General features: G+C 46.0%; 1 protein-coding gene across 1 annotated transcript; it reads right to left on the bottom strand.

Annotated features, from left to right (window-relative positions):
- Positions 1 to 19189: 19189 nt before the first annotated feature.
- LOC140721698 (NACHT, LRR and PYD domains-containing protein 3-like) lies at positions 19190 to 71503 on the bottom strand. Its single transcript, XM_073036485.1, has 13 exons — positions 71457 to 71503; positions 58563 to 58622; positions 56790 to 56847; positions 54473 to 54567; positions 52222 to 52509; positions 51482 to 51648; positions 41323 to 41494; positions 41148 to 41213; positions 34710 to 36447; positions 20764 to 20850; positions 20434 to 20604; positions 20111 to 20278; positions 19190 to 19949 (listed from the first exon to the last, which is right to left on the bottom strand). The coding sequence occupies exons 4-13, from the start codon at positions 54480 to 54482 to the stop codon at positions 19790 to 19792; spliced, it is 3027 nt and encodes a 1008-aa protein (XP_072892586.1). The 5' UTR covers positions 54483 to 54567; positions 56790 to 56847; positions 58563 to 58622; positions 71457 to 71503; the 3' UTR covers positions 19190 to 19789.
- Positions 71504 to 72089: the final 586 nt, after the last annotated feature.

Below are 72089 nucleotides of genomic sequence, written 5' to 3'. Positions count from 1 at the left end.
CTCTTCCTTAACCTTTGAAGCCCTGATTAACCAGAATGCTCTAAAACTTGGCCTTAAATGCAGCCAATGACTTGACCTACACAGCCCACTGTGCCTATCGTGTCCACAGATTTACCGTCCCCTGGTTAAAGATTTTTTCCCTCTCGTCTGTGTTCCAAAGGGGCGTCGCTTAATTCTGAGGCTGTCATCTCTGGTTCTACACTCCTTCACTACAGGAAACGTCCTCTGTACATCCGCTTTATGCAGACCTTCCGAAGTTTTAGATCTCCACTCATTATTTTAAACTGCCGCGATTACAAATTCGGAGCTATCATTTCACAGTCATTGGTCAGAACGCAGCTCCTTGCGACACGTGACACGGTAGAGAGGCCGCAGTTCAATCCCATCACGCGCAACATCCTGGAAAAAAATAATAAAAAACGGGAATGTATAAAACAGGAATATAGCTTCCATGACCGGCATTGTAATGGCTCGCACTCAATGTGGGAATTGAGAAAATACATACTATGAAATTAATTGAATGTATAAAATGGTAAATCTAAATTGCTTATAGCTTTCCTGATGTTCGACATTATTACCGTGAAGGGGCTGAAATCGTGCTATTTCAAGGGCAATTTGTATTTACTATATAAAGTTGGGAAGGTGAACTGATGTGACGTCAAAACAGAGCGAAGTTGGGCCGAAACAAAATTATAACTCATCTATATTGTGGGCTTCCATTTGCGCTGAAACCAGTAAGCTTCCGCCGGACAGAACAAGGACAGCAGACTTCCCAGTAACATGCTGGTACAGCAGCCGAACTGGAACATTAATTAGAGTGAAAACACGGACCAAGGGGGAAAGGGAATGGATGTCGGGATCGGCTGCCATTGCATTATCGCTCCAAAGGTGGAAGTAATGGACAATTAGAGAATGGATCGATCTGTTCTCTGTATTGGATACCCGGGTGATTTAAAGTGCAAGGTAAAACACATTTTACAGAGGGAAAATTACCACACAATTTAACAGGAAAGCAGAGTATTTTACTGAAAGAAAGGGAAAGCAATCTGGTAGAAACACAGGTACTGCTTGAAAATGGAAACGTTTTCAGGGAGTTTCGTTTATTAATTTTCTCGCAAAGCAATTGTGGGTTTATTTCCATAATTGTAAATTTATTCGACTCTTTCATCTGAGCAGAATAGTTTTCTAAAACATTTCAAAAGTAAGGTAGCGGGGGAGAGCAGAAGAACTTTCACCTGCTCTCTGAATCTGGTCTGGGTCACTCCGTAAATAAAAGTATTTGTGCAGCTGCTGAAATTCTGAATAACAGAACCCAAAAACTGTGCCTGAAAAAGCCGGATAGACATTTCCAGGTCTGTGTAGAGGCATCGCATGAGAATGAAGACCAGAGTGGTTGTCGCCCAACAGAGAAGGAAACTCGCCGACAGGCTGAAGAGCAGAATGATGGATTGTCTCCGACTCTCCATCTCCGGATCTCGCTGTTTCCCGCAATTTCCCCGTCCCTTCAGCCCCCTGCGGACTCTGCTCGCCGCCAGTATCTGTCTGACGGTCAGAGCATTGAGGGTCAAAATGAGAGAAAAAGGAAGTAGCGGATTCAACAGACGGTCCACCCAATAAAACCACTCAAACGATCTCGTAAAAGGAAGTACGGGCCTATTGAAACAGACCCAGTTACCCCTCATCAAAAATGCTACTCTTTCAATATACAGGAAATAAAATGGTACGTTTTTTAAACAGAAACCGATAAATACTGCGCCAATCACCAAACCTGCAATTTTGGGGATGCAGTATTTCGTTTTAAACTTAGCGGAGCAAATGGCCACAAAGCGATCGAAAGTGAAAGCGACAGTAAACCACACGGAACAGTCAACGGCCACGTGACACAGGACGTAGTGGACAAGGCAGAACGGAGCTTTGTCCAGGACTCCGTAATTAAATCCGTATGCTTGACTCATCTGGTAGAACAGGACTTCGATAATCACCACCATTAGATCCGCCGCAGCCATCGCCACCAGGTACCACGTGACACATTTGGAGAGACCGCAGTTTCCTCGGCTGAGAATGATGATTGCCACAAGGTTAACTGCAGTGAGACAAAAATGACCAAAAATAAGAATAAACAATCTCAAACGCTGTTTTGCGTGGAAATACAGCCATGATTTGTTCACTTGAAATAAAATCCATCGTTCATCTCTGCTGGACATTATCAGAGGAAATAAAAACAAATACCTGTGTTATGCGGTTTGTTTGAAAACCTGACGGCAGAATCAAGCGCTTTGCAGGAGCACCTGCTACATTCTCTCCTCACGTTCACCGATGCAGCAGCGATGAGTAGAGTCCAGGAATGATAGAGCACAGAAACGCGCCCTTCGGCCCATAATTCCATGCCGACCGCCACGTCCATCTGAGCTGGTCCCGTCTATTCACGTCTGGATCACATCTCCCTAAGGCTTTCACATTTGTCAAACTGCCCAGGTGTATTTTAAATATTGTTAATGTTTCTCTATCGTCCATTTCCTTTGTTAAGCTGTTCAACACACAGAGCAACTTCTATGTGAGAAAACGTCTCTCAGAATCCAACTACATTTCTGCTTTCTGATCGTAAAGTTACCCCCTTTTGCTCACGATTACCCAACCCCGGGGAGATGAATGACAGTATCTATACATTATCATCCGCCAATCACCTGCCTGAAGGAATAAAATGCCACTCGGCCGAACCTCTCCCTGTAACTCAGGTCCTGGAGTCCCTGCAGCATCTTTGTAAATACTGTCTGCACTCTTTTCAAGTCAAGTCGCTTTTATTGTCATTTCGACCATAACTGCTGGTACAGTGCATAGTAAAAATGAGACAACGTTTTTCAGGACCATGGTGTTACATGACACAGTACAAAAACTAGACTGAGCTACGATATAAAATAAAATCACAGAGAAAGCTATACTAGACTACAGACCTACACTGGACTGCATAAAGTGCACAAAACAGTACCGGCATTACAATAAATAATAAACAGGACAGTAGGGCAAGGTGTCAGTCCAGGTTTCGGGTATTGAGGAGGCTGATAGCTTGGGGGCAGAAATTGTTACATAGTCTGGTCGTGAGAGCCTGGAATGCTTCGGTGCCTTTTCCCAGACGGCAGGAGGGAGAAGAGTTTGTAGGAGGGGTGCGTCGGGTCTTTCATAATGCTGTTTCCTTAGCGGATGCAGCGTGTAGAGTAAATGTCCGTGATGGCAGGAAGAGAGACCCCGATGATCTTCTCAGCTGACCTCACTATCCGCTGCAGGGTCTTGCGATCCGAGATGGTGCAATTTCCGAACCAGGCAGTGATGCAGCTGCTCAGGATGCTCTCAATACAACCCCTGTAGAATGTGATGAGGATGGGGGTGGGAGATGGACATTCCTCAGCCTTTGCAAAAAGTAGAGACGCTGCTGGGCTTTCTTTGCTATGGAGCTGGTGTTGAGGACCAGGTGAGATTCTCCGTCAGGTGAATACCAATATCAGCGTACTTCTGCCTTTCCTATAACAGGGCGAGCAAAACTGTTCACAGAACTACAAGCACGGTATCTCCAAGGAGAGAGGTAGTGTAATTGACGTGCGTACCTACACTTCTTTCCGAAGGTTTTAGTTACTATTCGATTGCAAGGTCAGATTCTGAAACCAAGATCTCGCACCCCAGCCACCTTCCATCCGTTTTATTTTACTGATTCGGGTACAAACCATTGCTTTGAGCAGAACATTGTTACACGGTTTGGAAAGTGCGCGGTACTTTAAGTGTGTTTTTTTTTCATCTGTAACATGCATGTCGAACAATGACAAAATATAACACACAACACAAGTAAACGCTGCTAGGCAGTCACCTCTGACAGGGAGTATTCCGAAGTAAAATGTTCTGACTGAACGGCGTTGGTAGCTTCTGTCTTTATTGTTACCACTTTTGACAGTGTTGTAACTTGAAACAATGACGATTCAAATATGTTGAAGCTCTAAAATGTTTCAATGTAAATGTGGTACGTTTAGTATTTAGCACATTTATGGATTATATTCAGTAATACAGTTAACTTCGGTGTATTTCATAATCAAATTAACAAAGATTTGAAAAACAATATTTACCGAGTGACCCATTTCAGTTCTGGCGCATCTGAGAAGGAACAGTGCTGACACCAAGAAACATAGATCCGAATTTATGACTGGAAAAACTTGGGAATTGTCAAAGAGTAGAAAATCTCATAAACGTCCTATAATTGAACAGTGCTGGGAGGGGATAAATAGAAGGGGAACCTTTCAGAAGGATGGGAGAGAATTTTTTGGTGGAAATTGGTTAATTTGCACTTGGGCGCTCAGCCGCTGGAAGATGCGTGCGGGAGTGTTTGAGGAGCGACAGGAGTCTCTGGATCTCAGCCGTGGCGGCGCATCGTTTATGGTGAAATGGAACCCTATCGCACGGCCGCGCCATTGGAATTCCTGTCTTTAGACGAGTCTCTTTCACCCTTCCCTAACAAGCCGGCCTCGGTGACGAAGCACACGGCACTACCAAGTTGCTGTAAAGCCTCATTTGTTTCACAAATGTCCTTCATGGATGGAGAATATTCGCCTTTATCTGGATCTTATGTGACTGTAGACACAAGAATCCCGTGGATTGTCACGTTAATCCTCTGTACGGGAAACCCAGGGGGGCCGTAATAATATCAGAATTGCCTGTGATACCCACTTACCGTGAGTCCGAACAGGAAAAGGGAACAGAATTTCACAAGTTGAAATCAAAGCTATTCCCTGTGAGTATAAACGCCAATCTACTGCTCACGTGACAGGGTTGGAAGGAACCTCATGACGGGAGGTTTCGATAGACATGGACTGTGTGTGTTACGTCCGTGCAGGTCGAGGTCTCACGTCACAACTGAGAAGACTACAGGCAGTTCCAGTGACAAGTCTGCATGAACCAGGTTAAAATATTAACAGGGCGCAGGAGATTGAGAGGAACGAGGTGGCATTTTAGGGATTTTTAATAAACACCGATTAAAATCACATCAGCAGTAGCTGAGAGCGGCGTGAGGTCTCTGCTTCCGTATAAGTAATTGAAAGGCACTTACCCGGGATGCCGACAATTACAACCACTGTGTAACAAATAGCCCACTCTTCAAGCATTGTTAATCCAGGACTGTTAGTATTTACAGTTCTGTGCCGAGTGTTCCCAATTACTAAATGTCATAAAAGTTGTAAACAGCCAGTAAATAAACTCAAACAGTTATAACAAAGCCCAGAGAGCAAATTTCTTTTACGCCTGTAGAGTAAAACTCTTCACGGATCACACGTTGTTGAGAGTCCACGGCGTCTGGATGTTTCCGTCCTCAATGTAGCTGAAGCACAGAATGCCGTACTTTTATAGAGCAATCGGTCACCAATAATGAAAACAACTTGTACAGTGACTGATGCTAATTACCGCTAATTAGTAAAAATATCTCTGGTCTAACGAACCGTAATGCCAGTGGGGAAATAACACGCCTGATTTCATTGAACTGAATGCAACACCTGTCATGAAGCCTCAAGAGACGGCCGATGCTGGGATGGCAACACCAGATGCGATGTTGTCTAACTACTCCGTGTAATGACAGGACATTATCTGCGCATCGCTGGTGACGACAGGAGTCTGTAATCCTGTGGGTGAGTCCACCTCATCAGCGCTGATTCCACTCTCACATTGCGAGTGGAGTCTCTGCCTTGTCACTTCGCCGTGATGACACACCTTTCATGTGATTCACTGTCACTTTGCTTGCGGGGATTTATTTTTTACTGGACATTAACATGAATGATTTCTGGCGCAAACTCTCACTGCTTGCACTGTTAGCGGAGTCAGTCGCAAACACAGATGTTGGCGAGTATGCGGCGCGAAATGCAAACCAATGATTCCAGCATTACAGACATTGTCCGCTGCTGTACCAGACAGAGAAAAACAGAAAATATTGTGTCAACATCGGGTTTTATGCAAATAAGTACCAGTAACGATATTACAGAGGCACCAGATGATTTTGGAAGTTAGATTTCAGAAAGAAATTAATTCAGGTAAAACGTACATATTCAGGTGCTAAACAGAGATGAACTGCGCAGTGGAACATCAATACGCGTGCACAGCGAAGTATCAGGATATAGAAAGAGAGCTGTTCCTGAAACACGCTGTTCCCGTGTTTAGACAGAGAAATATGGAGAAGCAGGGGACAGGGGTTCTTTGACATTTCATGAAACATAATTTACAACAGGCCATTGCGTCACTTCCGCTACAGCACATCAGGAACAGAGTGACGGTCCAAGGAGAGATGCTTTCGGAAGAACGCAGCATTATCAACCAGCATCAATAACTGAGCTTTCGGGCGTGCACTGGCTTCAGATTAGAGCGGCGCAAATATCTGAGTGCCGGGGAAAGCGGATTGATGGCAAATCAGGGAGGATTCTGGCACTAATTGTCTAACCCCTTTCTATGTGCATGAGAATAAAATTCTGCGTCAATTCAGCCACCGGACATTAGGAACATCCAGGGAGACGCTTTCGAAAGAAAGCAACATTCTGAAACCAGCATCACTAACTGAGATTTTGGCCGTACAGTGGCTTGGAATTCCAGCTGTTTCTATATCTGAGTGCCGGGGAAAGGGGATTAATGGTATATCAGGGAGCCTTCTGGCACTAACTGTCGAACCCCTTTGCATGTGCATGAGAATGAAATGGTTAATTGTGTGCAGCGCTCTCCTCCTCGAGGACAGGTATACTATGGATTCAATGAAAACGAAGATAAGGTGCCTCCACCCAAAAGGTCATCTGTCCATATTCCTCCACTGACACTGCCTACATGACAAGTTCCTCCAGCATCGTGCAGGTTCCTCATAGATTCTTTTACAGGAGTTTCTCAGCTTGTTCAAGGCCAAGCCAGGAGCCGCCGAATTCAAAAGTTAATTCCAAGTAGCTTTGTGGAATAAAATGTTGTTTTGCTCATCCATTGCTTAATTCACTGGCTAGAATTGCACAAAAATGCGGTAATTATTTCTGCCTACAGCAGACTATGAGAGAAATGGTTAGTGTCCCATACTGATGCCACGCCACACCCAGACTGATGGAAGTACCCTTACCCCGCTGGGGAACATCCCGCAGTTGCATTCGATAACCGAGTCACAAAGCACAGAATCATGGAGAAGTCCGGCACTGAAACGGGCTCCTCTGCTCATCCGCCAGTGCGGAACTGATACTCTCCCTAGTCCCGTGGACATTGCACCTGGACCATGCCGTCCATTCGTGTCGGATCCAATTTCCTCTTCAATGTTGAAATCGGTCCCGCATCCGCCATTTCCGTTGGAAGCCCGTTCCACACTCTCGCTGCCTCAAGAAGATGTCCCGCCGCATATTGCCCGGATATATTTCACCTTTCACCCGTAGCTCACTACTCTCGTCAAACCTCAGTGAAATACGCCTGCTTATGTTTACGCTATCCATACACTTCATAAACTGGAACTTCTCTTCCAAAACGTTCCCTCTTCCTCCAACGCTTGAGGGAACCCGAACCTATTCCTAACCTACTTAATCTTTTGCTCTAACTCCGGCCCTCCAGTCCCGGCATCATCCTTCTAACTTCTCTATGTATTCCGTCAAAATTATTATCGTTCATGCAGGTTGGTGACCAGAACACATACAATACTCGATATTAGGCATTACCAACGACTTATACAAATTCAGCATAGCATCACAGCCCCTGTACTCGTCGCTTCGATGTCAGAAGGTCGATGTCCCTATAGTTCTCTTTATAACCCTATCTGCCTGCGACGCCACCTTCAAGGGATTATGGATCAGTCTTCCCAGGTCCCCCGTTATACTGCAGTACTCAATTCCCCCCCCCCCACATTTTACAGTGTAAGTCCTACCACGGTTTGTTCTCTCAAAGTGATTCACCACACACTGACCTGTATTCAAGACTATCAGCCACTCTCGCTGTCTACCACTCATCCAGTATTGGTGTCATTTGCAAATCTGTTGAGTGAATTTATCAGATTGTCAGTCAGATCGTTGATCTATATAACACACAACAATGGACCCAGTGCAACCCCTGCGGTACACCACTAACTACAGGCCTCCAGTTAGAGAGGCCACTACCTACTACTACCCTCTGGATTCTGCCTCTAGGACAGGGGTTCCAATATTTTTATTGCGTCGAGCCCTACGGTTAACCGAGGGGTCCGTGGATACAAGGAAGGGAACCCCTGCTGTAAGCCAATGTTGCATCCAATTTACTACCGCATTCACAGTGACAAATGACGGAACACTCCGGACCAACCTCTCAGGCCCGACATTGACAAAGGCTTTTTCTAAAGTCCAGGCGGACATGAGCCACTGCGATTCCTTCATCAGCTTTCCTGGTCACCTCCGCGAAAAACCTGGTAAGATTGGTCAGGCACGACCTAACACGCACAGACCTAATCAGACCCGGTGTAACCAAATATTTACATATTCGATCAGGTAGAATATCTGCTAATAATGTACCCACTTCTGACGTCGTGTTCAAGGACTTAGTCCCAGAATCTTTCTTAGGTAACAGAATTCATTAGCAACCATCCAGTTCTCAGGCACCTGACCCGTGATAGACCTCGGCAGACCCAAATGCGGTGGAATCAGATTGTGAGAATGAGAGCATGTTGAAATTTGGTTTTGAGTTATAGACTAATGAGCCGTTTGCCATTGGTTTGCTGATCTGCGCTTGGACTGCACTATAAATCTCCGCACTGAGTGCAGTATTGATCCGGTTGCATGGCGGCCCAGTATGGGAGCACCAATGCCGCAGAACGGAAACACCTGCACAAGGTAGTGGATGCGTCCCATCCCATCACAGGAAAAGCCCCACACACCCGACAGGTGAAAACACAGGAAACTAGTGACACATCTACAACGTGTGACGTCACAAGGAAGCGGAAGGCGTAAACAAGAGCGCCCACCTTCCAGGTGATTCTCTTTTATCCCGGCTGCCATCGGAAAGAGACACAAGACCAGGTTTAGGAACAGTTCGTCTCTCCTACCATCAGGCACCTGAACAACGCGGATTACTTCACTCATCGCAAAACTGAACAGATTCCACAACCATGGTCACACTTTCAATGACTCTGAAAGTCATGTTCTCGTAATATTGATGTGATGTATTCATCTATCAAGTTATCATTTTTTTCTGTCTGTCTAACTCTCTATTTACCTATATCTATCTATCTATCTATCTATCTATCTATCTATCTATCTATCTATCTATCTATCTATCTATCTATCTATCTATCTATCTATCTATCTATCTATCTATCTACGTATGTATGTATGTATGTATGTATGTATGTATTTATTTATTCGTTTATGTGTTTGTTTATTTATTTATTTACTGTTTTGCATTATTATTGACTCCCTCCATTGGCCAGTGTCGACCGTGGCTGATGCGACCGAGTTGTCTCCCTGATATGCAAGACAATATGAAAGCCATTGCAACAGAATACACAGAACACGCTTTTGCTGTGTAACTGTTGCTCCGGACTTTTCCTCGTACTTTGCTACCGAAGCTTTCCCCAGGACTGGGTTTTGTCGTAGGTTTGAGAACAGAATTTTCCATCTACGTGATGTGTGCCAACCCGGCTGACAAGCCTCATCCGTCCGAAACCATGGTGAGCCGCCTTTGCTCCTCATCCTGTCAATAGAAATGGTTCCGCCGGGCTTAGTAGTTAAACCTCATGTGAAGGTCAGGAGCTGGACTTGTTCAGACGGGGTAGACAACCCAGAGGCTGTTTGGGAAACACACCATTGAGAGATTTTTTATGTACTGGGAGTTAATCAGCATTACCAACCCCGTCAATCTCAAGCATAATGAACTCTTTCATTCTGATTTTTATTTCGTTTTTTTTTCAGCTCAAGCTGGTACAACTTGCTGTACGTGCAGAGCCGAGGACACTTATTCTGGAGTTGTTTAGTATTGTGGCTTTCTCGAGATTTACATGTCTATTGCTGTGTAAGTCTAATTGTTTTATACTAATGCATGGAGTCATTGGGATGAGACCAGTGGTGAATATTACTATTCGACAATGTATACTAGACAATGTCTGTTCGGGAGGGTCTAAGCTAATCTGGCGGAGTATTGGAACCGAATTGACCGTGCAGATGATGAACTGGTCGGTTTACAGAGCCAGTGGGTAGAGAGACTTCTTAACAAAGAGAGGATGATCATGGGGCAAAATTGCAGACAACAGGATGTTGCATTGCAGAAGGTGGAGAAAATCGAAAAGGGTGAATGTAGGACTAAAGGTGTTATACTTGAAAGCGCACAGTATATGGAATAAGGGAGATGAACTTGTAGCACAGCTACAGATTGGCGAGTAAGGAGTTGCGGGCATTACTGAACAATGGCTGAGAGAAGATTTTAACTGGGAGCTTAACGTCCCAAGATTAATACTGTATTTGGAGGACAGGCAGATAGGTCGAGGGGTTGGTGTCGCTCTGTTAGTAAAAACAAAATGAAATCAAATCATAAAAAAATAGGTGACATGGTGTTGAAAGGTGTTGAATCATTGTGGGTAGAACTAACAAACTGCGAAAATAAAGAACAGACCCTGATGGGAGTTATATACAGACCTCCAAACCAGAGTAAAGATGTTGTTTGCAAATTACAACGGGAGATAGAAAATACATGCCAAGCGGGCAATGTTCCGATCATCATGAGCGATTTCAATATACAGGTAGATTGGGAAAATGAGGTTGGTGCCAGATCCAAACAGGGGGAATTTCTGGAATGGAAAATACATGCCAAGCAGGCAATGTTCCGAACATCATGGGCGATTTCAATATACAGGTAGATTGGGAAAATGAGGTTGGTGCCAGATCCAAACAGGGGGAACTTCTGGAATGGAAAATACATGCCAAGCGGGCAATGTTCCGATCATCATGAGCGATTTCAATGTACAGGTAGACTGGGAAAATGAGGTTGGTGCCAGATCCAAACAGGGGGGATTTCCGGAATGGCTCCGAGATGGCTTTTCGGCCAGCTCTGGTTGAGCCCACTGCGGGATCAGCTGTTGTCGATTCGGTGTTGTGCAATGAACGGAAGTTGATTGTAGAACTTAAGGTAAATGAACCCTTCGGGATAAGTGAGCATAACATGGTAGAATTCACCCTGTAGTTTTGTCTTATGGTCTTATACACCTGATCATTTTCAACAGCATTTCAATTTGCTCTTTTAAGTCAGCACATTGCCGGTGTTTTTCATTTTGATTTACGGAAGTTGTGTGTGTCTGGAATGGCTGTAGGTTGTTGTCGCTTCTTTATCCGGACGGGCATCATGCATCGGCCCTGTCTGTAATAATGGGCCGGTCTTAATATAACTGTAGGACTCCGACTCTCGAACTGGATCAGGTTCTCTCTGTAGTAACGTACGCTGCCTTTTATGAATTAGCATTTTAAAGCAAGAACTTGGTGAATGACGCTTGCCACCTGATTTCACCTGTATCAGTGATCAAACTGAGTTAATCTGCTGCAGGATCCTGTGCTGCGATCGATTGTTTCTGCTTTCTCGTGACATTGTCGCTTTGAATTTGTTGTTCTTTTCTTCTGTATTTTATATTGGTTCAGAGTTCACCACCTTGTGTTGCCCCGTTCCTGGGAAAAGGACTCCAACTCTGAGGCAAACCTTCGACGTTTCCTTGTCAATATCGACTCTGTTCAGATCGTGGGGATGTCCTCCACAGAGGGTCATGTTCTTCCATTGGTTAATTCTTTCTTCCGAAGTGATAATTTTGTTATTTTTTTTCTATTTTGTACTTTCATTGAAGTTTAATGTTGCGGTCTCCATATCAGAATTCCACATGCTCACGTTGAATTCTAAATCTTGTCTGCCTTGATGAAAAGTTATCTCTCGAAGTTTCATCTGACTATTGCGTAAACTTATTGCATCTGTTATTCCTCTTCCGCCTCTGTCCGAGGTACCTGTTCTCAAGTGTATGAAGTGTTTTCTAAAAATTTCATTTCAATTGTTATTTTTCTTTATCAGTTTTCCAGATCTGTTTCGAAAAACAAACATAATGTATTTGCGGCCAAACTGTGTGCTGCCTTTGTAATATTTTCACTGTTGATCTCTTTCTGACACATTTTCTTAAGCGCTGAAGTGATTTATTTCCACTTATCACACTATGATCCAATTCGTTTGCAGCTTGATATCTCTGGTGTTTATCTGTTTCATTTCCATCCACCGGGAGTATCGGACCTTGCTGCTCTACTCGCTCTGTTGCACCTTTCATTATGTTTAATGTTCTGCGGTTATCCAGTCCAAATTACATGTTTCTCTAGTGTGGGGCAGAATTAAATGATTTTTGGTAGTCAACATAACAACATGAAAGCTTTCAGATATTCATTCGGGGTTGATTTGAATTACAGAATCTATTATCAATTATCTTTACATATTTTCACACACTCACGGCATACTTTCTGCTCATCTGTAATTATATTGTGATTATCTCAGTGAGTGTCGAATAGCTGTGGGATGCATGATGCTACAAATTTATATCCTGTTTTAAACAAGTAAATTATTATCAATGGTATTATTGTTGCGGCACGTTTTTATTTCCTTTTGCTCTCAGCTCCGGCTGCTAAAGACAGACAGACAAACGTTATTGATCCCGAGGGAAAGTCGGTTTTGTTACAGTCACAACAACCAAGAATAGTGTAGAAATATAGCAATATGAAACCATAAATAATTAAATAATAATAAGTTAATCATGCCAAGTGGAAATAAGTCCAGGACCACCCTATTGGCTCAGGGTATCTGACACTCCGAGGGAGGAGTTGTAAAGTTTCATGGCCACAGGCAGGAATGACTTCCTTTGACGCTCATCTCGGTGGAATGTGTCTCTGGCTGAATGTACTCCTGTGCCTAACCAGTACATTCTGGAATGGATGGGAGACATTGTCCAAGATGGCATGCAACTTGGACAGTATCCTCTTTTCAGACACCACCGTTAAAGAGTCCAGCTCCACCCCCACAACATCACTGGCCTTACGAATCAATTTGTTGATTTTGTTGGTGTCTGCTACCCTCAGCCTGCTGCCCCAGCACACAGCAGCATACATGATAGCACTGGCCACCACATAAGACACTCCCTCCCGTCTCATTACATCCCCTCCCTTCCCATCCCATGTTCCCCTCCCTCCACGTCCCATCACTTTCCCTCCCTCCCTGTCCCATCACTCCCATTCCCTTCCTATCGTTTCACTCCTCCTCACATCGTCTTTATCTTCTCCATGTCGGCCTCCAGTTTGTGACAGGATCTTTCGCCCCTCCACTTTTTGTCCCCTATTGAATCAGTGACTTCGCCACGTTCACCGTCTCATCAGTCCACTCCTCGTCCCATCACTCCTCTTCCTCCCAAACCCCTCACTCTCCTCCCCAAAACCCACATGTATATGTGCATGTGTGAATATCTGAGATATATACATTAGTTTATTCAATGACGGAATCATTAGAATTAGAACATATATACAAAACGCAAGACTGTAGGAAGATGGTAGGAAGAGACGGGTGAGAGCAAAAGAGCTGGAGGGGATGAAGAGAGTGATGGGGACGGAGTAGAACGGAAATAAAGTGCAGTGAGGGGGTGGAAGGAGGAGGATAGGATGGGGAGAGAGTTGGGGGAATAGATGGAAAGGGGATAGGGAACAGAGAAGGGAATGTGGGAGAGGGATGCTGAGTGGGTGGGGAATGGAAGATGGTAGGGTGATAATGATTTTATTCATCTCGTCTTGTCTCCCCACCTTTTCTTTCTCCCCTCTCCTACTCAATCTGATCCCTTCCTCTCATACCCCATCCGCAGAGAATAGCGGTGATCCACGCTAACCAGCGCGCGTCACCGGTCCTCGCCTCCATCTCCAGCGAGCCAGCGCCCACTGCTGCCTTAGACGTCAGTGACGTCACGTTCCCCAGTCTACGGAACAGTCTGAAGGATTCGGGCCGAACCACCTGAGGACGGGTTGAAAAATTATCGAAGCGGGACTTTGGAGACGCTGGTGGTGGGGACAGGGGTTATCGGTTCCAGCCTCTTCCTCTCCTTGGTGCCCCACAGTTACAGCTCCCTTGTTATGGGTCGCCCTCTCCCATCCTCGCCATCCCGCCACTCTTGAAACACTCCTCTCTCTATTCCCATGCTCTCCCCTCTATTACCGTCCATCTCACCCTAGCTGACGGCCATTTTGTGATGGTTACCATTGGCAACCGTTCTCCCGGCATCGTAGAATGGGTCACACACTTTTCCACACCTTCCACTCACTTCTTTCCCTGTTTATTCAAGCTCAACTGCCCATCCTTCCTTGCCTTTCCCTCGGTACCCGCTCTCACATCTCTCCATTTAGCCTTCTGCAGACAGCCATTTTGTGACAGGGTGAGACCGTCCCTCCCTGTCTTAGCTCTTCCCCTCCCTTCCCGTCCAATCGCTTCAGCTCCCCTCCTGTCGTTTCACTCCTCGCCCCGTCTGGAACTTCTCCATGTCGGCCACCAGTTTGTGACAGGAACTTTCGCCCCTCGCCTTTCCGTCCCCTATTGAGTCAGTGACTTCGCCACGCTCACCGTCTCATCAGTCCACTCCTCGTCCCATCACTCCTCTTCCTCCCAAACCCCTCACCCCTCCTCCCCTAAACCCACATGTATATGTGTATGTGTGAATATCTGAGATATATACATTAGTTTATTCAGTGACAAAATTATTAGAATTAAAACATATACACAATACCCAGGACTGTTCGAAACACAAATTAAAATACTGTTATTACAATCAATAACACACTTGATCCCGGGATTGTATCCATGGGCACCGCATGTTCCTTCGCCATAGATTCTGTGTGTGACAGTGACCATTGTAAGTCAGTGTCTCACTCCATCCCTGGCGGCCACATTAACCAAGGATTCGCACATTTTAAATCAGCGCGTCCCTCCTTCTCTTGTGCTCACTTCTATCAAAGCCGCCACTCCCTCCCCAGCGGTCATTTCAAGTGAAGCGTTGGCCATTTGAAGTAAACGTGTCCTTCACTCCTTCTCTGCCGCTCACTTCAACCAATGCGTCGATCCCTCCTTGGTCCCGTTTCAACCCGGCCGAACGGGGTCTCCTTCAGTCACCACATCTCTCCCTTTTCCTCAACAGAATTAACGATGGTGGCGGTCATTTTCAATCGACCATTCACGCCCTCCCTACACGGCGCTCACTTTAAACAAGGTATCACTAACCCTAAACTGCCTCGTCAGACAGCTGAAGCGAAGCAGTAGCCATTTCATATCAGAGCGTCACTTTCTCACATTAGATCATTTTACATCGAACCATTACTCCCTCTCTCTTCTCAATGTGCAACTGTCTCCATTTCGGCCATTTTATCCGGTGCGTTCTTCCCTCCCTGTTGGCCATTTGAAGTCTGTCCATCACTCTCTCCCTGTCGGCCATTGTAACAAAGAAATCAGGGGCTATTTCAGTTCGGGCCGCCACTCCTTCCGACTTGTCACTTTCTGCGCTCCATTTTCTCACTGTGCATCCCTCCCTCCCTCCCTGGAGACCGTTTTCAATTCGTACGTCACTCGCCTGGTGGCAATGTTATGTTGGTGCGTCACTCTCTCCCGGTAGTAATTTTATTTTCTGGTTTTAATCCAGAATCCTATTTTTAGTCAGCAGGTAACTCCCTCCCTGGTGATAATTTTTACTCTGTGCGTCATCCCCACCCTGTTGGTCATTTTAACTCTGCCTGTCACTCCAACTCTCTTGTCAGTGTATCACTCCCTCCCTGCCGGCCATGAGAAACAAGGTGACCACGGCCATCTTAATTCCGCCCATCGCCCCCTCCCTGGCGCACATTGTCACTCAGCCCATCACTTTCTCCCCGGAGACCATTTTCAGTCAACCTTTCACTCCCTCCTCAGTGACCATTCTAAACCCTTCTGTCGTTCCCTCCCTATTAACCATTTTCAATCAGGAGCCCCTCGCAGGACAGACACTCTCGACCACCCTCCACTCGATTGCGCGGTCTGTTTATCACAAATAATAAATATATCCCAAACGATAGAGACCGATCCGACATCCTCATCTCCGGATCCTGTGCGTCATCACTCCGAGTGTCGGGGAGAGAGGAGGATACAGACACCAGTAAACGTGTGCGGTATTATTCCCGGTGTCGATACAGAGCACCGACACCGTGCGCGGTAAAACTTTCCGTGTGGAGACAGAGATCGGGAACCGTGCCTGGCAAAATATCCAGTTTGGGATATGGAGACCGGGAACCGTGCCCTGTATAACTTCCTGTGTGTTCTGTGGACACCGGGAACCAGGCGTAATGAATCACCCCGTGTTGGGACACTGAAACCATAAACCTCTCTCTCACGCACCCCATCCCATTTGCAGGAAGACCTGCCGAAGGTCCTTCCTTTCGATCATATCCACCGTCTCCGCCAGAAGTGAGAACCTCGTCAGTGTTACAAACTCGTCAACATCCTCACGACCCTCGACTTTCCTTGTAACTAATAAAGCATCGGCGTTCTCGTCAAATTCCCTAAACGCAGCCCTGAGTTCTGTCAAACACGGAATTCAGGAGTGCCCGGCAATTTCCAGGTTCACAGACCCGTTGGAAATGAACTGGAAGGGGTGTCATTGGGAGGCAGATGGTGGCAGTGAATAGGAAGGGGTGGGGCCCCATTGGCAGTGAATAGGAAGGGGTGGGGTCGCATTGGCAGTGAATAGGAAGGGGTGGGGTCCCATTGGCAGTGAATAGGAAGGGGTGGGGTCCCATTGGCAGTGAATAAGAAGGGGTGGGGCCCCATTGGCAGTGAATAGGAAGGGGTGGGGCCCCATTGGCAGTGAATAAGAAGGGGTGGGGCCCCATTGGCAGTGAATAGCAAGGGGTGGGGCCCCATTGGCAGTGAATAGGAAGGGGTGGGGTCCCATTGGAAATGAACTGGAAGGGGTGGGGCCCCATTGGCAATGAATAGGAAGGGGTGGGGCCCCATTGGCAGTGAATAGGAAGGGATGGGGCCCCATTGGCAGTGAATAAGAAGGGGTGGGGCCCCATTGGCAGTGAATAGGAAGGGATGTGGTCCCATTGGCAGTGAATAGGAAGGGGTGGGGCCCCATTGGCAGTGAATAGGAAGGGGTGGGGTCCCATTGGCAGTGAATAGGAAGGGGTGGGGCCCCATTGGCAGTGAATAGGAAGGGGTGGGGTCCCATTGGCAGTGAATAGGAAGGGATGGGGTCCCATTGGCAGTGAATAAGAAGGGGTGGGGTCCCATTGGCAGTGAATAGGAAGGGGTGGGGCCCCATTGGCAGTGAATAAGAAGGGGTGGGGCCCCATTGGCAGTGAATAAGAAGGGGTAGGGCCCCATTGGCAGTGAATAGGAAGGGATGTGGTCCCATTGGCAGTGAATAGGAAGGGGTGGGGCCCCATTGGCAGTGAATAAGAAGGGGTGGGGCCCCATTGGCAGTGAATAAGAAGGGGTGGGGCCCCATTGGCAGTGAATAGGAAGGGATGTGGTCCCATTGGCAGTGAATAGGAAGGGGTGGGGCCCCATTGGCAGTGAATAAGAAGGGGTGGGGCCCCATTGGCAGTGAATAAGAAGGGGTGGGGCCCCATTGGCAGTGAATAGGAAGGGATGTGGTCCCATTGGCAGTGAATAGGAAGGGGTGGGGCCCCATTGGCAGTGAATAAGAAGGGGTAGGGCCCCATTGGCAGTGAATAGGAAGGGGTAGGGCCCCATTGGCAGTGAATAAGAAGGGGTAGGGCCCCATTGGCAGTGAATAAGAAGGGGTAGGGCCCCATTGGCAGTGAATAAGAAGGGGTAGGGCCCCATTGGCAGTGAATAGGAAGGGGTGCCATTGGGAGGCAGATGGTGGCAGTGAATAGGAAGGGGTGGGGTCCCATTGGCAGTGAATAGGAAAGGGTGGGGCCCAGTTGAAATGTTCGGACGATGGAAACGAATGGGTAGGGGTGCGTCCCGTTAGGAATGCAGATGGTTTGAGTGAATGGGAAGGGGTGTGTGCGGAGGGAGATTTACTCTGTGTCTGACCCCGGAATTGTGTGATGGGACAGTGTGGAGGGAGATTCACTCTGTGTCTGACCCCGGAATTGTGTGACGGGACGGTGTAGAGGGCGATTCACTTTGTTTCTGAACCTGGAATTGTGTGATGGGACGGTGTGGAGGGAGATTCACTCTGTGTGTCTGACCCCGGGAGTGTGTGATGGGACGGTGTGGACGGAGATTCACTCTGTGTCTGACCCCGGAATTGTGTGACGGGACGGTGTAGAGGGAGATTCACTCTGTGTCTGACCCCGGAATTGTGTGACGGGACGGTGTAGAGGGAGATTCACTCTGTGTGTCTGACCCCGGGATTGTGTGATGGGACGGTGCGGAGGGAGATTCACTCTGTGTCTGACCCCGGAATTGTGTGACGGGACGGTGTAGAGGGAGATTCACTCTGTGTCTGACCCCGGAATTGTGTGACGGGACGGTGTAGAGGGAGATTCACTCTGTGTCTGACCCCGGAATTGTGTGATGGGACGGTGTGGAGGGAGATTCACTCTGTGCCTGACCCCGGAATTGTGTGACGGGACGGTGAGGAGGGAGCTTCACTCTGTGTCTGACCACGGAATTGTGTGATGGGGCGGTGTGGAGGGAGATTCACTCTGTGCCTGACCCCGGAATTGTGTGACGGGACGGTGTGGAGGGAGATTCACTCTGTGTCTGACCCCGGGATTGTGTGATGGGACGGTGAGGAGGGAGCTTCACTCTGTGTCTGACCACGGAATTGTGTGATGGGGCGGTGTGGAGGGAGATTCACTCTGTGCCTGACCCCGGAATTGTGTGACGGGACGGTGTGGAGGGAGATTCACTCTGTGTCTGACCCCGGTATTTCATCCCCAGTCCTTCTCGTACTACGGATTTTAGTGGTGTCACGTCTGATATCACAGTCGATTTTAACTGTCTCCCGGGGGGGGGGGGCGAGAGGGTGTCAGTTATCCAGGAAGGGGGTTGGGTGGAGATGAGATCCTGGGCATCCGACCTCCCTCAGCCTGGAGCTGAGACGCTACTGTGTCAGTGTGAGGAGCTCCGACCCACTGTTGCAGTGCACAGGGTGCGGGGTCAGCAGAAACCTCAAATAAAACTCGAATCCGACACCAAGACAGGAAGTTACAGCGGTTTACTGATTTCATCATGACAAATGTAAATTAAACAATGTGTGAGCTTCTGACGTGCGGGAATAAATAAGCTGCTCCCGACTCACTCACAGTCACACACAATTAACTGACCGGCGACAACGAGTGACAGGTTGAATAATCAGTCCCGTTTCTCACCGTCACTCTGCATCGGGGAACTGATGATTATAAAATCACACTTTAGGGCCGTATTCGAGATCGCTGCAGGTCCAGGGTCACTGCCGAGGTATTTGTCAATTTAACATTATTATGTCTGCCAGACTGTGAATTCAACGTCCTCAGCAAAGGGAGTAAAAGAATTCTCTCGCGGGATAATCCCACCCCGGGACACCGGTGTCCCGGACTGAGTCCCGGACCACGGGCTCTTCCTGTCTGTGTAATTTCCCGGGGTCTCACTTGGGGGAGTCTCGAATCCACACATCCGGCGGATGCTGCGCCGCCGAACAGCAGGCGGAAATACGTCAATGCGGGATGGCTTCCGATGTCACTGAGCTCGAGACTGGAGTCGGTTCCGTTAAAACCGTTGGGAATTACCCCCGGAGCGCGGCCATTACAGGTAAAGGCGGGAGTTAAAGGGGAGGGGGAGTTAAAGGGGAGTGCGGGGAATCGGCCAAAATGTCCCCATCCCGCGGGCGCTGATGTTCACAGTCCACTCTCAGTCCGGGTCTGGGTTCCTGCAGAGATCTCAGTTCCTTCTCCCCGGTCCGACTGAACCGATTCTCCCCCAGCCTGAAACAGATGGAAGAATAAAGATGAAATAAACAGAATACACAACAGAGTCAGGAACAGGGGACTGGGGTTAATGTTTCAACACTCACAGACAAATATCACCAGAAAATCCGGGGATCCGCTGATACTTTATCACATTGAACATTAACACAAACACTCACCAGATCCGCTCCAGACTTGGGAGGGTCAGTATGAGGCGGCGGAGAGCGGGGACAGATCGGTCTGTCAGCGAGTTGAATACCAGGTCCAGCTCCATCAGTGATGGTTTTGTACTGAGAGTTGAGACGAGATCCTCGGCACCGGAATCTGTGAGACCGACACCCCACAGCCTGGAGATGAGAGAGAATGAGGGTGAAGGACACAGAGAGACAGGAGACGGTGCAAATCCCCAGTGTTTATCAGTAACACAATTACTGATCACATTAATGTGCAGTGTCAGACACCCTGTGACTGTAAACACAATCTCCCACAGTCTGGTACTTACCGCAGTGTCTGTATTTTACACAACGGGTTCCTCAAAGCCGCAGACACCAGTTTCACTCCTGAATCTCCCAGTTCATTATGACTCAGGTCCAGCTCTGTCAGTGATGGGTTAGTACTGAGAGCGGAGGCGAGATCCTCGGCACCGGAATCTGTGAGACCGACTTCCCACAGCCTGGAGATGAGAGAGAGAGAGTGAGAGTGAAGGACACAGAGAGACAGGAGACGGTACAAATCCCCAGTGTTTATCAGTAACACAATTACTGATCACATTAATGTTCAGTGTCAGACACCCAGTGACTGTAAACACAATCTCCCACAGTCTGGTACTTACCACAGTTTCTGTATTTCACACTCCGGGTTCCTCAGAGACTCAGACATCAGTTTCACTCCTGAATCTCCCAGTTTATTATAACAGAGTCTAAGTACAAACAAACAAATTGATGAACAAAGTGAATCAAACCGTAGGTTTGCGGGAATTTCTCTCACTCGGATATTTCAGGAAACATTAAACCCTTCAGCAAATCACTGACCGGAGTTCCCATCACTGTCAATGTCCCTCAATTACCAGCTCCAGGGTTTTATTCGAATGTCAGTAATTTAGTCTGTCAATGTGACCCTGTAAACTCCACATATTCTGTCCCATTCCCGATGGAGAGAAAAGTGTTCCTGACCGAAATGCAGAAATGTCAATGCAACACAGTGAAATAGACCCACCCGAGCTAAAGGGATGGGGAAGAGAGATCCCACAGGAAGCAGGGGGATAGGAGAGAGAGAGATACGACAGGAGGAATAGGAATGGGGGTGAGCGATACCACCGGAGGAGGGGGGATGGGGATGAGAGATCCCACAGGATGAAGGGGGATTGGGAACAGAGATCCCACAGGATGTGGGGACATGGAACACAGGACCCAAAGGAGGAAGGGGGGTGGGGAGGAGAGATCCCACAGGAAGAAAGGGGGTGGGGAAAACAAATCCCACAGGTGGAAAGAGAATGTGGAAAAGAGATCCGACAGGAAGAGGAGAGTCGGGGAAGGAGTTCATACAGGAGAAAGGGAGATGGGGAAGAGAGATCCCACAAGAGGAAAGTGTATGGGGAAGTGCATCCCACAGGATGAAGGGGGATGAGGAAGAGTGATCCAACAGCAGTAATTTGATGGGCAAGAGAGATCCCACAGCAGGAAGCGGGATGGGGAAGAGACATCCCACAGGAGGATCAAGAATGGTGAAGAGAGATCAGACAGGAGGTTGGGGGATCAGTAGGAGAGAAACCACAGGAGGAAGGGGGTGGACGACCGATACCAAATAAGGACGGAGGATGGGGCAGATATCACACCGGAGGAAGGGGGATGGGGAAGAGAGATCCCACTTGAGCACGGGGGAAGGGCAAGAGAGATCCCATAGGAGGAAGGGAGATGGGGAAGAGAGATCCCACAGGAAGTAGAGTGATGGGAACAGAGACCGCACTGGAGGAAGGTGGATGGGGATGAGATTCCACGGAACAAAAGGGGAGGAGATAAATCCCTCAAGAGGAAGGAGATGTGGAAGAGGGATCCGATAGGAAGAGGAGGGACGGGGAAGAGAGATCATACAGGAGGATGGCGAGTGAGTATGAGAGATACCTCAGGAGGAATGGGTTTGGGAAAGAGAGGCCCCAGAGGAAGAAGAGACATGGAGCAGAGGACACACGAGGAAGGGAGATGGGGAAGAGAGATCCCACAGGAGGAAGGGGGATGGGGAAGAGAGACTCCACCGGAAGTGGGGGATTGCGAACACTGGCCGCATAGCAGGAAGGGAGATGGGGCAGAGATCCCATGGGAGGAAGGGGGATGGAGAAGAGAGATCCCACAGGAGGAAGGGGGATGGGGAAGAGAGATCCCACAGGATGAAGGGAGATGAGTAATACAGATGCCACAGGTAGAGGGGAATGGGAACAGAGGCCCAACAGCATTAAGGGGGTGGTGAAGCGAAAGCCCACAGGAGGAGGTCGGATGGACTGGCTATCCAAAATCAGGAATGAGGATGTAGAAGGGAGATCACACAAGAAGTGTGAAAGGCCCAACTGCAGGAAGTGGGATGGTGAAGAGAGATCCCACAGGAGGAAAAGGGATGGGAAAGAGAGATCCCACAGGTGGAAGGAGCATGGGTAGAGGGATCCCACATGAAGATGGGGGAAGGGAAAAAGAGATCGCACCGGTGGATGGGGGATGGGGAAGAGAGATCCCACAGGAGGAAGGAGCGTGTGGAATAGAGATCCGACAGAAATAGGATGAACGGGGAAAAGAAATCATAGAGAAGGATTAGTGTGCAAACTTAAAGCACACGGTATTGGGGGTATGGTATTGATGTGGATAGAGAATTGGTTGGGAGACAGGAAGCAAAGAGTGGGAGTAAACGGGACCCTTTCAGAATGTCAGGCAGTGACTAGTGGGGTACCGCAAGGCTCAGTGCTAGGACCCCAGTTGTTTACAATATATATCAATGATATAGACGAGGGGATTAAATGCAGCATCTCAAAGTTTGCCGATGACACGAAGCTGGGCGGCGGTTTTAGCTGTGAGGAGGATGCTAAGAGGATGCAGAGTGACTTGGATAGGTTAGGGGAGTGGGTAAATTCATGGCAGATGCAATTTAATGTCGGTAAATGTGAGGTTATCCACTTTGGTTGCAAGAACAGGAAAACAGATTATTATCTGAACGGTGGCCGATTAGGAAAAGGGGAAATGCAGCGAGACATGGGTGTCATTGTACACCAGTCATTGAAGGGAGGCATGCAGGTACAGCAGGCGGTGAAAAAGGCAAATGGTATGTTGGCATTCATAGCAAAAGGGTTTGAGTACAGGAGTAGGGAGGTTCTACTGCCGTTGTACAAGGCCTTGGTGAAACCGGACCAAGAGAATTGTGTGCAGTTTTGTTCCCCTAATCTGAGGAAAGACATTCTTGCCACAGAGGGAGTACAAAATAGGTTCACCAGATTGATTCCTGGGATGGCAGGACTTTCACATGAAGAAAGACGGGATCGACCAGGCTTATACTCACTGGAATTTAGAAGACTGAGGGGGGGATCTTACTGAAAAGTATAAAATTCTAAAGGGATTGGACAGGATAGATGCAGGAAGATTGATTCCGATGTTGGGGATGTCCAGAACGAGGGGTCACAGTTTAAAGATAAAGGGGAGGCCTTTTAGGACCGAGATCAGGATAAACTTCTTCACACAGAGAGTGGTGAATGTGTGGAATTCTCTGCCACAGGAAACAGCTGAGGCCGGTTCATTGGCTATATTTAAGAGAAAGTTTGTTATGGCCCTTTTTGCTAAAGGGATCGGGGGTGTGGAGAGAAAGCAGGTACAGGGTTATGAGTTGGATGATCAGCCATGATCGTACTGAATAGCGGTGCAGGCTCGAAGGACCGAATGGCCTACTCCTGCACCTATTTGTTATGTTTCTATGTTTCTAAGAGGGGAATGGGAACAATAGCCCAACAGCAGGAAGAAGGATCGTGAAAAGAGAGCCCTCAAGAGGAGGTCGGATGGAAGAACGATCAAAAGCAGGAAGGGGGATGTGGAAGGGAGATCCCACAAGAAGAGTTGGACATGGGGAAAAGAGATCCCACAGGAAGTGGGGTGATGGGAACAGAGCCCAATAGGAGGAAGGGGGATGGAGAAGAGAGATCCCACAGGGCTAAAGAGGATGGGAAAGAGAGATCCCACAGGAGGAAGGAGCGTGGGGAAGAGATATCCGACAGGAAAAGGAGGGACGGGGAAGAGAGATCATACAGGAATGGGGTGATTGTAACAGAGGCCCAATAGGAGGAAGGGGGATGGGGAGGAGAGATACCACGAGGAAGAGGGATGGGGAAGAGAGATCCCACAGCACTAAAGAGGATGGGAAAGAGCGATCCCACAGGAGGAAGGAGTGTGGGGAAGAGAGATCCGACAGGATGAGGAGGGACGGGGAAGAGAGATCATACAGGAGGATGGTGGGTGAGTAGGAAAGATACCTCAGGAGGTATGGGGAGGGGAAAGAAAGATCCCACATCAAGAGGGGACATGGAACAGAGGACCCACAGGAGGAAGGGGGATGGGAAGGGAGAGCCCACAGGAGGAAGTCGGATGGACGAGTGGTCCCAAAGAAGGAAGGTGGCTGGGGAAGGTATATTCCATTAGAGCAATGGGTATGGGGAACAGAGATCCCACAGGACAAAGGGAGATAGGTAAGAGGGATCCCACAGGTGGAAGGGGGATGGGAAAGAGAGTTCCGACAGGAGGAAGGGGGATGGGGCAGAGAGATCCCACAAGAGGATGGACTAGCAATCCAAAAACAGGAAGGGGAGTGTGGAAGGGAGATTCCACAAGAAGAGTGGGGGATGGGAACAGAAGCCCGGCAGGAGGACGGGAGATGGGGAATGGAGATCCCACAGGAGAAAGGTGATGGGGAAGAGATCCCAGAGGAGGAAGGGTAATGGTGAATAGAGATTCCACAGGAGTAAGAAGTATGGGGAAGAGAAATCCCACTGGAAGATGGGGGATGGGGAAGACAGATCCCAGAGGAGGAAGGTGAATGAGGAATAAAGATTCCACAGGAGGAAGGGAAATGGGGAAGAGAGATCCCACAGGAGGAAGGGGGATAAGGAATAGAGATTCCACAGGAGAAAGGGGGATGGTGAAGAGAGATCCCACAGGAGGCTCGGAGCATTGTGAAGAGAGATCAGACAGGAGGTGTGGGGATGGGGAAGAGAAATCCACAGAAGGAAAGGGGTTGGGGAAAAGAGATCCCACAGGAATAAGGGGGATGGGGAAGAGAAATCCCACAGGAGGAAGTCTGATGGACGAGTGATCCCAAAGGAGGAATGTGGATGGAGAAGACAGATCCCATTGGAGGAAGGTGAATGAGGAAGGGTAATCCCACAGGAGGAGTGGGGATGGGGAAAATAGTTCCAACAGCAGGAATTTGATGGGGAGGAGAGAGCTCACAGCCGGTAGGGTTGGGGAAGGGGGATCGCACAGGAGGATCAGAGCATTGTGAAGAGAGATCAGACAGGAGGATGGGGGATCAGTAGGAGAGATCCCACAGAATGAAGAGGGATGGGGAAGTGAGACTCCACAGGAAGGGGAGGGGGAGGGGGATGGCAACAGAGGCCGCATAGCTGGAAGGGGGATGGGGCAGAGATCCCACGGGCGAAAGTGGGATGGGGAATAGGGATCTCATAAGAGGAAGGAGCATGGGGAAGAGAGATCCGACAGGTGGAAGGGGGAAGGGAAAGAAGGCTCCCACAGGAGCAAGGGTTATGGGGATGAGGGCACACACAGGAAGATGGGGGTTGGGGAAGACAGATCCCAGAGGAGGAAGGTGAATGGGGAAAGATCCCACAGGAGGTGGGGGGATGGGGAAGAGAGATGCCACAGGAGCAAGATGAATGGGGATGGGTAATCCCACAGGAGGAGTGAGGAGTGGGGTTGGGGAAAATAGTTCCAACAGCAGGAATGTGATGGGGAGGAGAGAGCTCACAGCAGGAAGGGGGATGTAGCAGATATCCCACGGGCGAAAGTGGGTTGGGGAAGAGAGATCCCATAGGAGGAAGTGGGTGGGGAAGCGAGATCCCACAGGAGGAAGGGGATGGAGAAGAGAGATCTCACAGAAGGAAAATGGGGAATAGAGTTTCCTCAGGAGGAAGGGGGATGGGTAAGAGAGATCCCACCGGAGGAAGGGGTTTGGGAACAGGAGCTGCACATGAGGAAGGGGGATGGGGTGGAGAAATCCCACAAGAGGAAGGGTGTTGACATAGAGAGATCCCACAGGAGCAAAGAGAATGGGAAGAGAGATCCGACAGTAAGAGGAAGGACTGGGAAGAGAGATCATACAGGAGGATGGGGGATGAATAGGAGAGATTCCTCAGGAGTTATGGGGATGGGAAAGAGAGATCCAACATCAAGAGGGGACATGGATCAGAGGACCCACAGGAGGAACGGGGATCGGGAGAGCCCACAAGAGGAAGTCGGATGGACGAGTTATCCCAAAGCAGGCAGGTGGATGGGTATATTCCATTAGAGTAAGGGGTATGGGAAAGAGAGATCCCATGGGAGGAAAGGGGGTGGGGAAGTGAGATACCACAGGAGGAAGGGAGATGGGGAAGAGGGATCCCACAGGAGGGTGAGTGTTGGGGAATAGAGATCCCACAGGAGGAATGGGGATGGGAAAGAGAGAGCCGTCAGGAATAGGGGACATGGAACAGAGGAACCACAGGAGGAAGGGGAACGGGGAGAGCACACAGGTGGAAGTCGGATGGACGAGAGATCCCAAAGGACGAAGGCGGATGGGGAATGGTTATCCCAATAGAGGAAGCAATATGGGGAAGAGCGATCCCACCGGAGGAAAGGGGATGGGGAAGAGAGATCCCACGGGAGGAAAGGGGATGGGGAAATGAGATCCCACCGGAATAAGGGGGATGGGGAATAGAGTTCCCACGGGAGTAAGGGGTTTGTGAAAGGAGGAATTTGAATGGGGAAGGGTAATTCCACCGGAGTTGCCAGCGGAGGAAGGGGGATGGGGAAGGGAGATCCCAGGGGAGAAAGTGGGATGGCAGAGAGATCCCACAGGAGTAAGGGGATGGGGAGGAGAGTTCCCACAGGCGGAAAGGGATGGGGAAGAGAGATCCCACAGGAGAAAGTGGTTGGGGAAAAGAGATCCCACAGGAGAAAGAGAGATGGGGAGAGGGATCCCACCGGAGGAAGGGGGACGGGGAAGAGGGATCCCACCGGAGGAAGGGGGATGGGGAAGAGAAATCCCACAGGAGTAAGGGGATGTGGAGGACAGGTCCCACAGGCGGAAGGGGGATGGGGAAAAGAGATCCAACAGGCGGAGGGGGGAAGGGGAGGAGTGGTCCTACAGGAGGAAAGAGGATGGGGTAGAGAGATCCCACAGGAGGAAGGGGGATGGGGTGGAGAAATCCCACAAGAGGAAGGGTGTTGACATAGAGAGATCCCACAGGAGCAAAGAGAATGGGAAGAGAGATCCGACAGTAAGAGGAAGGACTGGGAAGAGAGATCATGCAGGAGGATGGGGGATGAATAGGAGAGATTCCTCAGGAGTTATGGGGATGGGAAAGAGAGATCCTACATCAAGAGGGGACATTGGAACAGAGGACCCACAGGAGGAACGGGGATCGGGAGAGCCCACAAGAGGAAGTCGGATGGACGAGTGATCCCAAAGCAGGCAGGTGGATGGGTATATTCCATTAGATTAAGGGGTATGGGAAAGAGAGATCCCATGGGAGGAAAAGGGGGTGGGGAAGTGAGATACCACAGGAGGAAGGGAGATGGGGAAGAGGGATCCCACAGGAGGGTGAGTGTTGGGGAATAGAGATCCCACAGGAGGAATGGGGATGGGAAAGAGAGAGCCGTCAGGAAGAGGGGACATGGAACAGAGGACCCACAGGAGGAAGGGGAAAGGGGAGAGCACACAGGTGGAAGTCGGATGGACGAGAGATCCCAAAGGAGGAAGGCGGATGGGGAATGGTTATCCCAATAGAGGAAGCAATATGGGGAAGAGCGATCCCACCGGAGGAAAGGGGATGGGGAAGAGAGATCCCACGGGAGGAAAGGGAATGGGGAAATGAGATCCCACCGGAATAAGGGGGATGGGGAATAGAGTTCCCACGGGAGTAAGGGGTTTGTGAAAGGAGGAATTTGAATGGGGAAGGGTAATTCCACCGGAGTTGCCAGCGGAGGAAGGGGGATGGGGAAGAGAAATCCTATGGAAGGAAGTGAGATGGGGAAGGGAGATCCCAGGGGAGGAAGTAGGATGGAAGAGAGATCCCACAGGAGAAAGTGGTTGGGGAAAAGAGATCCCACAGGAGAAAGAGAGATGGGGAGAGGGATCCCACCGGAGGAAGGGGGATGGGGAGAGGGATCCCACCGGAGGAAGGGGGATGGGGAAGAGAAATCCCACAGGAGTAAGGGGATGTGGAGGACAGGTCCCACAGGCGGAAGGGGGATGGGGAAGAGAGATCCCATAGGCGGAAGGGGGAAGGGGAGGAGAGATCCCACAGGAGCAAAGAGAATGGGAAGAGAGATCCGACAGTAAGAGGAAGGACTGGGAAGAGAGATCATACAGGAGGATGGGGGATGAATAGGAGAGATTCCTCAGGAGTTATGGGGATGGGAAAGAGAGATCCAACATCAAGAGGGGACATGGATCAGAGGACCCACAGGAGGAACGGGGATCGGGAGAGCCCACAAGAGGAAGTCGGATGGACGAGTTATCCCAAAGCAGGCAGGTGGATGGGTATATTCCATTAGAGTAAGGGGTATGGGAAAGAGAGATCCCATGGGAGGAAAGGGGGTGGGGAAGTGAGATACCACAGGAGGAAGGGAGATGGGGAAGAGGGATCCCACAGGATGGTGAGTGTTGGGGAATAGAGATCCCACAAGAGGAATGGGGATGGGAAAGAGAGAGCCGTCAGGAATAGGGGACATGGAACAGAGGAACCACAGGAGGAAGGGGAACGGGGAGAGCACACAGGTGGAAGTCGGATGGACGAGAGATCCCAAAGGAGGAAGGCGGATGGGGAATGGTTATCCCAATAGAGGAAGCAATATGGGGAAGAGCGATCCCACCGGAGGAAAGGGGATGGGGAAGAGAGATCCCACGGGAGGAAAGGGGATGGGGAAATGAGATCCCACCGGAATAAGGGGGATGGGGAATAGAGTTCCCACGGGAGTAAGGGGTTTGTGAAAGGAGGAATTTGAATGGGGAAGGGTAATTCCACCGGAGTTGCCAGCGGAGGAAGGGGGATGGGGAAGGGAGATCCCAGGGGAGAAAGTGGGATGGCAGAGAGATCCCACAGGAGTAAGGGGATGGGGAGGAGAGTTCCCACAGGCGGAAAGGGATGGGGAAGAGAGATCCCACAGGAGAAAGTGGTTGGGGAAAAGAGATCCCACAGGAGAAAGAGAGATGGGGAGAGGGATCCCACCGGAGGAAGGGGGACGGGGAAGAGGGATCCCACCGGAGGAAGGGGGATGGGGAAGAGAAATCCCACAGGAGTAAGGGGATGTGGAGGACAGGTCCCACAGGCGGAAGGGGGATGGGGAAAAGAGATCCAACAGGCGGAGGGGGGAAGGGGAGGAGAGGTCCTACAGGAGGAAAGAGGATGGGGTAGAGAGATCCCACAGGAGGAAGGGGGATGGGGTGGAGAAATCCCACAAGAGGAAGGGTGTTGACATAGAGAGATCCCACAGGAGCAAAGAGAATGGGAAGAGAGATCCGACAGTAAGAGGAAGGACTGGGAAGAGAGATCATGCAGGAGGATGGGGGATGAATAGGAGAGATTCCTCAGGAGTTATGGGGATGGGAAAGAGAGATCCTACATCAAGAGGGGACATTGGAACAGAGGACCCACAGGAGGAACGGGGATCGGGAGAGCCCACAAGAGGAAGTCGGATGGACGAGTGATCCCAAAGCAGGCAGGTGGATGGGTATATTCCATTAGATTAAGGGGTATGGGAAAGAGAGATCCCATGGGAGGAAAAGGGGGTGGGGAAGTGAGATACCACAGGAGGAAGGGAGATGGGGAAGAGGGATCCCACAGGAGGGTGAGTGTTGGGGAATAGAGATCCCACAGGAGGAATGGGGATGGGAAAGAGAGAGCCGTCAGGAAGAGGGGACATGGAACAGAGGACCCACAGGAGGAAGGGGAAAGGGGAGAGCACACAGGTGGAAGTCGGATGGACGAGAGATCCCAAAGGAGGAAGGCGGATGGGGAATGGTTATCCCAATAGAGGAAGCAATATGGGGAAGAGCGATCCCACCGGAGGAAAGGGGATGGGGAAGAGAGATCCCACGGGAGGAAAGGGAATGGGGAAATGAGATCCCACCGGAATAAGGGGGATGGGGAATAGAGTTCCCACGGGAGTAAGGGGTTTGTGAAAGGAGGAATTTGAATGGGGAAGGGTAATTCCACCGGAGTTGCCAGCGGAGGAAGGGGGATGGGGAAGAGAAATCCTATGGAAGGAAGTGAGATGGGGAAGGGAGATCCCAGGGGAGGAAGTAGGATGGAAGAGAGATCCCACAGGAGAAAGTGGTTGGGGAAAAGAGATCCCACAGGAGAAAGAGAGATGGGGAGAGGGATCCCACCGGAGGAAGGGGGATGGGGAGAGGGATCCCACCGGAGGAAGGGGGATGGGGAAGAGAAATCCCACAGGAGTAAGGGGATGTGGAGGACAGGTCCCACAGGCGGAAGGGGGATGGGGAAGAGAGATCCCATAGGCGGAAGGGGGAAGGGGAGGAGAGGTCCTACAGGAGGAAAGAGGATGGGGTAGAGAGATCCCACAGGAGGAAGGGGGATGGGGAGGAGGGATCCCACAGGAAGACGGCTGATGGGGAATAGTGAGGGCAGATGAAGAAGGGAGATGTGGAAGAGAGATCACACAGGAGGAAGAGAGAACCTACAGAAGGAAATTGACGGGGAAGAGAGATCCCTCAGGAGGACGCTGGATGGGAACAGAGGCCCCACAGGAGGAAGTGGAATAGAAAATAGTGATCCCACAGGGGGATGGGGTGTGGAGAAGAGAGTTCTCACAGGAGGATGGGGGATGGGTTGAGAGATCCCACAGGAAGAAGGAAGATGGGGATGAGCCATCCCACGGGATGAAGAGGGGTGGGGTAAAGACATCGCACTGGAACATTAGGAAAGTGTAATAGCGAACCCACGGGAGAAATGGCGATGGGTACTTGATCCCAAAGAATGGAAGGGGGATTTGGATGAGAGGTCCCACAGGAGAAAGAGAGATGGGGAGAGGGATCCCACCGGAGGAAGGGGGATGGGGAGAGGGATCCCACCGGAGGAAGGGGGATGGGGAAGAGAAATCCCACAGGAGTAAGGGGATGTGGAGGACAGGTCCCACAGGCGGAAGGGGGATGGGGAAGAGAGATCCCATAGGCGGAAGGGGGAAGGGGAGGAGAGATCCCACAGGAGCAAAGAGAATGGGAAGAGAGATCCGACAGTAAGAGGAAGGACTGGGAAGAGAGATCATACAGGAGGATGGGGGATGAATAGGAGAGATTCCTCAGGAGTTATGGGGATGGGAAAGAGAGATCCAACATCAAGAGGGGACATGGATCAGAGGACCCACAGGAGGAACGGGGATCGGGAGAGCCCACAAGAGGAAGTCGGATGGACGAGTTATCCCAAAGCAGGCAGGTGGATGGGTATATTCCATTAGAGTAAGGGGTATGGGAAAGAGAGATCCCATGGGAGGAAAGGGGGTGGGGAAGTGAGATACCACAGGAGGAAGGGAGATGGGGAAGAGGGATCCCACAGGATGGTGAGTGTTGGGGAATAGAGATCCCACAAGAGGAATGGGGATGGGAAAGAGAGAGCCGTCAGGAATAGGGGACATGGAACAGAGGAACCACAGGAGGAAGGGGAACGGGGAGAGCACACAGGTGGAAGTCGGATGGACGAGAGATCCCAAAGGAGGAAGGCGGATGGGGAATGGTTATCCCAATAGAGGAAGCAATATGGGGAAGAGCGATCCCACCGGAGGAAAGGGGATGGGGAAGAGAGATCCCACGGGAGGAAAGGGGATGGGGAAATGAGATCCCACCGGAATAAGGGGGATGGGGAATAGAGTTCCCACGGGAGTAAGGGGTTTGTGAAAGGAGGAATTTGAATGGGGAAGGGTAATTCCACCGGAGTTGCCAGCGGAGGAAGGGGGATGGGGAAGGGAGATCCCAGGGGAGAAAGTGGGATGGCAGAGAGATCCCACAGGAGTAAGGGGATGGGGAGGAGAGTTCCCACAGGCGGAAAGGGATGGGGAAGAGAGATCCCACAGGAGAAAGTGGTTGGGGAAAAGAGATCCCACAGGAGAAAGAGAGATGGGGAGAGGGATCCCACCGGAGGAAGGGGGACGGGGAAGAGGGATCCCACCGGAGGAAGGGGGATGGGGAAGAGAAATCCCACAGGAGTAAGGGGATGTGGAGGACAGGTCCCACAGGCGGAAGGGGGATGGGGAAAAGAGATCCAACAGGCGGAGGGGGGAAGGGGAGGAGAGGTCCTACAGGAGGAAAGAGGATGGGGTAGAGAGATCCCACAGGAGGAAGGGGGATGGGGTGGAGAAATCCCACAAGAGGAAGGGTGTTGACATAGAGAGATCCCACAGGAGCAAAGAGAATGGGAAGAGAGATCCGACAGTAAGAGGAAGGACTGGGAAGAGAGATCATGCAGGAGGATGGGGGATGAATAGGAGAGATTCCTCAGGAGTTATGGGGATGGGAAAGAGAGATCCTACATCAAGAGGGGACATTGGAACAGAGGACCCACAGGAGGAACGGGGATCGGGAGAGCCCACAAGAGGAAGTCGGATGGACGAGTGATCCCAAAGCAGGCAGGTGGATGGGTATATTCCATTAGATTAAGGGGTATGGGAAAGAGAGATCCCATGGGAGGAAAAGGGGGTGGGGAAGTGAGATACCACAGGAGGAAGTGAGATGGGGAAGAGGGATCCCACAGGAGGGTGAGTGTTGGGGAATAGAGATCCCACAGGAGGAATGGGGATGGGAAAGAGAGAGCCGTCAGGAAGAGGGGACATGGAACAGAGGACCCACAGGAGGAAGGGGAAAGGGGAGAGCACACAGGTGGAAGTCGGATGGACGAGAGATCCCAAAGGAGGAAGGCGGATGGGGAATGGTTATCCCAATAGAGGAAGCAATATGGGGAAGAGCGATCCCACCGGAGGAAAGGGGATGGGGAAGAGAGATCCCACGGGAGGAAAGGGAATGGGGAAATGAGATCCCACCGGAATAAGGGGGATGGGGAATAGAGTTCCCACGGGAGTAAGGGGTTTGTGAAAGGAGGAATTTGAATGGGGAAGGGTAATTCCACCGGAGTTGCCAGCGGAGGAAGGGGGATGGGGAAGAGAAATCCTATGGAAGGAAGTGAGATGGGGAAGGGAGATCCCAGGGGAGGAAGTAGGATGGAAGAGAGATCCCACAGGAGAAAGTGGTTGGGGAAAAGAGATCCCACAGGAGAAAGAGAGATGGGGAGAGGGATCCCACCGGAGGAAGGGGGATGGGGAGAGGGATCCCACCGGAGGAAGGGGGATGGGGAAGAGAAATCCCACAGGAGTAAGGGGATGTGGAGGACAGGTCCCACAGGCGGAAGGGGGATGGGGAAGAGAGATCCCATAGGCGGAAGGGGGAAGGGGAGGAGAGGTCCTACAGGAGGAAAGAGGATGGGGTAGAGAGATCCCACAGGAGGAAGGGGGATGGGGAGGAGGGATCCCACAGGAAGACGGCTGATGGGGAATAGTGAGGGCAGATGAAGAAGGGAGATGTGGAAGAGAGATCACACAGGAGGAAGAGAGAACCTACAGAAGGAAATTGACGGGGAAGAGAGATCCCTCAGGAGGACGCTGGATGGGAACAGAGGCCCCACAGGAGGAAGTGGAATAGAAAATAGTGATCCCACAGGGGGATGGGGTGTGGAGAAGAGAGTTCTCACAGGAGGATGGGGGATGGGTTGAGAGATCCCACAGGAAGAAGGAAGATGGGGATGAGCCATCCCACGGGATGAAGAGGGGTGGGGTAAAGACATCGCACTGGAACATTAGGAAAGTGTAATAGCGAACCCACGGGAGAAATGGCGATGGGTACTTGATCCCAAAGAATGGAAGGGGGATTTGGATGAGAGGTCCCACAGGAGGATTCCAAGGGTAAACGATAATCCTACAAGACGAGTGGATGCATAAATGTTTGTACGTGTGTGTTGGGTCTGAACAGAGGCCCAGAGGAGATGCGCCCTCGCTCTTTGCGTATCTGGAACTGAGCAAAGTCACACACGGAGATGGGCAGTGGGAGGACAATCTCACAATGGTATTTCTTTCCTTCTCACTGGGACAGTCTGCTGACGGTCACTTGTCTCTCACCAGGAAGGGGGCGTGAATCTCTGACCCACCTGCTGCAGTCAGTGTCGGTCTGAGTGTCTGTAACAGTGAGAAGGAACATTGTCAATGGACGTGTCACAGGCAGCGAGAAACATGGCCATTCCTGTGATTTACTACCATTAAACCAATGACCGTTGTTCACTGATCTGATGAAGTCTCCAACATCCCTTCACAAAGAAACACAGAACCCTCCCGTCCTTGGGGAATTAGTGACCGATCCCTGGGCATTTTTCACAATTCTTCACAATCTGATTTACTACAGTTTTACCCAAATCCCTTTACATTGAAACAACACAATGAGGCAGTTTCACAGTTCAGAGTGAGAGATACAACAAGTTACCTCAACTTCTGGCACTTGTGCAGCCCGGGTCCCAGCCGCTGGATTCCTTCACACTGAATGTGGCAGCTGTCCAGGTCGAGGTGTTTTATTGTATCACAGAATCCGATGGCATGAGACAGGACCGCGCAGTCAATCGGGGTCAGTGTCATTCCACTGAATGAAAGTGTTTCCACTGATCCCAGTGCTTCCTGAGCCAGTCCACGATTCTGAGACTCAAACAGGTAGTGCAATGTGTTCAGGAGGCTCCTCTTAAGAGCTTCAGTCCCAGTGTTTCCAATCCGGTGCTTAACCTCCTCCTTAACCCAGTCAATTACCCGGCAGGTTGTTTCATGATGAAATGGACCCAGAAACTCCTCCAGGCCCCGAGCTGCCATTGGGTTGGAGAGTCCAGCAAGAAAACGGAGAAATACCTCAAATTGCCCATCTATAATGCTGTAGGCTTCAGTGAGGAATATCAGGATATCCCCTGGATGTGGATTCAGGAACTGTGCGACTGCAGCTACAAACTCTTGGATAGTGAGGTGTGGGAATGTGTACAGCACACACCGGGCAGAATCCTCTCTCTCTAAAAGCTCCATCAGGAACCCGGACAGGAACTGGGAAGGCTGCAGATCGTACTTGATCAAATCTCCATCTGTAAACAGAATCTTCTTCTCGGACACTCCTCTGAAGGCCATCTGACCAACCCTGAGTAACACATCACGGGGGTTCTCAATCTCACGGCCGTGGTTTTTGAGGATGTTGTAAATATAGTAGGAGTACAGTTGGGTGATGGTCTTGGGAACTCGCTGTGGTCCCCTGACACTTTGTGTGAAGAAGGGGCCCAGTGCCAGGACGAGGATCGAGCAGTAGGCAGGATTGTAGGTCATGGTGTACAGGATCTCGTTCTCCTTCACGTGTTTGAAAACAGCTTCCGCCACTGTCTGATCTTCAAAATGTCTGATGAAATATTCCTTCCGTTCCTCACCAACAAATCCCAGGATTTCAGCCCAGACACTGATCTTCGCCTTTTCCAATAAATCTAACGCAGTGGGGCGGGTGGTCACCAGCACTGAACACCCTGGGAGCAGCTTGTGCTGGATTAAACTATACACAATGTCAGACACCTTGCACTTGAATTCAGGATCTGTGCATGTGGACTGAGGTTCTGTGTTTCTCCGACTGTCAGAAAAATCAATTGTGTCATTGAATTCATCCAAACCATCGAATATAAACAGCAATCCCTCTGGGTTCTTCCAGACCTCTCTCAGGATATTCCCAAAGTAAGGATACTGATCCAGAATCAGTTCCTTCAGGTTTATTCTGCAGTTAATGGAGTTTAAATCCCGGAATTTGAAACTGAAGACAAACTGGAACTGTTGGTATATTTTCCCCGTGGCCCAGTCATAAACGATCTTTTGTACCATTGTGGTTTTCCCGATCCCCGCGACTCCGGTCACAGCTGCTGAATCCCCAGATTTGGATTGACTCCCGGAAAAGCTGCTCTGGAGCAACTGATCAGTCCGAATTTTTTCCAGCTCTCTGCGGAGATGTTCCTCTCTCCACTCCTCGTGGTCTCTGCCTCTTGCCTGCAGCTCATGTTCCACCAGTCTCCGATCTCGAACAGTCGAAATGACCGTGAGCTCAACGTATCGATCAACCAGCTGGAAAACCTTCACCTTCTCCCTCATCAGGATCGTGTTCACGCTCAGTGTTTCAGTTTGTGCCCGCAGAGTCTCCTTGTGCTTCTGTTGAACATCTTCCATAAGAACAGAGAACATAATCAAAATGTTAAATGGCTCAACTGACAAAGAACATTATAACGGCATTTGAACATTCAGTGTTTGAGATTACATGAATTAATTCAATGCTTCGATGGATATTAGGACAGAAAGTAAAATTTTGTTTACAGACAGTGGAATTTGACAGCGATGGATGTCCCAGAAAATGTCCAAACCTCATATTCTGATATTAATTAATCTTCAAGTGAACGTTCCCCTGATATCTTATCGCAATCCTGACTGCACTTCCGTTACAATAACATTTGATTATATTCAAAACATCATTAGCAGACGATGAACACAAAGGAACTGCAGAGACCGATAGAGCTTGGCACCAGAATTGTCACAGGAGTTGACAGACCGCATTGAATGCAACGTAAGACTGCCTTAGGGGCTCCAGTTCCAGATTTTTCCCCACTGGGTTTACTCATAAGTTTCCCCCATGAGGGGTACAGCGTGAGGTCACTGTTTTCCTTCTTCTGGATGAGCTGCCAATCACGGCCGACGAGCACCAATTGCCCGAAATGACTGGTTATCAACTGGCAGTAACCCGCATTTGTCCTTTCTACTATCGGAAGAAATGCCTCTACCAAGCTTAGTAGCTAAGCCACACGTGAAGGCCAGGAGCTGGACCTGATTGTCAGAGGCTGTTTGAGTCGCACGCCACTGGGAGCATTTAATAGGTCGTGGGAGCGTATCCCCGCTACCACCCCTGGGTGTAACAATCTTAGACAACCAAGCAGCTCTGTGTTATTGACAACAACAACTTGGCAAATTGTTTTTTTATAGTCACATGTACCAAGATACAATGAAAAAGTTTATGCATGCGATCCAAATAAATAATATCATCACGTCGGTGCAATGGGGTCCTACAAGGAAAAGCAGAACAGAATAGTTCAAGGAAACAGTGTTTCAGTTGCCGACGAAATGCAGTGCAGGCAGACAATAAGGTACAAGGCCAAATGATCGTTGGCAGGTCAGATTTTTTTTGCTTATTTTTGAACTATTCTCCTAAACTGTAGAATTCAACAATTAAAACAACAGTACTGTACAAAATTCTGAGGCAGATATATACAAGTAGGGAGACCAAGACTTCTGCAAGTACTGTGTAAGGGATGTAGACTCCGTTAGTCACTTTTAAGCACCAGCGTAAAACTTTTTTTAAAATTTGAACCTTGCTTGTAATTGAAATTATTTTGTCTTTTATTTTCTAGTTTTCACTTTATCCCATTGTAACGCAATTTGAACGACATTCCCCCGATGAAAGGTTCTTTATAAATAACCGAGTATTAATTTTTATTTTTTCTTAATTCAAAATGGCAAATCCTGAGGTACGGGCATATCCAAGCACATTCATTTCTCAATTGATAGATAATTTCAGATTACTCTCGTGGTGTATACTATTGTGGCTTTCGTAAGATTTACATGAACATTGCTGTGTGGAGCTAATTCTTTAATACTATTGTGTAGTGCTGTTTGGATGATACCAGTTGTTGATAGTATTATCGGGACAATGTATACTGTGTTCCACAGTCTTTCAATTTCCACTTTTAATTCAGCATATTTCTAAAGTTTTTCATTAATTGATTTCTGTAAGTTATGTGTGTTTGGAATGGCTTTATCTATTTAAGGAGTTGCTTTTGCTAGTTTATCCTGTAAAATTATAGCCGGACAGTTATTATGAATTGTCCTATCTGTAATAATGGATCGGTCACGGTGGATTTGTCGGACTCTAACTCTACAAGTGGAGCAGACTTGTATTTATAGTGAGGGATGGTGTTTTTCGTCAGTTGTAGTTTATGCAAGATTTTGGTGAAAGTTGTCTACCACTTTATTGTCAGTGCTCAGATTGAGTAAAACTACTGCAGGATCCTGTAATGTGTTCAATTGTTTCTGGCAGCTCTTGTAATTTTCAGCGTTTATCACCTTGAACCTGCTGGCCTTTATTCGTTATTATTGATAACTAGATGTGTTAATCACCTGGTCCTGTATTGCTACAATGACCTCTTCCGTTTCTGGGAAGAGGTCTCCAACTCTGAGCCAGGCGCTCAACGCTTCCTTGTCGACATCGCTCAGATCGTGGGGATATCTTCCGTGGGGAGTCAGGCTCTTACACTCTTCCAAGTTTAACGTTCTTCTATTATGATTGTTTCTTCATTTTTATGGGTTATGCTTTCATTTACGTTCAGTGATGTGTACCCCTTATCAGAATTGCATAAGCTTGTACGGAGTGCTGAATCCTCCTTGCGTTGATGAAAATATATCGTTAGAGCTAATTGTAGGTTTCGGAAAGGGTAAGATGAGGAAACACGACACACCAATCCTCACAGGTGGATCTGAAGTGAAGAGTGTAGGCAATTTCATAATCCTGGGTGCAATATCTCTCAGTACCTGACCTGGACCCAATATATCGATGCAGCTACAGAGAAGGTAAAACAGTGGCTATACTTCATCAGGAGTTTCCAACATCTCTCGAATATTTCTACAGGTGTAACTTGCAAAGCATTATAACTGGCTGCATCACCATCTGGTTCATGGGGACTACTGCACAGGATCGGACACTCAAGCACACTCAACGATTGAGAAACATCTTCTTATTCTCTACAATCCAGTTTCTGAATGGACACAGAACCTATCGATACTGACTCACTAATCTCTTTTTTATTTCTATTTCTGCACAACTTATTTAATTTAATATTTTATATAATCACATGCATAGCTATATATGCTATATATGGTTTCTTTGGAAATTAGTTCCATTATTTGAATTAATTGTTTTAGCTCCACTGATGCAAGAGTAACTAATTTCCAATCATCCCTGTATAGCTGTGTAAGGTATAATTCGTTGCGCTTTTTTCCCCCGATTCGATACAGATTTTTGTCTGATTCAGGAAATTCAAGAGTGGATTTGACGCCAGACAAAACCATAGTGGGCTTAGTGTGTCACTCTGGAAAAACTCTGCATTTATTTTGGTAACAGTGGCTGTCCCGTTGTGGTTGTTATTAGGGCGTTTATTGTAATTCATTAGATGTAGAAATTTCACAAGTATTGGATGCATCTTTTATAATATTGGAACCTCTTAACCATGTGAGAGACAGAATCAAATGGTTTTTGATAGATAATATAACATTGAAAGATTTCTACTCTTCCCAGTGCTCGATAGATACATAATCTATTATTAGTTGCTCCTTAAATCCGTTCATACACTAAGTGTATTCTTTCTGCTCTTCTATAAATATATTGTGGTTATCTAAGTGAGTGGTTATTAGTTACGAGATGCAGGATGTTGCAATTTTATAAATAAAGTTGTCTTATTATTATTAAGAGCCAATAATAACATAGTTGCAGACAATCAATAGCCTTATAAATGCAGAATTAAAGCTGTCCTTGAGGCTGGTGGTACGAACCTTCAGCCTTTTATATCTTCTGTCCCACGGGTGTATGACAGAATGTTTGAGGTGGTTTGGTGTTCAGCAGCGAGGCTTTGGGCGGGGTTTGCGTCTTGCTAACGGTGGAGTTCTTCCAGGAGGTGACAAAGGTGACAGATGAAGTCACACATGGAGATTTTTTATTTGGATATCAGTCGGGTGTTTGACAAGGTCCCACAAGGAATGCTTATACAGAAATTTAACATGCTTGAGAACTGTGTGAATTGTCCTGGCTGGAGGTGATCCACATTGGGAGAAACTTCTTTCACTGGCAGGTGGTGAATCTGTGATATTATTATTATAGACAGTTGAGGAAGACAAGTAATTGGGTATATTTAAAATGCAGGTCGATAGGTTCCTAATTAGGAAAAGCATCAACGTTTACTGGGACAAGGCAGAATAATGGAGTTGAGAGGATTTGCAGAGCAAATTCACTGAGCCGATTGGCTTAATTCTGCTCCTGGACCTTATGGTTTTGGGTGCATCTGGAATTTGTGTTCACTTCTGATTGTCCAGCTCTTGGAAGGATTGGAGAGGGTGCAGAACAGGTTCATCAGGATGTTGCCTGGATTCGGTGGCATGTGCTACAAGTGGGGGTTTGATAAACTTGGTTTGTTTACTCTGGAGTTAGAATAGAGATCTGACTGAGGTGTACAAGTTTGAGAGATAAGAGTTTGGGTCAACAGCCTTTATTTTGTCTGTTTATTTTTACATAAGACTGGTGTCTAATACCAGAGGGACTTTGGTTAAGGTGAGATGGGATAAACTTACAGCAATTGTGGGTAGTTTTCTTCACAGATTTGTAGGTGCCTGGAATCTACTGTGTGGGTCGTGTTGGAGGCAACTATGTTATAGATGCTCCTAGATATACATGAATATGCAGGGAATGCAAGCAAATGGTCAATAATAGAAGAAAAAATACCAAAGTATTTTTTTCATTCTCAGATATATCAAGAATAAAAAAAGAAGATATCGGACCGCAGAAAAATGATGTTCTAGATGCAGTAACAGGTGCAAAGGAAATGCCAGACAATCTCTGTGGAGGTCAATAGCGAATTGTACCTCTCCCTATAGATGCTGCCTGACCTGCTGCGTTCCACCAGCATTGTGTGTGTGTTGCTTCAAATTCCAGCATCTGCAGATTTCCTTGTATCAGCGAATGATTAATGGTGAATTTTGATTCCCAGATTTTGCGAAGTCCCAGACTAACATTTGAGGCGTGATTTGAACAGTGCATTTCATCACTCACCTATCAGTTGAGTGGGTAACTCAAATAACCCATGGGCAATGTTCATGTATTCCTGTGGATCAGGACCTGTTTAAATATATTTTTTTTAAAAATCCATGAAAACAGAGCCAAAATAATTAAATAACTAAAATTTATTTCAATGTACCTTAATGTTCAGTGTGTGTTTTTAACATACCTCGCTCCTGTATTTGCCTCAGTATTCTGTCCAACTTCGGTAACTCAGTCCTCAAAGTCACAAAGGATTTCCACATCGCCCTCCGGGCCTGAGAGCCTTTGCCCATCACCAAACTGAGGAAGAGTCTGGAACTCTCTGCCCGGTTTCCCTTCTCTGTCAGTTCAGTGACTTTCTACAAAAGGAAAACAATGAACTTATTATGGAGCAGACGGACAGACATGGAGAATGTTGAGGAAAATATATGTTCATGGCCCCACTAGCTTCATAACAGATGCGGTCACTGGCCTGCTGTCTCATCCTTACTGGGTTTAGTCGTTAATAGAGAAACAGGAGCTGAGGGAAATTCTAAATCAATATTGTGTAAGAATAAGGATTCACTGACGCCCTGCCGTAGATGCAATGTGATTAATTTACTCGATCTGTCAACGTGTAGCAGTACCTCAACAAGATGTGACAAGAAGAACGGAAGGGAGGGGGGAGCGAGAGAGCAAAAAATAATGCATGGTGGGAATCACTGAATCATGGCTGAAAGCAGTTCATAGTTGGGTGCTCACATCCAAGGATAAATATTGAATCGAAAGGATAGGCAGGTAGATGAAAGGGTTGGGTTTACTATGTTGTCATTAAAAATGAAAAGTCCTGAGAAAGAGGTGATATCGGACTGGACGATGAAGATGTTAAGAGACTGCATAGGTAAAATGACCCTGATGGAAATTATATACAGGCCTGTTAATAGTAGCCAGGATGTGAGCTACAAATTACAATGGGGGAGAGAAGAGGCCTGTAAAAATGTGAATGATAAAGTTGTCCTTGGTAGCTTGGAAAATCAGTTCGGTGCTGAATCCTGAGTCAGGGGAATTGTAGAATGCCTGTGAGATGGCTTTTGAGGGAAGCTTATGATTGAGCCCACTATAGGAAAGGCGGATCTGTATTTTGTGTTGTGTATTACACAAGATTTGATTAAGGAGCTTAAGGTAACTAAACCCTTAAGAGGCAGTAATCATAAAATAAAGGAACTCGCACTGCAGTTTGAGAGGGAGAAGGTAAAGTTAGATATATCAGTGTTACAGTGGAACAAAGGAATTACAGAAGCATGAGAGAGGAGCTGGGCAAAAATAAATTAGAAAATGACACTAACAGGGACAATGGCAGAGCAGGAATGGCTGAAGTTTCTCGGAGCAATTCAGAAGGTGCAGGACAAAGGATCACAAAGATGAAGAATTATTCTAAAGGGAGGGTGATCAACCGTGGCTGACGAGGTAGTCAAAGCAGCACAAAAGCAAAAGAGAAGGCACAGAATATTACAAAATATAGTAGAAAGCTGGAGGACTGGGATGTTTTTACAAATCAACAGAAGACAATTAAAAAGCCGTAAGTAGAGAAAATATGAAATATGAAGGTATGCTAGCGAATAATGTAAAATAGCTTAGCAAAAGGTCCGTCTGATATATGAAGAGTGAAAGAGAGGGAAGTGCATATTGGGCCGCTGGAAAACGACAGTGGAGAGGTACTGTCAGGGGAGAAGGAAATGCCAGAATGTATTAGTAAGTATATTGCGTCAGTCTTTACTGTAACAAACAGTAGAACGTGCCAGATATTTGAGAATGTCAGGTGGCAGAAGATAGATAGGTAGATAGATAGATAGATACTTTATTCATCCCCATGGGGAAATTCAACATTTTTTCCAATGTCCCATACACTTATTGTAGTGTATTTGCAATTATTAAGGAGAAGGTGCTCGGGAAGCTGAAAGTTCTGAAGATAGATGAGTCCAGATCAACTGCACTCGATTGCTTCTGAAAGAGGAGACTGAAGAGATTGTGGAGACATTAGTAATGATCGGTCAAGAATCAATAGATTTTGGAATGGTTCCAGAGGACTGATCATTTTAAATTATAGGCCAGTTAGTGTGATCAGCGTTTGGGAAGATGTCAGCAGTCAATTATTGAGGATAATGTTTCGGGGTATTTGGACGCACATGATAAAAAAAAGGCCAAAATCCATGGAAGGGATCTTGCCTAACAGACCTGTTGGAAGTTTTTGAGGGAACAGCATGCTGGGTCGACAACGGAGAGTCCGAGCAAGTTGTTTACTTGGACTTCCCGAGGACCTTTGACTAGGTGCCGCACATAACACCATTTAACAAGACAGTAGGACAAGAAAGACACGAGTATGGATAGAGGGTCCATGTTATTCTCCAGACAGAATTTGTCTGACTGTCAGGAAGCACAAAATGGGAACAAATAGGGCGTTTTCTTGATGGATGTTGGTGACTAGACGTGTTCTGCAGTGGCTGGTTTTGGGACAGTTTCTTTTTCCATTATGCTGATGTTTTGAGGCTTTATGACCCAGACTGCGCGCGTTACGAAGATATCGGGAGGGAAGCAGGGAGGACATACACAGATGGGAAAAAAATGGACATGTCAGTGGCAATTGGAATTTAGTATAGGGAGGTACATGGCCATACACTTTGGCAGAAATAATGAAGACGTAGACTATTTTTGAGAGTTGTAAAGTGTCTCAGGAGACTTAGTGCGGTATTCCTTGCAGTTTGAGTCGGTGTTAGGAAAGGCAAAAACAAAATGTTAGCATTCATTGGCGCTGACAGCTGCGGAGACCAGGTCATTGGGTATATTTAAAACAGAAGTTGGTACCTTCTTGATGAATCAGGTCAGCAAAGTTCACTGGGAGAAGGCAGAAGAATGGGGTTGAGAGGGATAGTAAATCACCCATGATGTAATGGCGGAGAAGAATCGATGGGCCTAATGGCCCATTTGTGCTCCGATGCCTTATGGTCTTATGATGTGTAAAGGCAACAGAACATTTTAAGTCAAGGAATGTTGTGAACAAAGCGGATGAGCTTAAAACGTGGATTAGTACTTGGAGTTATGATGTTGTGGCCATTACAGGGACTTGGATGTTTCAATGACTTGAATGGTTACTTCAGGTGCCGGGTTTTAGATGTTTCAGAAAGGACAGGGAGGGAAGCAAAAGAGGTGGGGGCATGGCACTGTTGATCAGATATAGTGTCACGGCTGCAAAAAAGGTGGACGCCATGGAGAGATTGTCTGTGTCTGAGTGAGTCTCTGTGGGTGGAGGTTACGAACAGAAAGGGGTCAATAACTTTACTGTGTGCTTTTTATAGGCCGCCCAATAGAAACAAGGATATCGAGGAGCACTAGGGAAACAGATCCCGGAGAAATGTAATAATAACAGAGTTGCCGTGATAGGGGATTTTAATTTCCCAAATATCAATTAGCATCTCCCTAGAGCAAGGGGTTGACATGGGGTGAAGTTTGTTATGTGGGTTCAGGAAGGTTTCTTGACACAATATGTAGATAAGCCTACATGAGGAGAGGCTGTACTTGATCTTGTATTGGAAGATGAACCTGGTCAAGTGTCAGATCTCTCAGTGGGACAGCATTTTGGAGATAGTGATCATAATTCTATCTCCTTTGCAATAGCATTAGAGAGAGATAGGAACAGACAAGACAGAAAAGCGTTCAATTGGAGTAAGAGGAATTATGAGGCTATCATAAGACGTGAAGAATAAGACCTATCAAGTGGGACAGTGGGAAAGTATGTATGGAACCGGAGGAAATAGGAGAGGTACTTAATGAATACTTTACTTCAGTATTCACTATGGAAAAGGATCTTGGTGATTGTAGTGATGACTTGCAGCAGACTGAAAAGCTTGAGCATGTAGATATTAAGAAAGAGGATGTGCTGGACCTTTTGGAAAGCATCAAGTTGGATAAGTCGCCCGGACCGGATGAGATGTACCACAGGCTACTGTGGGAAACGAGGGAGGAGATTGCTGAGCATCTGACTATGATCTTTGCATCACCAATGGAGACGGGAGAATTTCCGGAGAATTAGAGGGTTGCGGATATAACCATATAACAATTACAGCACGGAAACTGGCCATCTCGGCCCTTCTAGTCCGTGCCGATCGTTTACTCTCACCAAGTCCCACTGGCCCGCACTCAGCCCATATCCTTCGGTTCCTTACCTGTCCATATACCTATCCAATTTTACTTTAAATAACAATACCGAAACTGCCTCTACCACTTCTACTGGAAGCCCATTCCACACAGCTAACACTCTCTTATTAACTAACTTATTCAACGTTTCCCTGTAACTTAGGTGCTGAAACCCAGGAAACATTTCAGTAAATCTTCTCTGTACTCTCGATTTTGTTGACATCTTTCTTATAATTCGGTGACCAGAACTGTACACAATACTCCAAATTCAGCCTTACCAATGCCTTGTACAATTTTAACATTACATCCCAATTTCGATACTCAATGCTCTGATTTATAAAGGCCAACATACCAAAAGCTTTCTTCACAACCCTATCCACATCAGATTCCACCTTCAGGGAACTATGCACCATTATTCCTAGATCACACTGTTCTACTGCATTCTTCAATGCCCTACCATTTACGATGTATGCCCCATTTGGATTATTCCTACCAAAATGTAGCACTTCACACTTATCAGCATTAAACTCCATCTGCCATCGTTCAGCCCACTCTTCTAACTGGCCTAAATCTCTCTGCAAGCTTTGAAAACCTACTTCATTATCCACAACGCCACCTACCTTAGTATCATCTGCAGACTTACTAATCCAATTTACCACCCCATCATCCAGATCATTAATGTTTTTGACGAACAAGATCGGACCCAATACAGATCACTGATGCACACCACTAGTCAACAGCCTCCAACCTGACAAACAGTTACCACCACTACTCACTGGCATCTCCCATCTAGCCACTGTTGAATACATTTTACTACTTCAATATTAATACCTAACGATTGAACCTTCCTAACTAACCTTCCGTGCGGAACCTTGTCAAGGCCTTACTGAAGTCCATATAGACAACATCCGCTGCTTTACCCTCGTCAACTTCCCTCGAAACGTCTTCAAAAAATTCAATAAGATTTGTCAAACATGACCTTCCACGCACAAATCGATGCTGATTATTCCTAATCAAAGCCTGTCTATCCAGATAATTCTATATACTATCTCTTAAGAATACTTTCCATTAATTTACCGACAACTGACTTCAGACTGACAGGCCTATAATTGCTAGGTTTACTCTTAGAACCCTTCTTAAACAATGGAACCACATGAGCAATACGCCAATACTCCGGCACCATTCCCGTTTCTAATGACATTTGAAATATTTCTGTCAGAGCCCCTGCTATTTCTACACTAACATCCCTAAAGGTCCCTGGGAATATCCTGTCAGAACGCCGAGATTTATCCACTTTTACATTCTTTAGAAGCGCCAGTACTTCCTCCTCTTTAATTGTCATAGTTTCCATAACTTCCCTACTTGTTGCCCTTACCTTACACAATTCAATATCCTTCTCCTTAGTGAATACTGAAGAAAAAAAATGTTCAAAATATCCCCTATCTCTTTCAGCTCCACACATAGCTGTCCACTCTGATTCTCTAAGCGACTAAATGTATCCCTCACTATCCTTTTGCTATTAATATAACTGTAGAAACCCTTCGGATATATTTTCACCTTCCTTGCCAAAGCAACTTCGTATCTTATTTTCGCTTTTCTAATTTCTTTCTTAAGATTCTTTTTACATTCTTTATATTCCTCAAGCACCTCATTTAATCCATGCTGCCTATATTTATTGTAGATCTCCCTCTTTATGCGAACCAAGTTTCCAATATCCCTTAAAACCATGGCGCTCTCAAACTTTTAACCTTTCCTTTCAACCTAATAGGAACATAACGATTCTGTACCGTCAAAATTTCACCTTTAAATGAACTCCATTTCTCTATTAAATCCTTCCCATAAAACAAATTGTCCCAATCCACTCCTTCTAAGTACTTTCTCATCTCCTCAAAGTTAGCCTTTCTCCAATCAAAAATCTCAACCCTGGGTCCAGTCCTATCCTTCTTCATAATTATACTGAAATTAATGGCATCGTGATCACTGGACCCGAAGTACTCCCCAAGACATACGTCCGTCTCCTGACCTATCTCACTCCCTAACAGGAGATCCAACACTGCCCATTCTTTAGTGGGTACCTCTATGTATTGCTTCAAAAAACTATCCTGCACACATTTTACAATCTCCAAACCATCCAGCACTTTTACAGGATGGGCTTCCCAGTCTATGTGTGGAAAATTAAAATCTCCCACAATTACAACCTTGTGCTTACTACAAATATCTGCTATTTCCTTACAAAGGTGCTCGTCCTATTCTCGCTCCCCATTAGGTGGTCTATAATACACCCCTATAAGTGTTAATACACCTTACCCATTCCTCAATTCCACCCAAAGTGGATCCCTAGACGAGCCCTCTAATCTATCCTGCCAAAGCACAGCTGTAATATTTTCTCAGACAAGCAATGCAACACCTCCTCCTTTTGCCCCTCCGATTCTATTACACCTGAAGCAAAGAAGTCCAGGAATATTTAGTTGCCAATCACACCCCTCCTGAAACCATGTTTCACTAATAGCTACAACATATTTTCAGGTATCAGTCCATGCTCTAAGCTCATCCACCTTTCTTACAATGCTCCTAGAATTAAAATAGATGCACTTTAGAAACTCTCCAAATCTTTCTCACTGTTTATCCCTAACGATGCAATCAACTTTATTATCTTTTTCCTACTTCTCCCCTACATCTTCTGTCTGAGCGCTCCCCTTCTCTATCACCTGCCTGGCCTCTCTAACACACTGTCTACTAGCTTTATCTATTTGTGAACTAACGGCCTTTCCCCTAGTCTCTTCAAAATGATTCCCAGCCCCCAACCATTCTAGTTTAAAAACTCCCCAGTAGCCTTAGCAAATCTCCCCGCCAGGATATTGGTCCCCTTAGGATTCAAGTGTAACCCGTCCTTTTTGTAAGGTCATACCTGCCCCAAAAGAGGTCCCAATGATCCAGAAACTTGAATCCCTGCCCCTGTTCCAATCCCTCAACCATGCATTTATCCTACACCTCATTCCATTCCTACTCTCACTGTCGCGTGGCACAGGCAGTAATCCTGAGATTACTTACTACCTTTGCGGTCCTTCTTCTCAACTGCCTTCCTAACGCCTTATATTCTCCTTTCAGGACGTCTTCTCTTTTGCTACCTATGCCATTGGTACCTATATGTACCACGACCTCTGGCTCCTCACCCTCCCACTTCAGGATATCATGGACGTGATCAGAAACATCCCGGACCCTGGCACCAGGGAGGCAAACTACCATCCGGATCTCCTGACTGCGTCCACATAACCGCCTATCTGACCCCTTAACTATCGAGTCCCATATTACTACTGCCTTCCTCTTCCTTTCCCTACCCTTCTGAGCCACAGGGCCGGACATTGTGCCGGGGGCACGGCCACTGTCGATTCCCCCAGGTAGGCTGTCCCCCCCCCCACAAACAGTACTCAAACAGGAGTACTTATTGTCAAGTGGTACAGCCACTGCGTTACTCTCTAGTACCTGACTCTTCCCCTTCCTCCTCCTAACCGTGCCCCACCTGTCTGCCTCCCGTGGCCCCGGTGTGACCACCTGCCTGTAACTCCTCTCTATCAATACCTCACTCTCCCTGACAAGACAAAGGTCATCGAGCTGCATCTCCATTTCCATAACACGGTCCATTAGGAGCTGCAGCTCGGCGCACCTGGCGCAGATCTGGACGTCTGGGAGGCTGGGAGACTCCAGGACCTCCCACATCCGACACCGAGAACAACAATCTGCCCTCCCACTCATACTTCCCCTTCCTCAAACAACAGGAAAAACTGAAACCTAAACCTACCTTGCCTTGCCCTCTTCCGCCTAAGCCAGATGAGATGATATTCCTTTATTCAAGAAAGTGAATAGAAATAGCCCAGGAAATTATAGACTAATGAGTCCTACCTCCGTGGTTGGTAAGTTGTTGGAGTAGATCCTTAGAGGCAGGATTTATGAACATTTGGAGAGGTATAATATGATTAAGAGTAGACAGCATGGCTTTGTCAAGGGCGGGAGATGCCTTACGAGCCTGATTGAATTTTTTGAAGGATGTGACTAAACACATTGATGAAGGAAGAGCAGTGGGTGTAGTGTATATGAATTTCAGCAGGGCATTTGTTAAGGTACCCCATGCAAGGCTGTTTGAGAAATTAAGGAGGCATGGGATCCAATGGCACATTGCTTTGTGGATCCAGAGCTGGCTTGCCCACAGAAGGCAAAGTGAAATTGCAGACGGATCATATTCTCCGTTGAGTTCGGTCACTAGTGGAGTGCCTCGGTGATCTGTTCTGGTACTGTTACTCTTCGTGATTTTTATAAATGGACTGGATGAGGAAGTGGAGGGATTGTTCTGTAAGTTTGCTGATGTCACAAAGGTTGGGGGTTTTGTGGATAGTGTGGAGGGCTGTCAGAGCAGGACATCGATAGGATGCAAAACTCAGCTGAGAAGTGGCAGACGGAGTTCAACCCAGATAAGTGTGAAGTGGTTCCTTTTGGTAGGTTAAATATGATGGCAGAATATAATATTAATGGTAAGACTCTTGGCAGTGTGGAGGATCGGAGGGATCTTGGGGTTCGACTCCATCGGACACTCAAAGCAGCTGCGCAGTTTGACTCTGTGGTTAAGAAGGCATACGGTACATTGGCCTTCATCAATCGGGGAATTGAATTTAGGAGCTGAGAGGTAATGTTGCAGCTATATAGGACCCTGGTCAGACCCCACTTGAAGTACTGTGCTCAGTTCTGGTCGGCTCGCTACAGGAAGGGTGTGGAAGCTATAGAAAGGGTGTAGAGGAGATTTACAAGGATGTTGCCTGGATTGGGGAGCATGCCTTACGAGTATAAGTTGACTGAACTCGGCCTTTTCTCCTTGGAGCAACGGAGGATGAGAGGTGACCTGATAGAGATGTACAAGATAATGAGAGGCATTGATTGTGTGGATAGTCAGAGACTTTTTCCCAGGGCTGAAATGTTTGCTACAAGAGGACACAGGTATAAGGTGCTGGGGTGTAGGTACAGAGGATATTTCACGGGTAAGTTTTTTTACTCAGAGTGTGTTGAGTGCGTGGAATGGGCTGCCGGCAACGCTGGTGGACGTGGATATGATATGGTCTTTGAAGATACTTTTAGATATGTACATGGAGCTCAGTAAAATAGAGGGCTATACTTAAGCCTAGTAATCACTAAGTTTGGGACATTCTCGGCACAAATCTGTGGGCCGAAGGGCCTGTGTTCAGCTGAAGGTTTTCTTTGGTTCTATATTTCTATGTAACATTACGGAATGTCAGTGCGGCTGTCTTTTGATGGAGATGGTTACTGCCCGGCACTCATGCTGTAAAATGGTGATCACTTCCTGAATGCAGGCTTGGGCTCCCTCATTAACTGAAGAATTATGAATTACACATCGAATAGTCTTCAAGCAACATACAGCGATAATGGAATTAAGGTAATTGATGATGCAACTGAATATGGATGGGCTTAGGTCATTGCCCTGAGAAATAAGAGGAATGATGTTCATCATTCTGAGACATTGATGCCTGTCTGATTAATAACATAGAGCGCCAATGAATCCCAATGAGAACAGAGTCACTCAGGGGTATAACGCACTTGATTTTCTAATACCACTCATGGCTGAATAGATCAGATCTAGGACAAGACAATCACTGTTTGTGAGCTCCAGGGAGAGTGATCTGAAATCGTGTATCCTTGTCTCTCATTAGTTAGATATTAAGCAAGTTATCAGATTTCTATTTCGGTTGCCAAGACCGGATGTGGTTAGCAGGTTTCCCTCCGTCAAGTGTCACAGTGAAGCCGGTTGGCCCAATTTACAATCTGACTGTTTCATATTCATCCTGTATCAACGAAATGAGCTGAATCTGCTCGGCGGTTCAGCCAAGATTTCAAATCAGTTTCAGACTGAATGCCTGTTCAAAGTCCAGATATGCAGCCACAGTTCTTATTTCACATTGATAAATACAGCAGGTGAGAGAAGAAAACGAGACACTGAACCTGTAGTTCCCAGTGCTCCCCACATTAACAGCTGAAACCAGATCTGCTGGAGACAAGTCAGAGATCAAAGTCTCCATTCCCATGTAGAACTCGTAGAATGTGCAGGAGATTAATATTGATGACTATTCCCTCTGATACCAGCAGTTCGGTGGCAATACATTAAATACACTCACCTCATTTTCTTCTCTACTGAAATGTCCCTCCTCTGTCAAAATTATACCGAGTCTCTCAACCTTTTCTTCAATCGCTTGTTTGAGTCTGTCTCTGTAGAACTTTGTCAGTTGGTACAGTCGATATTCCTCCCCCTCTGCCAGGAGGTCGGAGATTGTAAACTCTGGCTCTGTGAATATATAAAGGAAACTGTAGACTTGAACTCAGATATCCCTCGTCTCCACCGCTCTCACCGAACTGAACAAAAACAAAAAAAAACATGACTTGAACCTGCTCACAGACACAAAAACGGTTTAATTCCCCATCTCCAACACTGGCCTTAAAACCGAACCCACAATATCCTGGGCATTAGGTTCATAGTAGGACCACATTTAATGCAAACCAGTGCATCCCCCATCCCAGCCACTCACCTATTTCAATTCTGGATGGGCAATCAATGTTGGGACTGTCGGTAATATTCACTTCCCAGAGATACTCTTTCCATCCTGGCGAATACATTTCCCCTGATTCACAACCCGGAAATACCCTTCTCATCTGGATAGCTGCATTTCCTCCAATACACATCCTAGAAATCCTCACAGCAGGTAGTACATTTACTGCAGTGGGGTAACGGCTGCCCACTACACCACATGTACCACACCTACACATTCCCCCTCTCATCTGACAACCCTCCAACAAGGCCTCACCTTTACCCTCCTCCCTGCCATATTCTAAGAACCCCTCACCCTCATATTTCACTCACCTGCTCCTTGTTGGGGACTTGACAATTCCATGTTCAATGAGCTTCCGAGCTGACAGGCAGTCGCCTCACTTGTGCTGGTTCCAACGTCCTGATCGGTGTCGCTGACGTCACTGTCTCTGGGCTGAATTTGCTCCTCCTCCTCTGCGGCGAGACCACTTTCCATTGGGACATCGCTCTCAATCTGACCCTGATTTGGTACCTTGCTTCCCGTGTCCCGACCATCTTCCCTCGATGATCCGCCTGGTAAAATCCTCTTCAGTCCTATCGCTGCTCGTTTCAATTTCTCAACTGAAATAAGTGATGAATTGCAGGTTATACCAATATGATTTATGAGCAAAGCTGATTCAGATTGCAATGGAGCTGAGACTCTGTCTGACCGGATTTGGAGTGGAACTGTGCTGGGTAATGTGAACCGTACATCCTGCCAGGTGACCATCCCAATAACCCGGTGTCTGGACACATTTACTCCCAGTAAAATAACAGGATAGACACAGTCATACTGATAACTGAATTCACAGCAGTTGAAAACAAGGATGACCACAGGATCTTAATGCGTCGGTTTCCGGTGATTCTGGGAACTATCACTGTGATTATCTTCCACAAGCTAAATTCTCCTGGGTCACTTAGTGTCCAGTAGTCTGTGTCACACACAGACCAGCAACGGAATTACACATGGTCCACTCTGTTGGATCACACATTCTCTAATCTCCTTGTCACACAAAATCCAGTCCCCTTGGTCACAGACTGACCATTCCCTTGAGAGGCACATCGTCCGGTCCCCTGGGTCACAGACTGACCATTACCTAGAGATCTATGCTGACCGCTCCCCCGGTTCCCTTCTTATCCCCCACCTGATGATCGTCATGTAACGACTATGCAAGTCATTGGCAAAGTCTCACTTAGAGAGCTTTGTGTGTAGTTGCAGTTGCTAATCTCTAGGTTGGAGGCGATTAAGTTGGAAAGTGTGTAGTGGAGAATGACCACCACGGTACTGGAGTAGGCTGTTGTTTTTTGTGTGATATGGTTCGGCTGGGACAGTTTGCCCTGGAGCTCAGGAGCTTGAAGGGTGACCTTACACACGTATGTGAACATAAAATAATCCAGGACATAGATAGTGTAGAGGTTCATGTTTTTTTTTCCCAGGGTAGGGGAGTCTGAAACTTGAGTCTTTTAAAAGAAATTTAAAAGGGACCAAAGGGACATTTTTCACGTGGTGTCTGACGGGTGTAAATTACGTGCAGACAGAGGAGTCTGCAAACACTAATAAAATTACAAAGTTGACAGCATGCGGGCAGGAAAAAGGATAGAAGAAGCTTACAAGGGAAATTTGGGAAAGGCTGCAGGAAAATTGGGCAAGCTCAGACATTTAGATCAGCAAGAATTAGATGGACCGAATGACAGGTTACCAGGCTGTCACATCTTTTTTATTACAGCTGGAATCACAGATTTAAGCACAATCACAATGTCTACAGGTGACAGAGACATTTGGTCATTGGTTATACCGGGTTTTCCAGCAGAGATCCTGGGAATTTAAATTCAGGTAGAAGATCATCTCAAGGGGGAATTAACTCGCGTTCACCATTTCTCTACAACCCAGACATTCACTTGGGTATTAAAACTCCGAAGCAGACCACAAATGTATCTACAATGAGCTGCCTGCTGATCCTCAGCCATTCCCAACACCGGCAATGATCTCCACTCTGCTACTGAAAACAGATTTCGGAGACACCCCTCTTCTCCTTTGCGCAACATCCATTTAAAACCCAGGGGGTCTTGTTAGCTTTCTTTCCAAACCCTGAAATGCTGTGTTAACACACAATCTCTGAAAACCCGGAAATGTTCCTATCATCTGGCGTTCAGTTTTGTAAGTGAAAGTTGGCGATGTCTTACACATCAGGGCCTGTCTGGAGGTGAAACGGTCACTGACCCTGAACATTTACATAACCACAAGACCGCTGTCGCACTCCCGTCTGCGTTTCACTCACAACCACCTGATTCAGAAGCCCCTGTTCCTTTCATTCAGCTGAAGGTTTGCCTGGTGAGCGGAGTCATTCGACCATTACCGGTGTCAGGTCCCTGCGCTGGAACTGTTGGGTTGATCAATTACTCAAGGCCACTTTACAAGTGGGATAAATGACACTGCCTGATGAAACTTTTCTGTGCACTGTTAACACCTGTGTCAGTTTCTTCATCTGAACTACTGTGTACAAACGCGACAAAAGTTTAATTCAAAAATCCCAACGTATCATACCTGTGTCCATTCTGATTCTGACTGACGATTGTTGATCGTCGTCGTCTTGTTTACATCCTGGTCCCGGTTCTGGAAAGCTCCACCTGCTGGTGATGCTGTGAATTACACAACAAGCAGACAGTGAATCAGAGAGAGTACGATTACTTTGCAAATATGACAGTATCTTCATCCCCTGTATCAGAGGAGCAGTTGGCTTGGGTACCAAGCATTCCCCATTAACAACACCTTCCACACGATGTCTATGTCTTTCCGCTGATACCTGGCGCATCTACTGACAAACTCACAGAGCAATAGAGTCCAAATTCAGAGTGTTCGGCCCAAGGAGACATTGCCAACCACAGTGCCCACTGAGATGATCACAATTTTCTGTGCTGGGCCCATTTCCCTTCTGGCCTTTTCACTCCATCTACACATCCCAGCTGCTTTTTGAATTATGCGACTGCGCCTGTCTCATCCACTTCCTCTGGCTGTTTCCTCCACATAATCCCCAATATCTGCATGAATCCGTTGCAGCTCGGGTTGGTTTTGCAATCTGTTTACCACCCCCTGTCCATTTTGATCCCGTATATGCTACGATAAACTTCTCTGTGAACAACAACTACTAATGTTGTGCATTCTGCGAACTTACCGAACAGCACAATATAATCATTCACTTGAATCAGCTTTTGTGTCATATAATGCGCTGTGGAGCAGGGTGTGGAATTACGTGCTGACTGATGAGAAGCCCAGGTTTATATGTGTGTTATCGACTGAATCTCGCTCACGGTGTGTTCACTTACTGTTTGGACCCACAAAGTTCAGATACTTGGATTCGCTGGAACAGAAACAGAAGCTCAGCACCGAGTGCACACAGAGACCGTACTGGGTGGGGAACGTTGTGATGTTTCAATACGTCCCTGGTCATGAGAGGATTTCCAGTGTTTCTACCTGTTCAATATTGTCTTTAAAACTGTGGCATTACGGACATGAATGCTTTTTTCTGTGTGTGTGTTTTTAAGGAAAACAGACATGCACCTGGCAGTGATATTTACAATGCAGAGATTACAGAATTAATTGGAGCAATCTGCTTCTGCTGAATGTTGAGGAGGCCATTCGAGGGAGGGGTGAGGGAGAGGGGTACAAAGCGGGAGGGGGAAGAGAGGGGGAGAGAATGGGGGGAGAGAATGGGGGAGAGAATGAGAGGAGACAATGGGGGAGACTGTTTTCAACTGCTTTCAGTTCCTCCCAGAACAGGAACTATTTTGTTGACGACCCTGTCACGACGCCGCAGGATACTTTATTTCTCAACAAATATCCCAGTGATTTTACCAAACTACTACGGATACAATCAACTACACCACCGTGTAAACTCAGGTCATGTCGAATTCTTCTCAATCACTGAAAAAAGCCAAGATCACAGACGTTTCCTCACAGGACAACTCACAAGGTGCAGATGTCTCTGTGTTAAACCTTCTTTTCCTAGATCTTTTCCTAGATTTCCTGGTGTTGCCCGGGATTGCCAACAACTTCAGATTTTCTCGTGTTTGTACATTAGCAACGTGCTCATTTTACCGTTCCCATCCTGATCTCGGTCCCTCTATTGTATTTTTGTTCGAATCTGTGTTTGTGCATATCCAATTGTATTAACTTCATTACTTACATCCCTCATATACATGAGAAGCAAAATTCTTTACGTTACGCCTCTGTTTAAATGTGCAATCTCCCACCTTCCCACACACTTCTGACAGAAGGGAATCAACACTGCAGGCGCTGATCCACAACAGGTCTCATCAACCGACTAGATAATGGAACCATCAACTCTTTACACCCTTCCCTCCGACCCCCTCCCCCGCTATAAACTGCAGTGTGAGTAGTTCTCATAATTTCACCCTCTCCCAGCAGCTACCTACCGAAATGTCGTAAAGGGCAGACAGATAGTGTCGATTCCGCCTGCGATGGAATAATCAAAGCGAATCCTCCGTTCCCTCGGTCGGGGATCAGTAAATCTCCGAGTGTGGTTGGACTGGCTTCCTGCTGTTGCAAGCAGTAGCCCGGGGTCAGTTCCGAGATACGGGAAGATCGCACCTCCCGAGCCTTTGCTGATGATTCGGAGCTGGGTTGAAAGTTGCGGCGTTTCCGATAACACCTCCAACTGCCCCGGTTTCCCGCGGGACATGCACAGGAAGTCGATGCATTCAATTAGCTGAAGGGAATTATTAATTCTTTCAAAAGTGATTAGCTATAGTTCAATTGTTGAAGAACCGAATAAGCTCTCAGTCTCATTTAAGTGTCTGACTGCCTTTGTGATGTTTATATTTCAGTATATACTGTTTCTTACCGTGTACAGCGGCTCCAGGTTCTGTTACCACCATGTCCCAGTAGCTGTGTTACGGGTTCTGTAAGTAATGAACACACCCTGGTTAATGTTCAGTCAGCTCCTGGTGATAATCATTAACTAAACCCACAGCGTTACCAGCGGGTCTCTCCGCGTCCTGTTCCTTAGCACAGGGTACGTTCTGTCTCCAAACAAACATCTCCATGGAGATGAAATGTGATCTCAGTGATTTTGAGAGTGGAATGTTTGTCGGTGCCAGAGGGTGCAGTTTAAATATCTCAGGAACTGCTGAACTCCTGGGATTGTCCCGTTCAACAGTCTGTTTTGCGGAGAATGGCGCGGAAGAAGATCAGTGAGCGGCGGTTCTGAGAGCGAAAACGCCTTGTTAATGAGAGAGATCCAATGAGAAAAGTGAGATTGGTTCAATCTGCCGGGAAGACGACAGTAACTCAAATAACCACGCTGCAAATGCATTGTGCATAGAGGCGTCATTGGACGTGTCACATGTCGAACATTGAAATGGACGGGTTACAGATGTAGAAAACCACGGACATACAATCAGTGGCCGCAGTATTAAGTACGGGACGTGCACAGTACAGTGCCCATTGATATGTGTTTTTGTCAGCCAGAAGTTGCTGATGGGAGATTTAATTACATTGGCATTCCGCATTCACTGTGACCAACGCAGATCAGACTGTGATCTCGGCTCATCAATCCTGCCTCTCACCTGTAACATCTCACTCATTTGTGTATCAAGGGCCACTACACTGCAGGATTACAATATTAACTGAAAGACTCTCCTTCTCCTGAATATTGAGGACGGTCATTCCCATGACACACTAGACCCACAGAGAGAGAGAGAAAACATCTCAACTGTCTTCAACTGGCGGTGCCTGGTTTCAGATCCTCACACAACAGGAACTATTTTGTCCACGTCCCTGTCAAGCTCCACGGCACACTTTATGTCCCATCGAAGTTCCCACTCATTTTACCAAATTACCGCGGATGTAATCAAGTGCATTGTTATTACAAAACTGTAATGTATACAAGCAGGTCACCCATGTTTATTGTAACGCCACAGGTGAAGATCACAACAGATTCTTCATAGAAAAACTCACGGGGACAGATATCTGTCTGCTGAACCTTCTTTTGATCTCCCACCTACCCACTAACATCTGACAGAAGGGAAACAACACTGCAGACCGTGAACCACAACAGGTCTCACCAACCGTCTATATAATGGAACCATCAACTCCTTACACCACCTTCCCCCACGACTACCCCGCGCCCCGGCTAGTAATCTGCAATGTGGGTGGTTCCATACTTTTGACCACAAACCGCGATGCCGTCTAGGATGGACAGATAGTCTCGGTCCCGCCACTGAGGGAATAAACAAAGCGAATCCTCAGTTCCCTCGGTCAGAGATCGGTAAAGCCCCGAGTGTGGACGGACCGGCCTCCTGCTGTTGCAAGCAGTAGCCCGGGGACCGTTCCGAGATGCGGGAAGCTCGCACCCCACGAGCACCTTGCTGTTGATTCGGAGCCGGGTTGAAAGTGCGGCGATTCCAATAACACCCCCAACTGCACCGGTTACCCGCGGGAAATGCACAGGAAGTCGATGCAATCAATTAGCTGAAGGGAATTATTGATTCACTTAAAAGCGATTCGCCACAGTTCTGATATCGATCAGCACAATACGTTATCAATCCCATTCGTGCTCATAAAACTGGGTGACTGCCTTTGTGATGTTTATATATCAGTATATAGAGCTTCTTACCTTGTACATCGGCTCCAGGTTCTGTTACCACCCTGTCCCAGTAATGCTGTGTTACGGGTTCTGTAAGTAATGAATACACCCTGGTTAATGTTCAGTCAGCTCCTGGTGATAATCATTAACTAAACTCACATCTTTATCAGCGGGTCTCTCCGTATCCTGTACAGGGTACGTTCTGTTTCCAACAAACATCACCATGGAGGTGAAATGTGATCTGGATGACTTTGAGCGTGGAATGTTTGTTGGTGCCAGACGGTTCAGTTTGAATATCGCAGGAACGGCAGAGCTCCTGGGATTGTCAAGTTCAACAGTATCAGTTTTTCGGAGAATGGTGCTGGGGAAAATTCAGGCAGCGGCAATTATGAGAGAGAAAAATCGTCTTAGTAATGAGAGAGATCGGTGGAGAAAGGCGGGACTGATTCAATCTGCCAGGAAGACGACAGTAACTCAAATAATCACGAACTACTGCACTGTGCAGAGAGGCATCACTGGACGCGTAACGTGTCGAACATTGAATTGGACGGGCTACGGCAGTAGAAGACCACGGATATACAATCAGTGGCCGCATTATCAGGTACAGGAGGAGCACAATACAGTGCCTATAGAGATTTGTTATCAACAGCCAATGAGATTTAATTCAGCAAGTTTTATTTTAAATATCACTGACTGATACTTGCTGTCTTTACTAAAATAGCACACTCACTCCTGCAGAAAAATCAGGCGGATCCGCAAAGCCACACAGTTTGAAAAACAGTAATGAAATGGTAGAAACACTAGAATTCCTGCCGTCACAAGGGGGCGTATTAACGCATCGTAACGTTGCCCACTCAGTACAATCTCTGTGTTTACTCTGTGCTGAGCTCCTGATTCTGTTACCAGCGAATCCGAGCACCGGAATTCTGTGGACCCAAACAGTAAGTGAACACACTCTGGCCAATACTAGTTGAGAACACACACATAAACCTGGACGTCACACTCATCAGCACGTAACTCCAGACCCTGCTCCACAGCGCAAGAAGTAAACGACACAAAAACTCCTTCGAGCCAATGGTTCTGATGTGCTGTTCGATCCAGGGTTAATTTTGTACCTCAGTAGACGGTGACAAAGATTACATACTGTATCTCACGACAAATCGATCTGCTCCAGGGAGCAACCGCGACCCGAATCCTGGCTCAGATCGGGTCGTGACATCGCATTAAATTATTGTTTACTTTGGATCCAATTTACTGCCAGACTATAAACTTCAGTGACAGCTGAGGGCAGAAATCGCTGTGGGCTTATAGGAAAGACACAGTAGCAGGACGGGCCATGTGAACTCTGGTGAAAAGTTATGATTTTGGAATCATTTTTTCTTTTGAACACAGGACATTCCCTTTCACAAGATTTAACTATGCCCCGGCAGCCTGGAGCAGCACTGATCTCAGAGTCAACAACTTTATAAAGCAATCTGAAATATTTGTCCAGAATGGGGCCATTACATAAACGGGCAAGGCAGCAACTGTGTGGAGATTACAAACTGGAGATAACTAGGTCCAAAAGAGTACAGCAAGTTAATAATGGATTTCACCTTCAGATTATTGTTCATTTACTGGAAATAAATAATCTTATCAATCAGATGACTTTCATGACTGTTGGGTCTATTTACGTTACTACGGTCGGCGTGTTTCCCCGCTCTCATCTTTACTTTACAAATACCTGAGCTGTTTCTCCTTACAGAATGATGAAAACCCCTTTAACATTAAATTCACTGGATGTGTTTTTGTCAGCCAGAGGATGCAGATGGGAGATCTAATTACATTCATATTCCGCATTCACTGTGACCATCGCAGATCTGTCGGTGATCTCAGCGCCTCAATCCTGTAACATCTCACTCACGTGTGCATCAAGCGCCATTACACTGCAGGATTATAAAGACTCTGTTTTTCCTGAATGTGGAGGACGATCATTCAAATGACGTACTAGACTCTAGGCGAGGGACAAATGCATTTCATCTGTCTTCAACTGTTGGTGCCCATTTTGAGTTCCCACCCCGCCCCAACCCCCACCGGAACAGAAACCATTTTCTCTGCATCCCTGTAAAAACTCCGTGGGTTCTTTTATGCTGCATCAACATATATAGAACCTGTCATGTATACAGTCTGTCGTGTATACAATCTGTCATATATACAATCTGTCATTTACAAAATACGCCATGTACTGTATACAACCTGTCATGTATAAAATCCGTTATGTACAAAGTGTGTTATGTATGCTATCCGTCATGGACACAATCTATCTTGTACACAATCCGTCAAGTATACAATCCGCCATGTATACAATCTGTCGTGCGTATAATCTGCCACATATACAATATGTCATGTCTACAATCCAGTCTCCCCTCATTCATCTAACACCACGTTATGTAACTATTTCAAACCTGAAAAGTTCTAAATGTATGAAAACAAGCCAAGATCACAGAGGCTGCCTCACAGGACAACCCACGTGGTCCAGTATCTATCACCTAAACCTTCTTTGACCTGCAACCTGCCCTGTTATGTGCTATTATACTCGTCAAAACAGACAGTGTCGGCCCTATGCTTGAGAAGGGAAAGCTCAGGCAAGTCACGAAATTGGAGCTCAATGCACTTTCCTCAATGGCAGCTAAATTGCGGGACAATGTTTGTAAGGGATAGAATTTACTCGCTTCTGAAAAAAAGCAATACTTGGCACGAAAGGAGAGAGAAAATAAACAGAGCGAGTCAGACATAGAGAAACAAACATACACACACATACACAGCCATACAGAGACATACAGACAGAAATCCACAGAGACACGGAGAGAGGCACGGAGGCAGAGAGGCAGAGAGAGACAGCGAGAGGGAGATACACACAGAGATAGAGATACAGAGAGAGAGAGAGATACACAGAGAATACGCAGAGAGAGGGAGATAAACAGAGAGAGATACAGAAAGAGAGAGATACATAGAGTGGAGGTACAGAGAGAGAGATACAGAAAGATACACAGAGAGAGGGAGATACAGAGAAAGAGAGAGATACAGAGAGAGATACACAGAGAGATACAGAGAGAGATGCACAGAGAAAGAGATACACAGAGAGAAGAAGACACAAAGAGTGAGAGATACAGAGAGAGAGAGATACTGATGAACAAGGACTCCTAGATCTCTTTGTATTTCTCCCTTACCTAACTCTACACCGTTCATATAATAATCTGCCTTCCTGTTCTTACTCCCAAAGTGGATGACCTCACACTTATTCACATTAAACATCATCTGCCAAGTATCTGCCCACTCACTCAGCCTATCCAAGTCACTCTGAATTCTCCTAACATCCTCATCACATGTCACACTGCCACCCAGCTTAGTACCATCAGCAAACTTGCTGATGTTATTCTCAATGCCCTCATCTAAATCGTTGATGTAAATCGTAAACAGCTGTGGTCCCAATACCGAGCCCTGTGGCACCCCACTAGTCACCACCTGCCATTCCGAGAAACACCCATTCACCGTTACCCTTTGCTTTCTATCTGCCAACCAGTTTTCTATCCATGTCAATATTTTCCCCCCAATGCCATGAGCTCTGATTTTACCCACCAATCTCCTATGTGGGACCTTATCAAATGCCTTCTGAAAATCGAGGTACACTACATCCACTGGATCTCCCTTGTCTAACTTCCTGGTTACATCCTCGAAGAACTCCAATAGATTAGCCTCGGAAGGCAGTGGAGGCCAATTCTCTGGATGCTTTCAAGAAGGAGCTAGATAAGTATCTTATGGATAGTGAAATCAAGGGATATGGGGACAAAGCAGGAACCGGGTATTGATAGTAGATGATCAGCCATGGTCTCTGAATGGCGGTGCAGGCTCGAAGGACAGAATGGTCTACTTCTGCACCTATTGTCTATTGTCTATTGTCAGAGAGAGAGGGAGATACAGAGATACAGAGAGATACACAGAGAGAGTTACAAAGAAAGCTATATACAGAGGGAGGCAGAGAGAGAGAGAGAGAGAGAGAGATACACACACACACACAGATACACAGAGAAAGGGAGATACAGAGAGAGAGACACACACACAGAGGGAGATACACAGAGAGAGGGAGATACGTAGAGAGAGAGAGATACAGAGAGAGAGAGACAGATACACAGATTGCGTTAGGTGGGACGAGCTGAGGGTAAGCGTTCGGCACGGACTAGAAGGGCCAAGATGGCCTGTTCCTGCTGTAATTGTTATATGGTTATAAAAGCTGATTGAAGCAAATTATTCTATTGTGCTATTCGGTCCAGGCTTCCTATTGTCCCTCAGTGCACGGTGACACAGATTACATCCAGTATCTGTCCACAACTCGATCCGCTCCAGGGAGCAACCGCGACCCGCATCCCGGCTCCGTTCAGTCGGTGTCATCGCACTAATTCATTGCAACACGCTCAGAATGCTGGGGAAACTCAGTAGGCCAGGCGACATCTATGGAAAACAGGACAGTCGACGTTTTGGGCCGAGACCCTTCGGCAGCACCACTTTGCAGAACACCGACACTTGGACCGCCAGAAAAAAAAGCGGAATCTCCCAGTGGCCAGCCATTTTAATTCTACTTCCCATTCCCAGTCCAACATGTCAATTCCTGGACTCCGCACTGCTGTGGTGAAGCGACACTCAGACTGGAGGAGCAACACCTCATATTACGTCTGAGTCGCCTATAACCTGATAGCATGAACATCGATTTCTCAGACTTCAGGTAATACCGCCCCCCCTTCACCATTCCCCATTCCTCTCTCTCTCTCTCTGGCCTTATCTACTTGCCTGCCCATCGTCTCCTTCGGGTGCTCTTCCCTGCTTTTCTTTTTCCAGGCCTTCTGTCCTCTCCTATCAGATACTTAATACCTCCCCCTCCCTGTTTCACCTATCATTTTCCGCGTCTTCCTCTACTCCCCTCCCCCTCCTTCTAGCTCTGACCTATCATCTTTTTTCTTTCTCCAGTCCTGATGAAGGGTCTTGGCCAGAAACTTCGACTGTACTCTTTTCCGCAGATGCTGCCTGGCCAACTGAGTTCCTCCAGCGTTTTGTGTCTGTTGCTTGCATTTCCTGCATTTGCAGATTTTCTCTTGTTTGGCATTAATTTATTGTATGCATGGGGATCAATTTATTTTAAGACTATAAACCGTAGCGACAGCTGGAGGCAAAGACCATTGTGGGTTTATTGGAAAAACACAGCAGCAGAACGGGCACTGTCAACTCTGGTGAAAAGTTATGATTTTGGAATAATATTTTCTTTTGAACATTAGATCTTCAATTTCACCAGATTTCACTGTGTACCCACTGCCTGGACCTCCACTGAACTCAGAGTTAGCTCTTTTATAAAGCAAACTTCAGTATTTGTCCACTATGGGGCCATTCCAATAACGGGCAAGGCAGCTGCTGTGTAGACATTACAATCTGGAGATAACCACGCCCTAAAGACTACAACAAGATAAGAATGTATTTCACCTTCAAATTAGTGTTCACTTACTGGAAATAAGTAAACTGATCAATGAGATAAAATTCTGACTAATGGGTCTGTTTACTTTCCTCCCGTTGGTGTGTTTCTCCGCCCTCACACATACTTTACAAATACCTGAGCTGATTCCCTTTACTGTGTGATGAAAATCCCTTTAACATTTTTTTTCATTTTAAAATCTGTTTACTAATTATTATTGAAGATTGACAAAAAAGGTACATTAAGTCAATATGTCATAATATGCAATAAGGAATTAAATTAGCAAATAACTGATTAACAAAGCTGAGCAATTTATCAATAATAATAAGAACAGTAAAGTGTTAAGAATATTTTTATAAAGAAAAGGAAGGAAAAAAAAAGAACTCCTGCTAACTGAAAAGAAAACCCTACGAACTAAAAAAAAAGCCAAAAAGAAAACCCATTGGGAGCACACCCCAGAGCTATACATCATACAATCTTCCATGAAAAAAAAATTCATCAATCCGCCAACTGAAATCCACTTACAGAAAAATTGGAAGGAAAGCATATTAATTAACTCAAATCAGATAATAGTAGCGTGCAAATGAATCCCACCTTTTCTCAAAATCGAATCGAGGATCAAAAGTTCGACTTCTATTTTTTTTCCAAACTAAGACATAGCATCACCTGAGAGAACCATTGTATCAATATTGGAGCAGAAGCATCTTTCCATTTCAACAAAATAGCCCTTCTGGACAATAATGTAACGAATGCAGTTACATGTCGGTCTGATGGAGGAATACCATGAATATATTGAGGGATTATACCAAATAAGACTGTCAATTTATTAGGTGGTAAATTAATTTTTAAACTTTAGAAATTGTAGAGAAAATAGATTTCCAAAACTGTTTCAATGCAAAACACGACCAAAATATATGTGTCAATGTGGCTGTCTCGGTTTTACATCTGTCACACTGACTATCAGCATTGGGAAACATTTCAGACAGTCTCTCCTTTGTCAAATAGTAAAGATGTACAATTTTAAATTGAATTAAAGAGTGACTGGCACAAATCGAAGAAGAGTTAACCAACTTCAAAATCCGCAACCAATCTTCTGTTATTAAGGTCATGTTAAGCTCTCTCTCCCAATCTTGCTTAATCTTAAGTGAAGGGTAATTTTGTTGCTGTAACAATAAATTATACATTTTCCCAATAAAACCCTTCGCTAAAGGATTCATTTTAAAAACATTATCTGACAGGTCAGAATTTTCTATATATGGAAAATTACTGTAGTATTTTTGTAAGAAGTGTCAGACCTGAAGATATTGCAAGAAATGTGAATATTATAGAGAGTATTTAGTTTCTAATTTCTGAAAAGACATCAGTCAGCCATCTTGGAACAAATCCGTGGAGGAACAAACCCCTTTGTTCCTCCAAAAAAAAGTAGGATCTCTTAATGAAGGTTTAATTAAATAATTTCAATAAATTAAACTAAAAAGTTTAACTTTTTTAAGATTAAAAAATTACGAAACTGGAACCAAATTTGTAATGACTGCTTAATCACAGGATATAAATTTAAATTAGTAATCTTGGCCATTTGTACAGACAAAGAATCTCCTAATAATGAGGTTAAATGAAACTGTTTCACAGCATTCAATTCTAAATCAGCCCAAGGTTCATCTTTATCAGCCCCATATAACCAAAAGCACATATAACGTATATTAACAGCCCAATAATACATTCTTAAATAAGGCAAAACAAGACCTCCATCTTTTTTTAAATTTTTGAAAGTGATATTTAGCAATTTTTCGTTTTTGCATTATTCCAAACAAAAGTTGAAAAAATGGAATCAACTTGACTGTAGAACTTCTTAGTTAAAAAAAGGGATATTTTGAAATACATATAAAAATGTTGGTAAAATCATCATTTTAACTGCATAAATTCAACCGACTACCGAAAGTGTAAGTGGATTCCATGTACAAAATAATTGCTTCTTACAAACCACTTAAGGAACCAAATTAGCTTTATAAAGATAATTATAATTTTAGTGATAATAATACCTAAATATTTAAATGTCCGTAACTCTAAAAGGAATGTCATCATATATAGAAGCAGAATCATTTAGAGGAAATAATTCACTTTTATGAAGGTTTAGTTTATATCCTGAAAACTTTCCAGAATCCTTGAATAGTTTCAATAAGCTAAGAATGGATTCTTGAGGATTCGAAATATAAACTAAAAGATCGTCAGCATAAAGAGAGATCTTATGAAGTCCCATTTATAAAAATTCCATGAATATCTTTAGCCAAGGGTTCCAGCACCAAATTAGATAACAAAGGATTTAACGGACATCCTTGTCTCGTACCCAATGAAAGCCGAAAAAAGGAGATCTGCAAATGTTAGTAATAACAGTAGCAATGGGGCTTTTATATATCATTCTAATCCACTTATTAAAATTAATACCAAAGCCGAATTTCTCTAAAACATTAAATCAGTATCTCTATTCAACTCTATCGAATACCTTTTCAGCATCAAGAGACACGACACATTGGGAAACCTTAAAGAAGGATGAATCTATAACATTTAACAATCTTCGGACATTAGAAAAGGAATAACGGCCCTTTATTAAACCTAAACACGAGGAAATCTGCGGATGCTGGAAATTTAGGCCTTATAAAACCTATTTGATCTTGAGAAATAATTTTAAGTTTTATTTTCCAACCGATTAGCCATTATTTTTGAGAGAATTTTAGCATCCACATTTAATAATGAACTCGGTCTATATGAAGCACAGTCAGTATAATCTTTATCTTTCTTAAGAATTAAAGAAATAAAAGCTTTATAAAATGTGGGAGGTAACTCTCCTATCAAAAAGAATCTTTAAATGTTTCCAACATATATGAAGAGAGCAATTTTTCAAATTTTTATAAAATCCTACAGAATACCCATCCAGTCCAGGAGCTTAACGAGATTGCAATGAAAAATTAGCTTTCTAAATTTCCCTTTCAGTAATAGGAGCATCAAGAGTTTGTTGATCCTCAGCAGAAATTTGAGGAAAATCAGTCTTTTGTAAAACGTCATTCATTTTAGAAAAGTCAACTGGAAACTGAGATTTATGATGTTCAATATAAAAGTCTTGAAATTTTTTATTAATATCTTCATAATTGCATACTAAACTACCATCTTCCTTACGAATATTTAAAATTTCTCTTTTAGCTCCAGTTGCTTTTAATTGAGATGCTAATAGATTGTTACTTTTATCTCAAAATACATAAAATTGACTTTTCAATTTAAGTAAATTTCTTTCAATAGCATAAGTTAATAATAAATTATATTGTAATTGGAGTTCAACTCTTTCTTTAGATAAATCAATGTTAGGAGAGACTGCATAAATATTATCCAAGTCTTTAATTTGTTTGGAAATCTTCTCTAGCTCTGTTTTTGTCTGTTTCGTAAGCTTAGCTGAATAGGAAATTATCTGACAGCGCAGATATGCTTTAAATGTATCCCATATAAGCAATTTTGAAACATCTCCCGTATTGCTTAAAAGAAAAAAAAAATCTTTTATCTGAGTCTCAATAAATTTGACAAAGTCCAGACTTCGTAATAAATTTTCTGGAAAACGCCAAGGCAAATTTGCAATAACGGCATCATTCAATTCAAAAGCTAAACTTAAAGGCGCATGATCCGAAAGAACTATAGCATCATATTCACATTTCTGGACTTTGGACTAAAATCGGGGATCAACTATGAAGTAATCGATTCTCGAATATTTTTTGTGAACGTGAGAATAAAAAGAATAATCTCGATCATTAGAATATAAATGTCTCCAAAATTCAACCAGGCCAAAATCAATTAGAAAATATTAATAAATGATGCAGAACAACTCGGAAGCCGCTGATTAGTTGAACTCTTGTCAATCAAAAGGGTTAAACAGAAGTTAAAATCACCACCCATTAACAACATAGATTCATTTAAGTCTGACAATAAAATAAATACATTTTTCTTTTTAAAAGAAGGATCACCCACATTAGGTCCATATAGGTTAACCAGAACAATTTTTCTATTGCAAATTGTTCCTTTAACAATTAAAAATCTACCATTAATATCTGACACAATCTCTTCTTGGATGAATAAAGTATTAGATTGAATAAAAATAGATACTTCCTTTGTTTTATTTTGACACGTAGCGTGAAATTGAAGGCCCACATTTTAAAAATCTATTTTGATCGCCCGTTGTGATATGCGTATCTTGAACAAAAATTGTATCGGCTTAATGATTTTAAAACTCTTTTTTCGCTTAATAGGATGATTCCAACCACATACACTCCAACTTACAACATTTATCTGTTTAATTGCCATAAAAAATTATTCTATTTAACACGTAAATGGAAGCATACCAGCGCAGGTAAATCAAAACTGGCGCTGCTAAGTACAACCATACACAAAATGTGCATGTTCCAGAACTCCGTAATGGGAAAAAAATCCCCCCAAAAAAACTGAAATTAATCTTACAATTAATCGTGTAAATCAAAACTAACCCCAATCCTCCCACCACCCCAAAAAGCCCGAAAATCGGCCAAAAAAAAGCCGAAATGCATCTCCATAGAGCAAAAACGGAATAGTCTCCGCGAGCTGCCCATTTTATAATAGTGGCTTTAAAAAGTTTCCCTTAATTTCTCCCGCCAGTTGCAAAAAAAGACAAGATACGGCCCTAAAATAGAGGAGCCCTGCAAAGGGAAAAATATTTTGCTAAATATAAAAAAACCTAACACTACAAACCAACCCAACACTTTATCAAGTCATGTTAACTGATTCTTCTGCCCACTTACAGGCCTTACTTCTAACTGCTATATATATATATAGATACAATTTAAATATCAATTTACTTTAATGCCTTTCTTTACTTTGCATAGTATTATTATACTGAAACAATGGATACTGGTAAGGCAAGGTAATCAGTAAAACATGGAACAAATTCCCAGCTGAAATGGTTAATACAAGTGATCAGAAGAAAGTACAGGGATCTCAGAGATGTATTTTTCCCCTAGACCAGTGGGTCCGTGGAAAGATCTGCCATGGGTAGTCAGAGAGGCAGACACAACAGGGACATTAAAAAAAAAAACTCCGAACTAGGCTCATCCTTTAACATTAAATTCACTAGATATATTATTGCCTGCTGGAGGAGGCTGATGGGAGATTTAATAAAGTTCACATGCTGAATTGAATTTACTGTGACCGATCTAGGTCTGTCTGTGATCTCAGCGCCTTAATCCTGCCTCTCACCAGTAACATCTCGCTCACTTGTCCTTCAAGGAACATTACACTGCAGAGATTACAGAACTAATTGTAATAATCTGCTTTCAACTGTCTTCTGCTGCTTTCAGTTCCTCCCACAACAGGAACTATTTTGTCCACGTCCCTGTCAAGACGCCGCAGGATACTTTATGTCTCATCAAATATCCCACTGATTTTACCGAACTACTACGGATAAAATCGAGTACATTGTTATTTAAAAAAACTGCAATGTATCCACTGCCCTGTAAACTTAGGCCATGTCAAATTCTTCTCAATCACTGAAAAAAAGCCAATATCACAGACGATTCTTCACAGGACAATTCACAACGCGCAGCTCTCTCTCTGTTAAACCTGTTAAAGATCTCTCAACTACCCACAAAATTCAGACACAATGTAATCAACACAAGACGGTGATCCACAACAGGTCTCACCAATGACTGTATAATGGAACCATCACATCTTTACACGCCCCCCACCGCTATAAAATGCAGTGGGGAGTTATATGAGAGGCAGGGTTTGAGGGTCGGCAACACATTGTGGGCCGAAGAGCCTGTAATGTGCTGTACTACTCTATGTTCTATAAGCAGTGTGCAGAAATACATCACTGATCACGTAACATTTTGATCTTTGATGTGAACAGGCTACGGCAGCAGAAGACTATAAGACCTTAAGAAATAGGATCATAATTAGGCCATCTGGCCCATCGGGTCTGCTCCACCGTTCAATCATGGCTCACCCTTTATATTTCTCTCCTCCTCAACCCCAGTTCCCGGCCTTCTCACCGTAACCTTTGACGCCCTGTCCAAGACCACGAACATACACCGAGTTACTGCTTTGTTAGGTACAGTAAATGCGTAATAAAGTGCCGACTGAGTGCAGACTTTGATATTTGTATCAACGCCCAGTGAAATTTAGTACAGGAAATCCTCTCCCCCTCTCCCCCTCCGTCTCATTGGAATGGCCTCCTCAATATTCAGCAGAAGAAGATTATTACCATTAATTCTGTAATCTCTGCAGTGTAATGGTCTTTGAAGGACAAGTGAGTGAGATGTTACAGGTGAGACGCAGGATTAAGGCGCTGAGATCACAGACAGACCTAATTCTGTCACCGTAAATTCAGCATGTGTATTTTATTAAATATCCCATCAGCATCCTCCGGCTGACAAAACACATCCAGTGAATTTAACGTTAAAGGTATTTTCATCACACTGTAAAGAGTATCATCTCAGATATTTGTAAAGCATTTGTGATAGCATGGAAACAAACCAACGGGAGTAACGGAAATAGACACATTAGAGACTCACGGGGGCAGAGAGAGGGGGAAAGGGGGAGGGAGGGGGTAGAGAGGGAGAGTGGTGTAAAGGGGAGTGGGGGAGAGGGGAGGAGAGGGGAGAGAGGGGGTGGGGGGGAGAGAACCTGTAAACTTAGGTCATGACGAATTCTTCTCAATCACTGAAAAAAGCCAAGATCACAGACCTTTCCTCAAAGGACAACTCACACGGTGCAGATGTCTCTCTGTTAAACCTTCTTTTGATCTCCCACCTACCCACACACTTCTGACAGAAGGGAATCAACACTGCAAGCGGTGATCCACAACAGGTCCCACCAACCGACTATATAATGGAACCATCACATCTTTACACCTCTCTCCCGCTATAAACTGCAATGTGAGTAGTTCTCATAATTTCGCCATCTCCCAGTAGCTACCTAATGAAATGTCGTCAAGAGTAGACAGATAGTGTCGATCCCTCCAGTGAAGGAATAAGCAAAGCGAATCCTCAGTTCTCTCGGTCGGGGATCGGGAAAGCCCCGAGTGTGGACGGATCAGCCTCCTGCTGTTGCAAGCAGTAGTCCGGGGACAGTTCCGAGATGCGGGAAGCTCGCACCTCCCGAACCTTTGCTGATGATTCGGAGCTGGGTTGAAAATGCAGCTTTTTCTATAACATTTCCAACAACACCAGTTTCCCGCGGGACATGCACAGGAAGTCGGTGCATGCAATTAGCTGAAGGGAATTATTAATTCTTTCAAAAGCGATTCGCTGCAGTTGTATGATTGAACAATCCAATACGTTCTCAGTCTCATTTAACTGTTCACAAAAGTGGTTAAATACCTTTGTGATGTTTATATGTCAGTAGATCGAGCTTCTTACCGTGTACAGATTCTGTTACCACCCTGTCCCAGTAAGGCTGGGTTACGGGTTCTGTAAGTAATGAACACACCCTGGTTAATGTTCAGTCAGCTCCTGGTGATAATCATTAACTAAACATACAGTGTTACCAGCGGGTCTCTCCGTGACCTGTTCCTTAGCACAAGGTACGTTCTGTCTCCAACAAACATCCCCTGGAGGTGAAATGCGATCTCGATGACTTTGAGAGTGGAATGTTTGTTGGTGCCAGACGGTTCAGTTTGAATATCGCAGGAACTGCAGAACTCCTGGGTTTGTCAAGTTCAGCAGTCTCAGTTTGCGGAGAATGGTGCTGGGAAAAAAGTCAGGTAGCGGCAATTCTGAGAGCAAAAACGTTTTGTTAATGAGATAGATCGGTGGAGAAAGGCGGGACTGATTCAATCTGCCAGGAAGACGACAGTAACTCAAATAATCACGAACTACTGCACTGTGCAGAGAGGCATCACTGGACGCGCAACTTGTCGAACATTGAACTGGACGGGCTACGGCAGTAGAAGACCACGGATATACAATCAGTGGCCGCATTATCAGGTACAGGAGGAGCGCAATACAGTGCCTATAGAGATTTGTTAACAACAGCCAATGAGATATAACTCA

Source organism: Hemitrygon akajei, unplaced genomic scaffold (genome assembly GCF_048418815.1).
Source record: "Hemitrygon akajei unplaced genomic scaffold, sHemAka1.3 Scf000060, whole genome shotgun sequence".
NCBI classification, from domain to species: Eukaryota; Metazoa; Chordata; class Chondrichthyes; order Myliobatiformes; family Dasyatidae; genus Hemitrygon; species Hemitrygon akajei.
The sequence above is the reverse complement of the archived record's forward strand: the minus strand, read 5'-3'. Positions and strand labels throughout refer to the sequence as shown.

Bases quoted from the DNA above. Each gene is read 5' to 3' on its own strand.
- LOC140721698 (XM_073036485.1), bottom strand. The intron at 51,649-52,221 runs GTGAGTGAAATA...ATATATTCACAG, and splicing joins AAGTCCCCAACAAGGAGCAG to AGCCAGAGTTTACAATCTCC. The intron at 19,950-20,110 runs GTGAGTGTTTGT...CATCTGTTTCAG, and splicing joins CCAAGTCTGGAGCGGATCTG to GCTGGGGGAGAATCGGTTCA.